Source organism: Salvelinus namaycush, chromosome 35 (genome assembly GCF_016432855.1).
Source record: "Salvelinus namaycush isolate Seneca chromosome 35, SaNama_1.0, whole genome shotgun sequence".
Classification (NCBI taxonomy): domain Eukaryota; kingdom Metazoa; phylum Chordata; class Actinopteri; order Salmoniformes; family Salmonidae; genus Salvelinus; species Salvelinus namaycush.
The window spans coordinates 2,736,759-2,808,847 of NC_052341.1; the positions used below are offsets into that span (position 1 = coordinate 2,736,759).

At 42.7% G+C, this 72,089-nt stretch overlaps 1 protein-coding gene and 1 long non-coding RNA gene across 2 annotated transcripts; both read right to left on the reverse strand.

Moving 5' to 3' along the window:
- Positions 1 to 332: 332 nt before the first annotated feature.
- Positions 333 to 40,669, reverse strand: LOC120030043. The gene is made up of 3 exons (XR_005473616.1): positions 40,404 to 40,669; positions 8,233 to 8,308; positions 333 to 405 (listed from the first exon to the last, which is right to left on the reverse strand). It is a non-coding gene; the product is annotated as an uncharacterized LOC120030043 (long non-coding RNA).
- Positions 40,670 to 43,864: 3,195 nt separating this feature from the next.
- On the reverse strand, positions 43,865 to 49,515 carry LOC120029831 (charged multivesicular body protein 6-like). The gene is made up of 8 exons (XM_038975119.1): positions 49,189 to 49,515; positions 48,807 to 48,916; positions 48,515 to 48,602; positions 47,363 to 47,449; positions 47,068 to 47,133; positions 46,889 to 46,969; positions 46,431 to 46,515; positions 43,865 to 46,274 (listed from the first exon to the last, which is right to left on the reverse strand). Exons 1-8 carry the CDS (start codon positions 49,249 to 49,251, stop codon positions 46,225 to 46,227), a joined length of 630 nt encoding a protein of 209 aa, XP_038831047.1. The 5' UTR covers positions 49,252 to 49,515; the 3' UTR covers positions 43,865 to 46,224.
- Between the last annotated feature and the right edge of the window lie 22,574 nt (positions 49,516 to 72,089).

Genomic DNA, 72,089 nt, shown 5'->3' on the forward strand with positions numbered 1-72,089 from the left:
TCCGTGGTGAATGCAGAACACTGTAAGCTATCCTTCCCAATGGCATAGTATTAAAATAACTGACTAGAAAAATAAAAAAAACTACTACAACAGGATATGCTCGAGTGTGTTTCAACATGTTTGCTGTGCACACGCGTGTGTTTGTGTGTGTAGATCCAGTTTCAGGCAGTGCGTCGCCTGCTTGTCCTTTCCCCTTTCAAACCATCAATTCCCATTCACACCCACAACCATCCATGCCCTGTCTGGCACGTCTCCATGCAACCCCCCTCTACCCCACTAGGGGTGCTGCAACCCCCTATTGCCACAACTAGGACTCACCAAGATCCTTAGAGCCTTGACTTTCGCTGGCCATCTCTCCCATCCTCACCAGTGCCTCGAAGTAGCCCTTTGCAGCAAATGTGACACCTGGAAACATGGAAGCATTGGGCGTCAGATCAGGGGCGGAGTGGAAATATTGGACATTAACGTAATCTTCACCCCAGCATCCCTCCCCTATAGCTATAGCCCCAGTCAGTTAGGGAAGGGGCTAAAGGCTACAATGGAAAGAGTTATTGCTACAATGGAAAGAGCTAGGCTAGTACAAAGTACAAATGAAAGTTCTATAGCAAGGCTACAACAGGCTACAATGGAAAAGGCTACTACGGAAAAAGCTACTACAAGTTACAATGGAAAAGGCTACAAGCTACTACTGGCGACAATGAAAAGAGCTAATGCTACAATGAAAAGAGCTACTGATACAAGCAGCTACAATGAAAAAGAGCTAGTGCTACAATGAAAAAGAGCTAGTGCTACAATGAAAAAGAGCTAGTGCTACAATGAAAAAGAGCTAGTGCTACAATGAAAAAGAGCTAGTGCTACAATGAAAAAGAGCTAGTGCTACAATGAAAAAGAGCTAGTGCTACAATGAAAAAGAGCTAGTGCTACAATGAAAAAGAGCTAGTGCTACAATGAAAAAGAGCTAGTGCTACAATGAAAAAGAGCTAGTGCTACAATGAAAAAGAGCTAGTGCTACAATGAAAAAGAGCTAGTGCTACAATGAAAAAGAGCTAGTGCTACAATGAAAAAGAGCTAGTGCTACAATGAAAAAGAGCTAGTGCTACAATGAAAAGAGCTACTGATACAAACAACAACAACAACGGTGGCTCAAGAGGAACAGGAGAGGAAAGCGCAGTAACTACAGTAACTACTGGTGGACAGAGCAGATGCTGAATGAAAAGAAGAACTACATGAAACACAGACCAGAGAAAGTAAAGCAAGGGAAGACCAGGGAAGGCAAGATGGACCGTTCTGCCTACGACCTCTGTGACTCAGGTCTCAGTCCAGGGACATTAAACACACAGCAGGCATGGCTCACCCACACAGTCCTGCCACAGGCAGCTAGAAGCAGTGAATGGGAAGTCATGGTGAATAAGACCAGGTCAGGGGTAAGTCGTTTAGGGAGTGGTGGTCACAACAAGAGGAACGAGAGAGGCCGAGAGGGAGGCCGAGAAGCTGACTGAGTATGACCTTGAGCTGTCAAGGAGTGTCACAGCTTTATTAAACCATGTGACCAAGCAGAGTCATACTAAACATGGACGGTTACTGCACTGTTTCTTAGTTCGTAACATTAAAATATTAGGTAAGTGCCATTTTCAACCGGGCTGTTAAATAAAGTGTTACCCAAAATACATCCTGAATATGGATTCACTGCATGGTAAACAATTTAAATATGTTCTAAAAGGTTAACAGTATTTATAGAGCACTGGCGTCTCATGGCACCTTAATTGGGGAGGACGTGCTCATAGTAACGGCTGGAATGCAATCAACGGAACGGTATCAAACACGTTTTCCATGTGTTTGATACCATTCCTTTGATTCCATTCCAGCCATTATTATGAGACATCCTCCCCTCAGCAGCCTCCTGTGATATAGAGTGCTACAGTCATATGGGAATACTACCCCACAGCTACTGCTGTATCATTAGCAATACTCCTTCCCACTTCAAAGTTAAGAGACAAAATTGATTGTCTAACACAACAGAAGGGCTCGAACCTGTCTCAGTCCCTCCATCTATCCCCCTCTCCTCTGACCCTCCATCTATCCCCCTCTCCTCTGACCCTCCATCTATCCCCCTCTCCTCTGACCCTCCATCTATCCCCCTCTCCTCTGACCCTCCATCTATCCCCCTCTCCTCAGTCCCTCCATCTATCCCCCTCTCCTCAGTCCCTCCATCTATCCCCCTCTCCTCTGACCCTCCATCTATCCCCCTCTCCTCTGACCCTCCATCTATCCCCCTCTCCTCTGACCCTCCATCTATCCCCCTCTCCTCTGACCCTCCATCTATCCCCCTCTCCTCTGACCCTCCATCTATCCCCCTCTCCTCTGACCCTCCATCTATCCCCCTCTCCTCTGACCCTCCATCTATCCCCCTCTCCTCTGACCCTCCATCTATCCCCCTCTCCTCTGACCCTCCGAGGATCCTGTCTCTGTCCCTCCGAGGATCCTGTCTCTGTCCCTCCGAGGATCCTGTCTCTGTCCCTCCGAGGATCCTGTCTCTGTCCCTCCATCTATCCCCCTCTCCTCTGACGATCGTTTCTCAGTTACTCCATCTATCTATCAATCCACCTCTCCTCTGAGGTTTGATTCTCAGTTCCTCCATCAATCCAACTCTCCATCTATCTATCCACCTCTCCTCTGAGAATCGTTTCTCAAGCCTCAGTCTGCACCAATTTCCTCCCTTAATAATCCTTCCTTTATCAATTCTTCTTTCCTTTCTCTACCTTTATCAGAATCTTTGTCTTGAGGTCACTGAACTGAAAACATACCTTGCCTCCAGAACCAAGGACCTAAAGCCGACTGCCCTGTAGCTGGGTTCAATCTGACCCAGACTGATTACTTCCAGGAAGAGAGACCCTCACTCGGATCTTCCTGAGCCCAGCTTTGGTTGAGTCTGGGTGCGATAGGAGAGTGCGGGTGAGAGTGTGGAGGTGGATTGTAGAGTGCGGTGTGGTAAACCCTTGCGTTGGGCTATTTAGCGATGTCCACAGAAATCCCAGCCAAGGGGGATAGAGCGAGGGGCGGTGAAGTGTGGCAGGCCAGGTAAAGCTGTATTAACTGGAACAAGATGTTAGAGCTCTGCTGTGTGTGTGTGTGTGTGTGTGTGTGTCTTCAGTAAAGAGGATTACACCTCCGATATGAAGCAGATAGGTCTACAGAAGGGAGGTGTGACATGACATCCATTCTTCCCACCTATTCCAAAGTAAATGAAACACTCTCGAGGAGTAAAACCGGTGTAAACCAGATCAGCTGCACAGCTTGATGTGTTTAGTACTCCATCCATCTTCAACTCTCCTCTTCCAAATCCACCCCATTTCTCTTCCTCTCCACCCTCCTTTATAAAATCCCTTCAGCCCTCACCCGTCCGAATCCCCTCCATCTCTACAACACAGCTTGTCCCTGTAGAGAAATGTCTCTCCGCCCCACCTTCAACATGATACCCAGTGGTTGTGGGAAATTGCGCTACATTCAACATGATGCCAATACGGTTGTGTGCTGTGTGAAATTGCCCCACCTTCTCCAGTCCCAAAACTAAACAGAATAGCTGGCTAAGTACCAGTCTAAGCATTGCATCCTATTCAAGCCCTGCATCCACTGCACACTCTCCTATTCTCCAAAATCGAACAAACAGCATCTCCAAGGAAAAGCATTCCTCATGAAACTGGTTGAGAGAATGCCAAGAGCGTGCAAAGCTGTCATCAAGGCAAAGGGTAGCTACTTTGAAGAATCTCAAGAATTTGTTTAACCCTTTTGGGGTTCCTACATGATTCCATATGTGTCATTTCATAGTTTTGATGTCTTCACTATTATTCTACAATGTAGAAAATATTAAAAACAAAGAAAAACCCTTAAAGATTAGTGTGTCCAAACTTTTGACTGGTACTGTAGAAGCAGGCAGCTCTTTCCCTAGACCGAATCATGATGTTAGTCAACAAAAGCTCCAGGGACCTCAAGTCCAGCCAAGCACCACTCCTTGCTCCCTGTTGCGATTTATGGGTTCCCCTTCTTCTCCTAAGAGCAGAGGCAGAACTGGCATATTTACAATTCCAGTTAGTGTATGGAGGCCCACGAGGCACCCTGCGGTGATTTGAATGCTGGCTGTGCCCTTTGCAACGGCAGCCTAAGCCAGAACCTCAGTTCTGCGCCTGACCTGTCCTGGAGCTGTGTAGCTATTTTTATTCTTATCAGACTACACCGAGTCCTCCTTTATTGGTCCTTAGAGCTTCGTACTTCCTGCATGTCTCTCTCACCCTCTTTGCCTGCTCCTACATTAGAGACCAGTAACCTACAGCGCTACATTAGAGACCAGTAACCTACAGCGCTACATTAGAGACCAGTAACCTACAGCGCTACATTAGAGACCAGTAACCTACAGCGCTACATTAGAGACCAGTAACCTACAGCGCTACATTAGAGACCAGTAACCTACAGCGCTACATTAGAGACCAGTAACCTACAGCGCTACATTAGAGACCAGTAACCTACAGCGCTACATTAGAGACCAGTAACCTACAGCGCTACATTAGAGACCAGTAACCTACAGCGCTACATTAGAGACCAGTAACCTACAGCGCTACATTAGAGACCAGTAACCTACAGCGCTACATTAGAGACCAGTAACCTACAGCGCTACATTAGAGACCAGTAACCTACAGCGCTACATTAGAGACCAGTAACCTACAGCGCTACATTAGAGACCAGTAACCTACAGCGCTACATTAGAGACCAGTAACCTACAGCGCTACATTAGAGACCAGTAACCTACAGCGCTACATTAGAGACCAGTAACCTACAGCGCTACATTAGAGACCAGTAACCTACAGCGCTACATTAGAGACCAGTAACCTACAGCGCTACATTAGAGACCAGTAACCTACAGCGCTACATTAGAGACCAGTAACCTACAGCGCTACATTAGAGACCAGTAACCTACAGCGCTACATTAGAGACCAGTAACCTACAGCGCTACATTAGAGACCAGTAACCTACAGCGCTACATTAGAGACCAGTAACCTACAGCTGGAGACAGCGCTACATTAGAGACCAGTAACCTACAGCACTACATTAGAGACCAGTAACCTACAGCGCTACATTAGAGACCAGTAACCTACAGCGCTACATTAGAGACCAGTAACCTACAGCACTACATTAGAGACCAGTAACCTACAGCTGGAGACAGCGCTACATTAGAGACCAGTAACCTACAGCACTACATTAGAGACCAGTAACCTACAGCACTACATTAGAGACCAGTAACCTACAGCGCTACATTAGAGACCAGTAACCTACAGCACTACATTAGAGACCAGTAACCTACAGCTGGAGACAGCGCTACATTAGAGACCAGTAACCTACAGCACTACATTAGAGACCAGTAACCTACAGCACTACATTAGAGACCAGTAACCTACAGCACTACATTAGAGACCAGTAACCTACAGCGCTACATTAGAGACCAGTAACCTACAGCGCTACATTAGAGACCAGTAACCTACAGCGCTACATTAGAGACCAGTAACCTACAGCGCTACATTAGAGACCAGTAACCTACAGCGCTACATTAGAGACCAGTAACCTACAGCGCTACATTAGAGACCAGTAACCTACAGCGCTACATTAGAGACCAGTAACCTACAGCACTACATTAGAGACCAGTAACCTACAGCGCTACATTAGAGACCAGTAACCTACAGCGCTACATTAGAGACCAGTAACCTACAGCGCTACATTAGAGACCAGTAACCTACAGCACTACATTAGAGACCAGTAACCTACAGCGCTACATTAGAGAGCAGTAACCTACAGCGCTACATTAGAGACCAGTAACCTACAGCGCTACATTAGAAGCATGGCTGAGGAGACACTATCTGTGTAGGACTTGCTTTCCCGGTCTACAGCCTACCATAGTGCAGCAATGTCCAATTTCTCACCATTCTATTCAACTGAAAACTATTTCAACGAGAAATCCTTATTAAAAATGGATGTTGATAAAAGATCAAATAGGGGGTGCTTACATTTCTCCGGTTTCACACATGTACAAGTGTGAACCCTGTACAGCAGGGAGCATCAACTAGGTTCAGCCTTGGGGCGATTTTTTCTCTCGAACCGATGGTCAGGGAGCCGGAACATAATTGACGGCAAGAAGCCTAAACAGATACAATATTTGACCAATAACAATCATTTCAAACCTTGCTTACGATGGCATCCACCAGGTGAATCCAGGTGAACGCTATGATCCCTTATTGATGTCACCTGCTAAATCCACTTCAAGTCAGTGTAGATGAAGGGGAGGAGACAGGTTAAAAACAATATTTTTGAGACATGGATTGTGTATGTGCACCATTCAGAGGTTGAATGGGCAAGACAAAATATTTAAGTGCCTTTGAACGGGGTATGGTAGTAGATGCCAGGCGCACCGGTTTGTGTCAAGAACTGCAACGCTGCTAGGTTTTTCACGCGCAACAGTTTCCAGTGTGTATCAAGAATGTTCCACCACCCAAAGGACATCCAGGCAACTAGACACAACTGTGCGAAGAATTGGAGTCAACATGGACCGACATCCCTGTGGAACGATTTAGACACCTTGTAGTCCATGCCCCGACGAACTGAGGCTGTTCTGAGGGCAAAATGGAGGTCCAACTCAATATTATGCACGGTAATACTTTGGCTGATTTACAACATTTGTAGTCACTTGGCTCTGATTTGCTGGTGTTTGTTTTACAGTCTTCTCTAAGAATTTGCTCAGAAAACATATATTTTTAAATCAGTCCTTCTGTACAGTGTGTGGTGTGAAATGGAAATGTCTGTTTTGATATCTCACTCCCCATGAGACACCGTCGGAGAGTGGGTCGGAGAGTGGGGTCACGACCAGGGATCCGCCATTATTAGGGTAAAGTGCCTTGCTCAAGGGCAGCGCGACCATTTTTTTTTTACCTAAATTGGCTCGGATTCGAACTAGCAACCTTTCGGTTTCTGGCCCAACACCCCGATGGACTGCCACATACAGTAGTATACACATTCTCCTGTACCTCCACAGCACTGGACAAGCTCCAAACACCCCGATGGACTGACACATACAGTAGTATACACATTCTGCTGTACCTCCACAGCACTGGACAAGCTCCAAAAATATAAACATAAAATATATGTCTATGTGTATATAGATGGATAAGATATATATTTGTTAGGTCCACACATATGACAGTGAGTCAACAGTCTCAGAGAACATGGTTCATAAAGCAAAACGGTGGTGAGGAAAAAAAGTCAATTTAATGCCCGATCTAAGTAGAATGCATGGAATTTTCTAATAGAAGCATTCCGGGTTCCGTCTGAACCTCATGTAAGACCACGTGACACTGATGAAAAGTATAGGTTTATGCTGCTGCTCCTTTACCATTGGCAGAAGAAACAAGAGGCTGTATCTCCAATGTCTTTTTCTCTCCATCTCCCTCAATACCAGTTCTGTTGTTCTTTTATGGGGCCATTTTTATTCTCTTAGCTCCCCCCTCTCAAAAGTGTTGTCCTCCTGCACCCTTCAACCGTATCACCTAGTGTATATACACCACACACACACACACACACTCACACATCCGACTTGTGAACAACCAAATCAAAACATTAAAAGAAGTTGACGTCATGGAGGGATGCAGGTGAAGAGGAGAGGGCAAGATGTGGACATGGAACAGACTAAGGTGACATCATGAGGAAGGCAGCCTGAGCCTCAAAACAAAATATCAAAATCAGTCCATGTAACTGAAAGCATCTCTTAGAGAAAAAAAACACACTATTTCACATGTGGAAAAAGCACGTGTTTTTGGGAACACTTCACAGGTGGTTTTTCTGTAGGGGCTGTCGGAGCACCCAGCAGAATCTTTCATAGCGAAGTCCTACAAGAGATCAGAAGGGCTGCAAGAGGAAACGGACTACAGGCTAGCGAAGTCCTACAAGAGATCAGAAGGGCTGCAAGAGGAAACGGACTACAGGCTAGCGAAGTCCTACAAGAGATCAGAAGGGCTGCAAGAGGAAACGGACTACAGGCTACTTCACCAGCATCTGAGCTCATCTCTAGTTCAGGTAAATCAGGAGTCTAAAAAGCAACAGCAAGACAGTGTCAGGCCAGTGCCTGGTCCTCTGGACAGGAGGGGAGTGGGGGATGAGAGGGGGATGAGATAAAGGAGAAGAAGGGGATGTACTCACTGGACAGGGCCTTCTCGTAACTCTTCCCCATGGCCACGAAGTTCCGCAAGCACGGGTTAAACTGCTCCATAATGGACTGAAAAGAGAAACAAAAACAGTTTTTAGTTGGATTGAGCAGCTATAAGCCTAGCAGAAGCAGAGCTCTACTCTGTAGTCGGGGCGTGCGCTCACACACACACACTGGCGCTCACACACTGCAAGCACGCGACTTCTACCAGCTCACTCACACAACTCGGTTGGCTTAGCCAACCAGGTACAAGAGTGTAGATGGGAATCATTCGGCAGTCACACCCAGGTGAAGGAGAGAAGGAGCGAGAGGGATGTGGGTGTTGATGCCCGGGCAGCCCAGCTCAAGAGGCAGTCTCTCTCACTCACTCTCGGTCTCTCTCTCTGAGGTCATGTTGTTTGTGCTAATTACTTTTTCTGTTGAGCAGAGACATAAGGGAACAAGGGGGGAGTGGACGGGGAATAAATTGGATGACACAAAAACAGGAAAGAAGAGGAGAGGAGATTCAGCTAGCTTAGTTGGCTTGAGCGTGGTGCTAGCGTGGTGCTAGCGTTGTGCTAGCGTGGTGCTAGCTGGCCACAGCAGGGGGTTGATAAAGAATATAATGCATCTAACTGTGGGTATAATGTCTGCTGGAGGGGATTCAGGTGGCTTGGTTGGGTTGTGTGGGATCCAGCATAATCTTCTGCATATACTGAACATATGTGCTCACTGAAAAATAATACTAATTACAATATCATTACTAGGACTGGCAGAAGTATGATGAGACAATCAGGAGAAAATAGGATTATACACTACATGAGCAAAAGTAAAAAGTATGTGACACCTGCTCATTGAACATCTCATTCCAAAATCATGGACATTAATATGGAGTTGGTCCCCCCTTTGCTGCTATAACAGCCTCCAGTCTTCTGGGAAGGCGTTCCACTAGATGTTGGAACATTGATGGGGGGGGGGGGGACTTGCTTCCATTTAGCCACAAGAGCATTAGTGAGGTCGGGCACTGGTGTTGGGCGATTAGGCCTGGCTCGCAGTCGCCATTCCAATTCATCCCAAAGGTGTTCGATTGGGTTGAGGTCAGGGCTCTGTGCAGGCCAGTCAAGTTCTTCCACGCCGATCTTGAAAAAAACATTTCTGTATGGACCCCACTTTGTGCACAGGGACATTGTCATGCTGAAACAGAAAAGGGCCTTCCAAACTGTTGCCACAAAGTTGGAAGCACAGAATTGTCTAGAATGTCATCATATCCTGTAGTGTTAAGACATCCCTTCACTGGAACTAAGGGGCCTAGCCCAAACCATGAAAAACACACCCAGACCATTATTCGTCCTCTAACCAACAATCGAGTTGGCACTATGCAAATCGGGAAGGTAGCGTTCTACTGGCATCCGTCAAACTCAGATTCGTCTGTCAGACTGACAGATGGGGAAGTGTGATTCATCACTCCTCCAGAGAACGCATTTCCACTGCTCCAGAATGCAATTGCGGCTTTACGCCACTCAAGCGGATGCTTGGGCATTTCACGTGGAGATCGTAGGCTTGTGTGCTGCCATGGAAACCCATTTCATGAAGCTGCCGACAAACAGTTCTCGTGCTGACGTTGCTTCCAGACGCAGATTGGAAATCGGTAGTGAGCGTTGCTACCGAGGACAGACGATATTTACACACTACATGCTTCAGCACTCGGCGGTCCAGTTCTGTCAGCTTGTGTGGCCTACCACTTCGCGGCTGAGCCATTGTTGCTCCTAGACGTTTCCGCTTCACAAAAAACAGCACTTAGAGTTGACCGGGGCACAGTTGACCGGGGCAGCTCTAGCAGGAAAGAAATTTGAAACGTTGTCCACATACTTTTGTATATTTAGTGTATATACAGTGCATTTGGAAAGTATTAAGACCCCTTGAATTTTTCCACATTTTGTTACGTTACAGCCTTACTCTAAAATGTATTCAATTTTTTTCCCCCGGAAGATTGATCACACAGTCTTCCGGAACAACTGGTGCTCTCATGCATGCTTCAGTGTTGCTCTCCTCGAAGCGAGCATAAAAAGGCATTTAGCTCGTCTGGTAAGCTTGCGTCACAGGGTAGCTCGCGGCTGGGTTTCTCTTTGTAGTCCGTAATAGTTTGCAAGCCATGCCACATCTGATGAGCGTCAGACCCCATGTAGTAGGACTCAATCTTAGTCCTGTTCTGACGCTTTGCCTGTTTGTCTCAGGGCATATCGGGATTTCTTATAAGTGTCCGGTTTAGTGTCCCGCTCCTTGAAAGCGGCAGCTCTAGCTCAGTGCAGATGTTGCCTTTAATCCATGGCTTCTGGTTCGAATATGTACATACGGTCACTTACGGGGACGACGTCAGACTCACTTATTGATGAAGCTGAGGTCCATAAATCCCTACAAATATATTAATGTATTTTTAACCCTGCATTATAAATTGTATTAAATATATTAATTTAGAATCCTCTAAATTTAAAATTAGATCTACAAGGACATTTTATTGATCTGCCAGTATTTTCATTTAGAGATTCCTGTAAACTCTTTGATGTTTCCTTTTATGTGGCCTAACAATTAATATTGGATTTTTCACCATGGCAACCACTAGTTAGTATTAAAACAGAACATATTTCTCAGTTGGTTTGGCATTCGTGGAGATCAGACCATTTTCATTTGCAGAGATGTGTGTTTTTTTACCAAATGTAAGTCAGAACAAATACCTATTTCACAATATACCTGTTGTTGTTATATGTAAATGTAGAGGGGTAACTTTCTCAAACAGTTATTTTACCATTTTGTACAATTGTGCGATTAGCCTACCAGTTGGTGTAAATGTAATGTTAATTCTCTTGAGGAATTATGGTGTGTTATTTTTCTCTTATTGTCAATTGCATATAGAAATTGCTGACATTACTGTTTAATGTAATATTGTTTATTGGATTTACATTGTAGTAATTTAATATTTATTTTATCCTGTTTCCCTCTGTACTCAGACCACATCTATACTCTGGTTGATCATTAAACTCCAGACTGCAGTCCAGTATCCGTTTACTCCTAGTGACCTATCCACACATTAGAGCGCACCAGACTCCGTTTTAATTCATATAACTTATTTTGAACATAAGCCAGGAATGAGTGAGTCACTCAGCCCTATATGCGGTTCCTGCTTCTGTTGCCTATTTGTTTAATATCCTACTGATTCTGTGATCGCCAAACCTCACGCAACCGCAAAATGTCACAAAGCAATTTCACACTCACTTTCTTTCTACTTTGTCAGAAGAATCTGTAACACGCATATACAATATTGCTTCACCAACATCTTTATGCTTTCGTTAATATATATATATATATATATATTTTTTTTTAAAGGACTCAGTGCAGATGTTTATTTCAACTACATCTTAGTTGCACTTCACCAGTGAACCTCCAAGAGTACATCATTAATACTCAAAAGTTTATGTCCAGAGTTAATGAGTAGTTGATGTCATTGAGGAAATCTGGACATGGCATGGTCTCCCTTATGTAAGGAATTAGACACTTTACTATGTAGGCTACAGTAAACATCTCATTGTCCTGTTGGTTTTTGTCAAACTGCACAGTAGCCTAATAAACAAACATTTAAAAAAAATCGAATTCAATATATTCAATATTTTGTACCACTGTAGATGCTACACTTCGTGTAGCAGGTTGTGAACTCTGCAAGCAACGTTTCCACTCCGAGAATGAGAACGGTAAATTACTGTAATTAATACAGTAATTCCAATTCATTGGAATACAAAAGAAACCATTCGCACATGAGCAATTAGCAGGACAATAGACTCTTGCCGAGAAGGAGATCAAGGAGGAGGGTTGTATTTAAAAGACACTGCACAGTAGCCTAATAAAACATATGCATTTTTGTATTTTTTTTATTGAATTGAATAACATTTCTACCATGGTAGATGCTATGTTTTTGGTTGATGGACAATATTAAAAACAGTCAAATGCATTCGTGAATTCAAATCGTTTTAGCCCGACATGTTGCAGTTTATTTATTTATGGGGCGGCAGGCAGCCTAGTGGCTCGGTCAATAACCGAAAGGTTGCTAGATCGAATCCCCGAGCTGACAAGGTAAAAATCTGTCGTTCTGCCCCTGAACAAGGCAGTTAACCCACTGTTCCTAGGCCGTCATTGTAAATAAAAATGTGTTATTAACTGACTTGCCTAGTTAAATAAAAGGTAAAAATAAAATACATTGTTGAATTATTCAAGGCTCCTTTCTCTTCTCTGTGCTGGAGTTCTTTTAAGAATACTAAAGAAGCCATCCACCCTTGATGGGCTATCAGCAGGACACTAGTCTTGCCGGGTTTAGGGACTTTAAAATGTATTAATAGTTGTTTGCGAGGCATGTCACTTCTCCCATCTCGATTGCATAGCCCACCAAATGCACTCTTTTCCAACCACATCTGGATGGATCCACAACGAATTACTATGGCAATACATATTACTACATGACAGAAATATTGGAATAAAGTAGGCTAACGAAGGCAACAAATGGTTGCTTACTGAAACACCCAAAAGTCATCCAACTGTTATAACAGGATTTGAAGCAATAACCTACCCGTGGTGGTCAACTATTTCAGCACCGTTTCACACTGCTCTGAGAAAAGCATGGGGGGACTGATCTTGATAAATTAAATCAGATTTGTATTTTTGGGTATTGGTTAACCTACAATTAGGTTGTGGAAATGTTAGGATTATTTTGGTCTTCACTCAGTAGCCTAGGACTACCCTGAGGCATACATAGACCACTGTAAAATTAATTTTGTAACAGAAACACCATAATATGAATCAATTTATTTAAGTTACATTTCTAACAGCATAAACAGCACAACAAAGACTATAATAATTTAAAAATAAATTATAATCTCATATAGTCGGTCATATAGTCTTGTACAGCCAATTTTAAAACCAGTCAAGTGCATTCATGAATTCAAATCGCTTTAGCTGACATGTTGTGGTTTATTCATTGTTTAATTATTGAAGGCTCACTTTGTTATTTTGCCAATAAGTAAGTTCCAGAACTCTTAGGCCTACAGCTCCATGTCATTTCAATAACTTAACTGTTCAAAGACGCCCTTCTTGGTGGTCAAACTAGCATTAAACGGCAACAATGGCTGACAGATAAATAACGTGCCATAGAATTCTGCGGCACCCCGCAAGCTGTGCTGCAGTATGACGCAAATTTTAAAGGAAGAACCACTGTGCGCACACACACACACATCAAACGTTTGGACAGGCCTACTCGTGCAAGGTTTTTTCTTAATTTTTTTACTATTGTCTACATGGTAGAACAATAGTGAAGACATCAAAACTATGAAATAACACATATTGAATCATGTAGTAACCAAAAAAGGGTTAAACAAATCAAAATATATATTTTATATTTGAGATTCTTCAAAGTAGCCACACTTTGCCTTGACAGCTTTGCAGACTCTTGGCATTCTCTCAACCAACTTCACGAGGAATGCTTTTCCAACAGTCTTGAAGGAGTTCCCACATATGATGAGCACTTTTTTGGCTGCTTTTCCTTCACTCTGCGGTCCAACTCATCCCAAACCATCTCAAATTGGGTTGAGGTCAGGTGATTGTGGAGGCCAGGTCATCTGATGCAGCACTCCATCCCTCTCCTTCCTGGTGAAAAATCCCTTACACAGCCCGGAGGTGTATATAAACAAATGATAGTGGGACTAAGCGCAAACCAGATGGGATGGCGTATCGCTTGTGGCGGATGAATCCGAATTAGTTGGGTCACATAGATAATTAAGATATTTTAGTTACATAATATGCTTGTGTGTGATACTTGTCATTAGAATGTATCCTTTTGGACTATAGTGTTGGCAGTTACACTTTTCCCTCAGCTAGGGCTCAGTCACTTGGGGCCCAGAGAGGGGAGAGGTCAGGCTTGTCTTTCACATGTCCCTGGTGCTATGCAGAATATCAGAAAGGGAAGAGGACAGAATGGAACATTGTCTTCATATGTGAATGTGTCCTTACCTATTCTTAAACCATGTGAAGGGATGGCGTGATTAATGGGGAACCAATTAATTGTCTCCACAATGTCTTTGCGCTTATCCTGGGATAGTGTATGACCTAGAGGCTTACTCCCCTCAGTGAGCTTGTCCAGGAGTGGGGTCAAGAGGGGGTTTACTTGAGATGGGAGTATCTAGAGATGACAATTGAGTTATGCCTTGGATGAGGTAATGTTTTTGTACTATGAAGTACCAGGAACAAGATTAGAACCTCGTTTTAGAGACCAAACTGAGCGATAATTTATAGCGAATGCTATCTGGCTAAGGGATACTCCTTTCTCAAGTAAAAGTCCCTTTGTGAAGAGTTCCTAAGATCTGTGGTTCGTCATGTAAGTTGAGAGGGGTGTATCTTGGCTATAAAAGATCTTTGTATTTTTCTGTAGTCACTCAATGGTTCATTATAGATAGTGAAAGTCAAAGGCTAAAGCTTAAAGCTTATTAAAGATGTAGTTTAAGTATAACTGACTGGTGTGTAGTTTGTCTCTCTCTCTCATTTGGCAATATAGAAAAATGCCACCACATGCTGCAGAATGCTGTAGTAGGCTGGTTAAGTGTGACCTTGAATTCTAAATAAATCACAGACAGTGTCACCAGCAAAGCACCCCCACACCATCACACCTCCTCCTCCATGCTTCAGTGGGAACAACAAATGCGGAGATCATCCATTCACCTACTCTGCGTCTCACAAAGACACAGAAGTTGGAACCATTGGTGTCCTTTAGTAGTGGTTTATTTGCAGCAATTCCACCATGAAGGCCTGATTCACACAGTCTCCTCTGAACAGTTGATGTTAAGATGTGTCTGTTAACTCTAATGAACTTATCATCTGCAGCAGAGGTAACTCTGGGTCTTCCTTTTCTGTGGCGGTCTTCATGAGAGCCAATTTCATCATAGTGCTTGATGTTTTTTGCGACTGCACTTGAAGAAACTTTCAAAGTACTTGAATGTAGGTCAATCCAGAGAATTACATGTCTTAAAATAACGATGCACTGTCATTTCTCTTTGCTTATTTGAGCTGTTCTTGCCATATTATGGACTAACCCTTTTACCAAATAGGGCTATCTTGTGTATACCAACCCGACCTTGTCACAGCACAACTGTTTGGCCCAAACGTATTAAGAAGGAAAGAAATTCCACAAATTAACAAGGCACACCTGTTTTAATTTAAATGCATTCCAGGTGACTACCTCATGAAGCTGGTTTAGAGAATGTCAAGTGTGTGCAAAGCTGTCATCAAGGCAAAGGGTGACTACTTTGAAGACCCTCAAAAATATTTGGATTTGTTTAACACTTTTTTGGTTTCTACATGATTCCATGTAATATTTCATAGTTTTGATGTCTTCAATATTATTCTACAATGTAGAAAATAGTTTAAAAAAAATGTTGAACCCATGATTGAGTAAGTGTGTCTAAACTTTTGACTGGCACTGTGTATATAAATAAACATAAAAAATGAAAGCATGGACGGGGAGAATGAAGTAGGGCAGAACGAAGGAGGAGCAGAGTGAAGGAGGGGGAAGAAATGTGCAAGCCAGGGAATAATTGTACATGCTTGTGTACTGCCCAGGTGCAGATAGAGATAGTGTGAGAGAGAACGGGGTCGATATGATAACCAAATCACCCCGCCCCAGGGCATAAAACACCCTCTAATTCCAACCAGGTGCCCAGCCAACCTCTATATCCTGGAACTCCTCCCCCTCCCACACACAGAGTTCCTCTCTTCTACTTTGTCCCTCTAACCTTTTCCTGACAGCTGTCAGACACTGAAGGGAGGGAGGGCATCTCTAGTCTCTTGGTAATGGTGTGCTATATGATGTTGAGACATGGCATGAAGGATGCCTAATAATGTCTGTACCAACTGGCTGGCGCTAGGTCACTTGTAACTTTAAGATGACTTCAAAACAGAAGTGCAACAGGACAGGGGAAGGAGAAAGATGGAGAGCGAGAATGTAAATACAGGATATACCATCTGCAGGAAGGACAGAGAGGGAGGAAGGGAAGATGTAAATACAGGATATACCATCTGCAGGAAGGCCAGAGAGGGAGGACGGGAAGATGTAAATACAGGATATATCTGCTGTGAGAGAAATGTTTAAAGAGAGGTGGTTGTGAAATGCATTGATGTACATCAGTTATGTTTAATTTATATGTATTTAAAAAAAAATGCTAGATTTGATTTAATATAATGAGGACAAGTAAGCATAAGTTGTTTATAGAAACTATTATAAGTACAGCAAATACATATTTTATTAAGGTTTTCCTCTCTGATGCACTGATTCCTTGTCTCTACACTGTTAGTCAGGGAAGAAATCCACACATGTACACACACACACACCAAAGAGAAAAAAATGGGCTTGAGTTTGCTTTTAGGGTTTCCTTGGGAGCAACCTATTTATATCCCTGTCTGTCTCTCACCCCCCCCCCCCCCCCCCCCCCTAGCTTCCGCCTACCCCTCTATGTGTATGTGTTGTTATATAAGGCAGCATTAACTACTAAACAAACTCATTCGCTGGAACCTATCATGGTAATCATCCCGAATACACCAGGGAGACAAAGAGACACATGAGAGAGACCCATGTATTTATACAGGCTGAATAAACAGCCATCAGATGACAGGATCACTACGGTGTGTGTGAGATATGCAACTACCATCAGACAGGGATAGTCTCATGTGCCACATTGAGAAGACGCTGCTGCCGGAACCAGCAGGTTTCTAAAGTTGTGGGGTAAAAAACACACCGAAACTGACAACCCGAATTCCCTCATGTAGACACGCAAACATGGACAAAACACTCCGTACGCGCTTACACAGGCTGCAATCAACTGGCACCAAAGTCTGCCTAGTTAAACGGTTAAAATGGTTTTTTGATTCATCGATGTAAAAAAAAAAAAAAAAAAAAAAAAAAAAAAAAAAAAAACTTGTGTAGAAGATCTACTGAAGTAGGAATGTTTATTAACTGTTCCTCTACCCACCTCTACTGCAGAGTCTTCACACACACACACACACACACTCAAAAAAAATCACATCATTGGCCCAGAGAGCCAGCCTCACCTGATTAGCTCCAGTCCCACACAAATAAAAATTGCAGGCCTCCGCCTCGGCAACCGCTAATCATCATCAGAGTGGCCCTCGAATATGGTAATAAGGGACCTAGCTAATGGAGGAAGGAGTTTCCCAATCACCGGTGACACACACACACACAGGGTTAAGGACTAGGTAAATTAAACATGTCACAGTCTGATCTTAATTCATACTCAAAATCAGCAACACAAGTTGTTCATTTAGCAGGACTCAAACAGATTTAACAACACACACACACACACACACACACACACACACACACGCTCCCCTTCAGCAAGTCAATATTTGACAGGTGAATTGGGAAAAGGAAGAGATGATTGTACACAGTCACACAAAGCTTTTTAGGGAGAGGCTTAAGTCTTATGTTCGCAGGTGGCTCCTTGGGCTCATCTGCTGTAACCATGTACTTAAAATATGGCCTCGTCTTTAAATCCTTCGAGCGAATTCAAAATACAGATCAAACATAGATGCATCGAGCCTAATGGAAAATGGAAATGGATTCTTAATGATACCAACATATCCTCATCTTGTCCCTCATAATACTCTGAATTGTTCAGTAGGAAATGTTCCCATTTTCATCAAAGGGAACGGAAGAGAGATTCTGTTCCAGCTTAAATCAATAGAGGGGTTAAGAGGGAAGGAGATACCCAGAGGCTTCACACAGGACCAGAGATAAAACACCCCATGTCACTGCGTGGGTCTGCATGCATGAGTACGTATGTGGTGTGTGTGTGTGTGTGTGTGTGTGTGTGAGAACAGAATATAAAGTAGTGGAGCAGACTAATGCGATGCGGTCAGAGCACTCTGGACGTGGTACACATTACTGCCCAGCACTCTGGACGGGGTACACATGACAGCCCAGCACTCTGGACGGGGTACACATGACAGCCCAGCACTCTGGACGTGGTACACATGACAGCCCAGCACTCTGGACGGGGTAAACATGACAGCCCAGCACTCTGGACGGGGTACACATGACAGCCCAGCACTCTGGACGTGGTACACATGACAGCCCAGCACTCTGGACGGGGTACACATGACAGCCCAGCACTCTGGACGTGGTACACATGACAGCCCAGCACTCTGGACGTGGTACACATGACAGCCCAGCACTCTGGACGTGGTACACATGACAGCCCAGCACTCTGGACGTGGTACACATGACAGCCCAGCACTCTGGACGTGGTACACATGACAGCCCAGCACTCTGGACGTGGTACACATGACAGCCCAGCATTCTGGACGGGGTAAACATTAGGTTTAATTAAATTGCAATTCAATGGGTGCACAACAAATGCCTCCTCAGTCACATCTTACATTTCAGAGATTAACACACACACACACACACGGTGGCTCCAGTCTGCTTGGCGAAGCATCAGTGCTTCACAGCTGAGATGAGCAAAGCCGGTTTCACTGCAGCAGCATTTTAGCTTGCTAGGAACGGGAACCCATGCACACTCAAACATGGGCTGTGTCCCAAATGGAACTCTATTCTCTATATAGTGCTCTACTTTTGTCCAGGGCCCACAGGGTGCCATTTGGGATACACAGATAGTACGCTGGAACATCCAGTACGATGTTAGTTTCGGTCACATAGACATGCTTGTGGGGTGCAGCATTGCCAGTATGTGAAATATTTATCTTCAAAATGTGTGGAGTTGAACATCTCCCTAGCCTGACTGACCCCAAGGCAATGTTCTGGGAAAGTGAGGGGATGAGCAAATGTGAAATGAAGTTCAAGGTGTGTGTGTGTGTGTGTGTTTGTTTGTTAGTGCTGTGTCTGATTAAATAAGGGGCTGACTGAAAACTGTTGTCTGGGGCTGAATTCCCAGTGATCTCAGTGGATCTTTCCAAAATCTACCCCATGGTCAAATGTTGTGACAGAGGCTAATAAGGGAAGGCTACTGTAGCAGGGATAGAGGGGGGGGGGAAACAACATTTTATTGTTTTATCTGTCTGGAGCAATTACAGTATGACAAGTGTAATTGAAAGGTGAAAGGTCACAGTGCAACCTTCAATATCAAGTCACATACACACTCAGGGGCCACGCAGACAGACACCTGAGGGATCCAGCTCTGGTTGAAATAAAACTAACAACAATATCCTTTCTGAGAACACTGTGACCTGTCCTTTTAAAAGACATGAGGGAGTGTGTGTCCATTGGTGCGTGTGCCGTGACTCGCCGTCGGTCGTGCCTACATAAACACCACCAGTGTCATCTCGTGGAGGGGGTGCAAATTAAAAGCCAACGTGGCTCATTTAGCCCTGCTGTGCCATACCCTGCCACCCTGCCAAACACAAACTACAGTAGCTAGCTAGAGAGACTGGCAGCATGAGAGAGAGAGAGAGAGAGAGAGAGAGAGAGAGACCCTGATCCTTTAGTTCAGTTGTGGGTGAGTGATCACACATGAGATCAGAAACCATGAGATATTCACAGGTTCCTCTAGAAGTTTAATTATTGGGTCAACTTCATACGTCCTCTAATGTTCTCCTTGAGCTGGGGTGCTATTTGGAAAAGATAAGTATGTGTGTGTACACACACATTCCTGACTGAAAATGTCAAGGTTACAACTGATTACAGTATTCAGGTGTGGAGGGATATGGAATGGCAGTAAGTCTGTGGTCGTCTGGTCTCCATGCCAACTAAGAGGGTCTAACTCGGCTGGCGTATGGATTTTACTACCCTGCTGCCAGCTATCAAGGTGACCCAGTCTGTCCCATGGTTCTCAATGTCCTCTTTTTGTATCATACTTAATGTCACCCTACATCCTATATGCCTCCACCCACACCATCCCTGTATATAGCACTCCAGTAGTATAATATACAGTGCATTCTGAAAGTATTCAGTCCCCTTGACTTCCTCTAATTTGTTACATTACAGCCTTATTCTAAAATTATTTAAATTGTTTTCATCAATCTACACAAAATACCCCATAATGACGAAACAAAATATTTTCTTTTATATATAGACGTTTGCAAATTTATACAAAAATAAATATCACTTTTACATAAGTATTTACTAAGTACTTTGTTGAAACACCTTTGGCAGCGATTACAGCCTCGAGTCTTCTTGGGTATGACGCTACCAGCCTGGCACACCTGTATTTAGTGAGTTTCTCCCCTTCTCTGCAGATCCTCTCAAGCGCTGTCAGGTTGGATGGGGAGCGTTGCTGCACAGCTATTTTCAGGTCTCTCCAGAGATGTTTGATCAAGTTTAAATTCAGTCTCTGGTTGGGCCACTCAAGGACATTCAGAGACTTGTCCCGAAGCCACTCCTGCATTGTCTTAGCTGTGTGCTTAGGGTTGTTGTACTGTTGGAAGGTGAACCGTCACCCCAGGCTGAGGTCCTGAGCGCTCTGGAGCAGGTTTTCATCAAGGATCTCTCTACTTTGCTCCGTTCATCTTTCCCTCAATCCTGACTAGTCTTCCAGTCCCTGCCGCTGAAAAACATCCCACAATGCTGCCACTACCATGCTTTACCATAGGGATTGTGCCAGGTATCCTCCAGACGTGACGCTTGGCATTCAGGCTATAGAGTTCAATCTTGGTTTCATCAGACCAGAGAATCTTGTTTCTCATGGTCTGAGAGTCCTTTAGGAGCCTTTTGGCAAACTCCAAGCGAGCTCCAAATGTGCCTTTTACTGAGGAGTGGCTTTCGTCTGGCCTCTCTACCATAAAGGCCTGATTGGTGGAGTGCTGCAGAGTTGGTTGTCCTTCTGGAAGGTTGTCCCATCTCCACAAAGGAACTCTAGAGCTCTTTCAGAGTGACCATCGAGCTCTTGGTCACCTCCCTGAGCAAGGCCCTTCTCCCCCGATTGCTCAGTTTGGCTGGGCGCCCAGCTCTATGAAGAGTCTTGGTGGTTCCAAACTTTTTCCATTTAAGAATGATGGAGGCCACTGTGTTCTTGGGGACCTTCAACGCTGCAGAAATGTTTTGGTACCCTTCCCCAGATCTGTGCCTCGATACAATCCTGTCTCGGAGCTCTACGGACAATTCCTTCAACCTCATAGCTTGGTTTTTGCTCTGACATGAACCGTCAACTATGGGACCTTATATAGACAGGTGTGTGCCTTTCCACATCATGTCCAATCAAATGAATTTACCACAGGTGGATTCCAATCAATTTGTAGAAACATCAAAGATGATCAATGGAAACAGAATGCACTTGAGCTCAATTTCGAGTCGTATCGCAAAGGGTCTGAATACTTATGTAAGTAAGGTATGTTTTTAATACATTTGTTAAAATGTTTTTTTTTTTAAATGTATTTTTTTTTTTACTTTGTCATTATGGGGCATTGTTTTCCTCAAATATTTTAAATTAATTTTAGAATAAGGCTGTAACATAACATGTGGAAAAAGTCAAGGGGTCTGAATAATTTCTGAATGCACTGTACACAAGAAAATAAGTCAGCTACCACAAACACATTTCTCACACATACAAAAGCAATTTACTACCCAGTACCCACGTGTCTTGTTCCATCAGACTGTAAGGAAGCCTCCAGCTCAACACAGACACACGTTACAACGGCAGCTCTGAACAATTTGAATGAGCAGTGATGCAGAACATCATTGCCTAAGGCTAAAGCCTGCATTAGAAATCCACCCATGCAGCACAGAAATCCAGCTATTCTTCCACTCCTATGGTCCATCTCTGATGTTATCCCCCTCTTCCACTCCTATGGTCCATCTCTGATGTTATCCCCCTCTTCCACTCCTACGGTCCATCTCTGATGTTATCCCCCTCTTCCACTCCTACGGTCCATCTCTGATGTTATCCCCCTCTTCCACTCCTACGGTCCATCTCTGATGTTATCCCCCTCTTCCACTCCTACGGTCCATCTCTGATGTTATCCCCCTCTTCCACTCCTACGGTCCATCTCTGATGTTATCCCCCTCTTCCACTCCTACGGTCCATCTCTGATGTTATCCCCCTCTTCCACTCCTACGGTCCATCTCTGATGTTATCCCCCTCTTCCACTCCTACGGTCCATCTCTGATGTTATCCCCCTCTTCCACTCCTACGGTCCATCTCTGATGTTATCCCCCTCTTCCACTCCTACGGTCCATCTCTGATGTTATCCCCCTCTTCCACTCCTACGGTCCATCTCTGATGTTATCCCCCTCTTCCACTCCTACGGTCCATCTCTGATGTTATCCCCCTCTTCCACTCCTACGGTCCATCTCTGATGTTATCCCCCTCTTCCACTCCTATGGTCCATCTCTGATGTTATCCCCCTCTTCCATCCCCTCTGTAAGTGGGCATTACATATGTTCATATGCTATGGCAAAAAATGTTTAGAATTACACAAAATGTGCTGTAAACAAACATTTTCAAGCAGCCTCCTGGAAAAAATGTGTAGAAAAGCAGGAAATTTGCTTTCAAAAATGCTAAATTCTCTCAGCCTCATTGCAAAATAGCATGAGATTAGCTATAAAACTGCTAATTTCCCTCTCTGCTCTATGGCAGTGTAGAATTAAAGGAAATTTGACTTAAAAACACAAAAACCTCGCCTCCTGGGTGGTGCAGTGGTCTAAGGCACTGCATCGCAGCGCTAGCTGTGCCACCAGAGACTCTGGGTTCGAGCCCGGGCCCTCCCGCAGCCGGCCGCGACCGGGAGGTCCATGGGGCAACGCACAATTGGCCTAGCGTCGTCCGGGTTAGGGAGGGTTTGGCCGGTAGGGATATCCTGGTCTCATCGCACACTAGCGACTCCTGTGGCAGGCCGGGCGCAGTGCATGGCAGTGGTGTATGCTAGGTGTATGCTGACACATTGGTGCGGCTGGCTTCCGGGTTGGATGCGCGCGGTGTTAACACTTGGTTGTGTTTTGTTTCGGAGGACGCATGGCTCTCGACCTTCGTCTCTCCCGAGCCCGTACGGGAGTTGTAGCGATGAGACAAGACAGTAACTACTAACAATTGGATACCACGAAATTGGGGAGAAAAAGGAGGTAATAAAAAAAATACGAAAACCTCAACCTCATTTCAAAATGTTTAGAAAAGCATGAAATTAGCTATAAAACTGCACATTTTTGTCATCTTTGCCCCATGGTAAAATGTGGGTAATTGTAGGAAGCTAGCCATTAAACCCCCCCCCCCAAAAAAATAAATTATAAAATCGGGTTAGGGGGAGGGGGGCCCTTGCTCAGACCTTACGGGGGCCCTGTGAAACTGCGGTACGGCACTGCATTACATGCCTCTGCTAAGCCTCTGTCAATTATTGGGTGAAAACTGCCATGCCAGAGTGTCCTCAAGGGAGGGCAATTCAGTGCCTGTGCGTGTCTGTGTGTAGCCCATTTGCCTTTCAGATGAGCTGTTATCTGTGTGCAGGCTCACACAGTGGTGCAACCCACTCGAGCCAGGGAGGAGGAGGCACTTCCGCAGCCATATTTGGAAATGTGGGAAATCCCCCTGCAACCTAGCACCTCATCTCTATTCCACACAGTGTGGCTCGTACCACTAGAGACCTGAAGCTACGCCCAAGGTCAATGTCTCATTAGGAAGCTGAAATGGTGTGGAATCATCATCATCATTAACTCATCATGTGCATTTAAGAGAGAGAGAAAGATCAGTCTGTTCCTGCACACAGAAACAACCCCCTCCTCTCCTCCCTTCTCATCTATTCTCTCTCAAATCTGAGATTCTATGTCAGTCTAAAAGCTACTTGCAGGAGGGAGGCAATTCCACACACACACACATTCTTCCACAGTTATGTTTCTCTCATCATCTAATTACAACCAGAACCCACACAGCAATTTCAAGACGGAGGGATGGAAAAGATGTCTCTTCTGGTATCTCACCGCCACCTCTCCAATACCTCCCCAATTCCCCCCCCCCCCCCCCCGCTAAACCGCCACCTCTCCAATACCTCCCCCCGCCACCTCTCTAATACCTCCCCCCCCGCTAAACCCCGCCACCTCTCTAATACCTCCCCCCGCCACCTCTCTAATACCTCCCCCCGCTAAACCCCGCCACCTCTCTAATACCTCCCCCCGCTAAACCCCGCCACCTCTCTAATACCTCCCCCCGCTAAACCCCGCCACCTCTCTAATACCTCCCCCCGCTAAACCCCGCCACCTCTCTAATACCTCCCCCCGCTAAACCCCGCCACCTCTCTAATACCTCCCCCCGCTAAACCCCGCCACCTCTCTAATACCTCCCCCCGCTAAACCCCGCCACCTCTCTAATACCTCCCCCCGCTAAACCCCGCCACCTCTCTAATACCTCCCCCCGCTAAACCCCGCCACCTCTCTAATACCTCCCCCCGCTAAACCCCGCCACCTCTCTAATACCTCCCCCCGCTAAACCCCGCCACCTCTCTAATACCTCCCCCCGCTAAACCCCGCCACCTCTCTAATACCTCCCCCCGCTAAACCCCGCCACCTCTCTAATACCTCCCCCCGCTAAACCCCGCCACCTCTCTAATACCTCCCCCCGCTAAACCCCGCCACCTCTCTAATACCTCCCCCCGCTAAACCCCGCCACCTCTCTAATACCTCCCCCCGCTAAACCCCGCCACCTCTCTAATACCTCCCCCCGCTAAACCCCGCCACCTCTCTAATACCTCCCCCCGCTAAACCCCGCCACCTCTCTAATACCTCCCCCCGCTAAACCCCGCCACCTCTCTAATACCTCCCCCCGCTAAACCCCGCCACCTCTCTAATACCTCCCCCCGCTAAACCCCGCCACCTCTCTAATACCTCCCCCCGCTAAACCCCGCCACCTCTCTAATACCTCCCCCCGCTAAACCCCGCCACCTCTCTAATACCTCCCCCCGCTAAACCCCGCCACCTCTCTAATACCTCCCCCCGCTAAACCCCGCCACCTCTCTAATACCTCCCCCCGCTAAACCCCGCCACCTCTCTAATACCTCCCCCCGCTAAACCCCGCCACCTCTCTAATACCTCCCCCCACTAAACCCCGCCACCTCTCTGCTCTGTATCAGAGAATTCTAGAGGAGAATGTCAGGCCATCTGTGAGCTGAAGCGCAGCTGAGTCATGAAGCAAGACAATCCAAAGCACACAAGGCTACATGAAAATGGTTAAAAAGCAACACATTTGAAGTTTTGGAATGGCCAAGTCAAATTCCAGACCTAATCCCAATTGAGATATTGTGGCAGGACTTGAAACGAGCAGTTCATGCTTGAAATCCCACAAATGTCACTGAGTTAAAGCAGTTTTGCATGCAAGAGTGGGCCGACGTGAGAGGCTGATCAACAACTACAGAAAGCACTTGGTTGCAGTAATTGCAGCTAAAGATGGCACAATCAGTTCAAATCAAATTTTCAAATCGTGTTTGTCACATGCGCTGAATACAACAGGTGAAATGCTTACTTTTACAAGCCCTTAACCAACAATGCAGTTAAGAAAATACCTAAAAAAAGTAAGCGATAAAAGTAACCAATAATTAAAAGAGCTGCAGTAAAATAACAATAGGGAGCCTGTATATATACAGGAGGTACCGGTACAGAGTCAATGTGGAGACTATATACAGGGAGGTACCGGTACAGAGTCAATGTGGAGACTATATACAGGGAGGTACCGGTACAGAGTCAATGTGGAGACTATATACAGGGAGGTACCGGTACAGAGTCAATGTGGAGACTATATACAGGAGGTACCGGTACAGAGTCAATGTGGAGACTATATACAGGAGGTACCGGTACAGAGTCAATGTGCGGGGGCACCGGTGTTGAAGTAATATGTACATGTAGGTAGAGTTATTAAAGGGACTTTGCATAGATGATAACAGAGTAGCATCAGCGTAGAGGGGGGGGGCAATGCAAATAGTCTGGGTAGCCATTTGATTAGATATTCAGGAGTCTTTTGGCTTGGGGGGGGGGGGGGGGGGGGGTAGAAGCTGTTTAGAAGCTCCTTAGACCTAGACTTGGCGGTCCAGTACAGCTTGCCGTGTGGTGGCAGAGATAAGTCTATAACTACGGTGGCTGGAGTCTGACAATTTTTAGGGCCTTCCTCTGACACCACCTGGTATAGAGGTCCTGGACGGCAGGAAGCTTGGCCCCGGTGATGTACTTGGCTGTACACAATACCCTCTGTAGTGCCTTGCGTCGGAGGCTGAGCAGTTTCCATACCAGGCAGTGATGCAACCCGTCGGGATGCTCTCAATGGTGCAGCTGTCAAACCTTTTGAGGATCTGAGGACCCATGCCAAATATTTTCAGTCTCCTGAGGGGGAATAGGTTTTGCCGTGCCCTCTTCACGACTGTCTTGGTGTGTTTGGACCATGTTAGTTTGTTGGTAATGTAGACACCAAGGAACTTGAAACTCTCAATCTGCTCCACTACAGCTCCGTCGATGAGAATGGGGACGTGCTCGGTGCTCCTTTTCCTGTAGTCCACAATCATCTCCTTTGGCTTGATCACGTTGAGGGAGAGGTTGTTGTCCTTGCACCACACGGTCAGGTCTCTGACCTCCTCCCTATAGGCTGTCTCATCGTTGTCGGTGATCAAGCCTACCACTGTGGTGTCATCAGCAAACTTAATGATGGTGTTGGAGTCGTGCCTGGCCGTACAGTCATGAGTGAACAGGGAGTACAGGAGGGGACTGAGCACGCACCCCTGAGGGGCCCCCATGTTGCGGATCAGCGTGGCGGATGTGTTGTTACCTACCCTTACCACTGTCAGTTATTGAGTGTAAGGGGGAAATTACTTTTTCCACACAGAGGAATTGGGTGTTGCATAAATTAATAAACTCAGGTTCCCCTTATCTAATATTAGGTTTTGGTTGAAGATCTGATAACATTCTGTATAAAAAAAAGAGAAATATGAAAGAGGAAAAATTCTGGCACTGTAAATAATAACTTTTAAAGGCTGATAGAACTGTTCATAGAGGGTTCTAGAAAGCCATTTTATCATCTAAAAGGTTCTATTGGTAGAACCCTTCATAGAGGTTTCTAGGTAGAACCATATACGGGGGGGGGGGGGGGGGGGTTCTATGAATTACACTACAGAGGGTTCTAGGGAGAACCCTCTGCAAAGTGTTCAACCTAGCACCAAAAAGGGTTCCCTATGGGGACATATCAAAAAAACCTATATGGTTATGCTTTGCACCTTTTTTCTAAGAGTGCACAGACAGTTCTGTAGCTAGCTACTACACTGGTTCAGACAAAGCTGTGTAGCCCTCTGTCTCAACTACAGTTGCAGAAGGATACAAAATACATGCAGCACTGTGATTCATTTGAAAAGAAAATCACTGGTTTTAAACTAGAGGTCGACCGATTAATCGGAATGGCCGATTTCAAGTTTTCATAACAATCGGTAATCAGCATTTTTGCACACCGATCATGGCCGATTACATTGCACTCCACGAGGAGACTGCGTGGCAGGCTGACTACCTGTTATGCAAGTGCAACAAGGAGCCAAGGTAAGGTGCTAGCTAGCATTAAACTTATCTTATAAAAAACAATCAATCTTAACATAATCACTAGTTAATTAACTACACATGGTTGATGATATTACTCGTTTATCTAGCTGGTCCTGCATTGCATATAAGTGATGCGGTGCCTGTTAATTTATCATTGACTCACAGCCTACTTCGCCAAACGGGTGATTTAACAAGCGCATTCACGAAAAAAAAAGCACTGTCGTTGCACCAATGTGTACCTAACCATAAACATCAAACGCCTTTCTTAAAATCAATACACAAGTATATATTTTTAAACATTCATTTTTAGTTAATAGTGCCTGCTAACAAGAATTTCATTTTAACTAGGGAAATTGTGTCACTTCTCCTGCGTTCTGTGCAACAGTCAGGGAATATGCAGCAGTTTGGGCAGCCTGTCTCATTGCGAACTGTGTGAAGTCCATTTATTTCTAACAAAGACGGTAATTAATTTGCCAGAAATGAACATAATTATGACATAACATTGAAGGTTGTGCAATGTAAAAGGAATATTTAGACTTAGGGATGCCACCTGTTAGATAAAATACAGAACGGTTCCGTGTTTCACTGAAAGAATATACGTTTTGTTTTCGAAATGATATTTTCCTGATTTGACCATATTAATGACCTAAGGCTCGTATTTCTGTGCGTTATTATATTATAATTAAGTCTCTGATTTCATAGAGAAATCTGAGCGGTGGTAGGCAGCAGCAGGCTCGTAAGCATTCATTCAAACAGCACTTTCCTTCATTTGCCAGCAGCTCTTCGCTGTGCTTCAAGCATTGCGCTGTTTATGACTTCAAGCCTATCAACTCCCGAGATTAGGCTGGCAATACTAAAGTACCTATTAGAACGTCCAATAGTCAAAGGTATATGAAATACAAATTGTATAGAGAGAAATAGTCCTATAATAACTACAACCTAAAACTTCCTACCTGGGAATATTGAAGACTCATGTTAAAAGGAACCACCAGCTTTCATATGTTCTCATGTTCTGAGCAAGGAACTTAAACATTAGCTTTTTTACATGGCACATATTGCACTTTATTCTCCAACACTTTGTTTTTGCATTATTTAAACCAAATTGAACATGTTTCATTATTTATTTGAGACTAAATTGATTTTATTGATGTATCATATTAAGTTAAGTGTTCATTCAGTATTGTTTTAATTGTTATTACAAATATATATAAAAAAAATATATAAAAAAATTATATATATATATATATTTATTTATTTATTTTAATATAAAATCAGCAGATTAATCGGTATATGCTTTTTTTGGTCCTCCAATAAATCGGTATCGGCGTTGAACAATCATAAATCGGTCGACCTCTATTTGAAACGATCCCACTGCATGGAGCCAATCCTAAACTAACTGGTGCACTCTGGTGGGTGGTCTGTTAAGTACAGTAGCCTACCATCCACATAAAGCACTCTGGTGGGTGGTCTGTTAAATACTGTTGTCTTCCATCCACATTGGATCAGAGAATTCACCCAGAATGACCTAAGAATAATTAATATGTCCGCTGTGGCACCTCTGCTGCTGAGTCACTGTCTATGTCCCAAATGGAAGCCTATTCCCTATATAGTTCACTACTTTTGACCAGGGCCCAATAGGTCTAAAGTAGTGCACTACACAGGGAATAGGGTGCCACTTGGGACACATGGCACAGGCTGATGTACTGATTGCTGCTGTGGTAGAAATATGATATCATGTCATCCTAGGGCGCGGACTGTAGAGAGTTTGTGTTTAAGTAATTATGTCTGGGTTAAATCTGATTGAACTGTGTTACTTTCACGGGACAGGACATTAATCTGAAGAGATTGACGAGAGAGAGGGAGCAGGCATTCTATCCTCCTTTCATCCCTATATCCTCTGCATCCCTTCATCCACACCCTAACGACTGTCCTGTCTCTCACCCGTAGAGGACTGGGACGACAGCTGTCCTGTGTGTCACCCGTAGAGGACTGGGACAACAGCTGTCCTGTGTGTCACCCGTAGAGGACTGGGATGACAGCTGTCCTGTATGTCACCCGTGAAGGACTGGGGACCTCAGCTGTCCTGTGTGTCACCCGTAAAGAACTGGGACACCAGCTGTCCTGCTGTCCTGGCTGAGACACACAGACAGGAGCATGTTAACAGACCATCGATCATTTAGAGTAGTGGTTTATAATTGCCTTGTGCTTCTGCATTGTAACATATAGGTAATAACTCACACCTGCCTACAATGTCTAAAAACCACAATGGATCTCCATACATTTGAGCACCCTAGAATTCAATTTAACCAACAAGGTTTTACAGTGAACACTCCAAAGAATATGGAACAACATTTCACAATGGAAGCTACGACCTTATTGTTTTTCAGAAGTATATATATATATATATATATATATATATATATATATATATATATATATATATATTTGCAGACATCAATGACGGGTAGTGAGTAATGTATATGTTTTTGAGGACTGTATGACATGTCAACAGGAAATAGGTATTTAAACCGCTTGGTTGAAGTGTGAATATCTCAGTAAACTGGGAGAGGGGGGAGACAGAGAGACACAGACCGAGAGACCAGCATGTAGCCTAGTGTCTGTATACATCACCCCGCTGATTTATGACAGTATCCTTCTCTGAAAACAAAATCTCTACCAGAGTTGTTGTCAACAAGTGTTGTAGCGTGCAGTGAAGCCTTGTGTGTCTTTAAGATGTAAAACTCGTCCTTGCTTATACCAAACAATATTTACAGTGGAATGTACGGTCAACAAAGACTGAGGAGAGTTATATCATACTCATATATCATACTATATCATACTCATATATCATACTATATCATACACAGTTCTATTGAATAGAAAAACAACCTCTAAAACGTTTGTTCCATGAGCTAAAATTAAAGATCCCAGAAAATGTTCCATACAAACAAAAAGCTTATTTCCGCGCACATTTTGTGCACACATTTGTTTACATCCCTGTTAGTGAGCATTTCTCCTTTGCCAAGATAATCCATCTACCTGACAGGTGGGGCATATCAAGAAGCTGATTAAAACCGCATGCTCATTACACAGGTGCACCTTGTGCTGGTGACACTAAAAGGCAACTAAAATATGCAGTTGTGTCACACAATACAATAGTTGTCTCAAGTTGAGGGAGCGTGCAACTGACATGCTGACTGCAGGAATGTACACCAGAGCTGTTGCCAGATAATTTCATGTTAAATTCTCTACCATAAGCCGCCTACAATGTCATTTTAGAGATTTTGGCAGTACGGCCAACTGGCCACACAACCTCAGTCCACATATAACCATGCCAGCTCAGGACCTCCACATCTGGCTTCTTTACCTGCGGGATCGTCTGAAACCAAACACCTGGAGAACAGATGGAACTGAGGAGTATTTCTGTCTGTAAAAAAAAAAAAGTCCTTTTGTGGTGAAAAACTAATTCTGACTGGCTGGGCCCATGGCTGCACCCCTGTCCAGTCACGTGAAATCCATAGATGATTAGGGAAAATTAATTGATTGACTGATAATCCTTATAATGGACTGTAGCTCAGTAAATAGTTGACATATGTGTTTATATATTTTTGTTCAGTATATGCACACACTATGTACAAAAGTATGTGGACACCCCTTCAAATGAGTGGATTCAATCATTTCAGCCACACCTGTGGTTGTATATATAAAAAAATATATTTAAAAATAAATCGAGCACAGAGCCATGCAATAGCCATACAAACATTGTCAGTAGAATGGTCTTACTGAAGAGCTCAGTGACATTCAACGTTGCACTGTCATAGGATGCCACCTTTAAAACAAGTCAGTTCGTAAAAATTCTTCACTGCTAGAGCTTCCCCGGTCAACTGTAAGTGCTGATGTTGTGAAGTGGAAACGTTTAGGAGCAACAACGGCTCAGCTGCGAAGTAGCTCGCAGAACGGGACTGCCGAGTGCTGAAGCGTGTAAAAATCATCTGTCCTCAGTTGCAACACTCACTACCGAGTTCCAAATTGCTTCATGCTTCACGGTGGGAACCACACATGCAGAGATCATCCGTTCACCTACTCTGCGTCTCACACGGACATGGAGGTTGGAACCAAAAATCTCAAATTTGGACTCAGACCAGAGGACAGATTTCCACCGGTCCAATGTCCATTGCTTGTGTTTCTTGTCCCAAGATAGTCTTCTTATTGTTGGTGTCCTTTAGTAGTGGTTTCTTTGCAGCAATTCGACCATGAAGGCCTGATTAACGCAGTTGATGTTGAGATGTGTCTGTTACTTGAACTCTGTAAAGCATTTATTTGGGCTACAATTTCTGAGGCTGGTAGCTCTAATGAATGTATCCTCTGCAGCAGAGGTAACTCTGGGTCTTCCTTTCCTGTGGTGGTCTTCATCAGAGCCATCTCTTTGCTTATTTCAGCTGTTCTTGCCATAATACGAACATTATATTTTACCATATAGGGCCATCTTCTGTATACCACCCCTACCTTGTAACACAACTGATTGTCTCAAACGCATTAAGGAAAGAAATTCCACAAATTAATTTAACAAGGCACACCTGTTAATTGAAATGCATTCCAGGTGACGACCTCATGAGGCTGGTTGAGAGAATGCCAAGAGTGCGCAAAGCTGTCAAAGGCAAAGGGTGGCTACTTTGAAGAATCTCAAATATATTTTGATTTGTTTAACCCTTTTTTGGTTACTACATGACTCCATGTGTGCTATTTCATAGTAGAGATGTATTCACTATTATTCTACAACAAAGAAAATAGTAAAAATAAAGAAATCTCAAATGAGTAGGTGTGTCCAAACTTTTGACTGGTACTGTATGTTTTGACTATGACAGTTTACAAATCAAAGGTAACACAAAGTAACTTAGTCTCCTCAACTACTTCAACAGCACAACCTAGGCTACACTTATGATAAACAAGTTTTGGTTTATTTAATTCCATTTACAAGTTGTCAATGTATTAATTGTGTTTTGTTTGGAGCGCTCCTGTCAATGTTGAGTAAGGACGCGCACCTGACTACACATAGTAGGCCTAGGCTAATGTACTGTAGGCTTATAAAACGTGCCCATTTGGGAATATGATAGTATTTCTGATTGTCTTAACTCACCACCACTAATGAGCTTTGGGAGCATCTCAAAGTAATTTTTTCACTTCAAAACAGCAAGTAAAAAAAAAAGTATATTTTTACATCTATTAAGAGTGACAATAGTTCCTCAATGTAGTCTATTTGAAAAATCTTTCCACCTCTGTTTTTCGATAACCACTCCTCATGAAAGGGAAAAGAAATGTCATGCTCTGATTCAGCGGAAACGTCATAAGAAGTAATCAGGTAGACCTACTTTGCGCAAATAGCCTGCAGCTGTGTCTGGAGATCACTAGCATGGGACACTGAGGGTCCAGAATATTTGATAGAATTTTGATGAATAACCTGAACCAGATTACAGTGAGAAGCTTCCTCTTAAGCAGAGAGCTTTATGAAAACCAGTCAATATTCAGATCTCCAAGAAAGTATACCTCTCGGTTTACATCACATATACGGTCAAGCATTTCACACATATTATTTAGAAACTGACTTAGCACTTGGTGGCCTATAGCAACACCGCAAAATAATAGGCTTTAGGTGAGGCAGGTGAACCTGCAACCACAACACTTCAATAACACTTGACATACAATCTTCTGTAAGCATTACATGGATATGGCTCTGAATATAAACAGCAACACCTCCCCATGGGCATTCCTGTCTCTTCTATCCTTGTATTGCAACTGCTGTATCAAAGGAATTATCTAAGTCAGTCTCAGACATGGTTAATATATGAATGTTATCTGATGTTAGCAAGTTACTGATTTTATTAACCTTATTTTTAAGGCTACATATGTTAATATGGGCCATTTTCAGCCCTTTCCTGAGTAGCTTATCAGAGATAGACATAATATGGAAAAGAGCAAACAAAGCAAGAGACAAAACACATTTAACAGTCCATTAAATCAGTTGGGGTGTGTAAGTGTGTGTGTGTGTGGTGCTGGGGTTGAAGGTACGAAACTCATAGGCTTGGCTCCCTCATCCCTTCCAAGCTTCTGAGAGGGAGGGTGGACAATGAGCCTGTCATAGTGGATGTAAGCAATGTCCCACTCGCTCTGGCAGCTTGCATGGCTGTGATAATTTATTTCCTCTACTGGTGCACAGGATAGTCCTCGTTGAGGAAGATGTACATTCCTCTCAAGTTGTGGTCTCTTTCCAGAACAGCTACCTTGTCATTGAACCTCAGGAACTTGACAACTATTGGCATGGGCCTGTCACCTGGGCCGGTGGTGAGTTTTCAGTCCAGTGGCCGTGCTCCACCTCAAATCTTCCTGTGGTCCATCTTCAGTTTCTCAGAGATCATTTCCCTCACCTTATCCTCAGACTCCATCCAGGTCTCATGTGGGGATTCAGCAATTCCCTCCACAACAATGTTGTTCTGCCTTGATTGTTCCTTGATATAACAATGATAGAGAAATCCGATTATCATGGCTTCACATACAGAACTGATGTCCTCTCAATGACTTACAGATTGCTGTCATCTTGCCGTTCTACTGTTTAATAAACTCATTGAGCTCACCCTGGGAGAACTGCAAACTGTTCTTCAGGTCTTGGACCTCGCTGGTCAGGTCGTCAATTATTTTATTAGTTGAAGCTATTTTATTGTAACAACTTCTTTTGAACAATTTTTGTTCTTTTAAAAACATCCTTCACCTGGTAATAGCGAGAAACCACTGTCCTCAATGGTACTCCCACCAGCTTTGGTCTTCGCCATGGTAGCAATGTTGGCTACGCTGTTACTCCTTACAGTACAAGACTGGGCAGGTCGCAGGGAAGATGGATGAGCAGGAATCAAGACAGCCACAAGCCCGGGACAATCCATGGTCCCAGCCATAAGGGCTAAACACGTCGCGGGTTGCGTTCAAGCCCTCAAGAAAATCCTGGTAGCTTGATAGGCAGCTAGGTTAGCTGCTACGCCAAGCTGCTCCTCAGACCTTTGGTCGGCAGGATCCCTGGACAGATTGCAGCGGTCCCAGCAACTGATGCCAACCACGTCGCAGGATCCAAACTCAAAAAAGTTAGCTAGCTAGTTACCATACATTTTCAATAGAACACTTTTTTCAGAGACTTTCAAAACAACAAACCGAGCGCTCCCATAGTGCGCAGTCAGAGTAGTCATTTCGCCGTGCATGTACAATTGTCCCTAAGCATTACCATCCTGTGTTGACAGATGCAGGCGTACTGATAAACTTTCCTCCAGTGTGAATGCTTGCCAACGTTTTATAGTTAAGCTACGTATCATTTACAGAGATGTGTAGAATACTAAAAATCTGTACTTAGGTAAAAGTACTGCTACTTAGATTGTAATTTACTCAGGTAAAAGTAGCCTTCTTAAGAAACTACTCAAGTAGGACTAAAAAAAAGTATCCGGGTATAAAACTACTTAAATACTCGTAATAAATGTAGATGTTATGTGCAATAGTTTCGATTAATATAAAAAATTTTGGGGGGGAGTGACAAGGTTGTCATCTGATAGATTTATAATATTATATCGTCACTATGTAACTGAAGTGATCTGATAAGGAAGTACAACCATTAGGAGGACAAGTATAGCCCATAGAGTAACTAAAACATTCAAAGGGCAGTGAGTGGGCCTGATTCTAACCCCATGCCAACTCTGGCATGTGTGTGCCGGGGTCAGCGGCTGTAACCGCTGGACCACACAGGCACTGACAACCAATCAGTCATTGGGCATATTGCTTGCCTTAAAACATACAGTACCAGTCAAAAGTTTGGACCTAATCATATGCCCAGTGGATCTACAGTTTTAAATGATTGTGCAGCCTACAAACATTGCTTCCAGCTGTCTCCTGGTAGCGATTCTAAACATGAATTCAAATCCTCCTGCTGCAGGATGAAAAGGGTAAAATGAAGATCCGACATCTGTACCCGACAACACCCAACACTACTCGCATGGTGGGCTGTGCAAAGAAAACAGACTTAACCAACCAACCACACACTTTGTTCTGGCAGGTGTAAAACAGCCTCAGGATGCAGTTTACACATTGCCTATAGCCACTAGTAATCACAGAGACTAAAACTGCATCCCAAATGATGCCCTATTCCCTATATAGTGCACTACTTTTGACCAATTCCCATGGGGCTTTGGACAGAAGTAGGCTGATGACTCATCCAGAGTTACATTTGTGTCTTGTGTCTTGTCTTGGCTGTGTGCTTAGGGTCGTCATCCTGTTGGAAGGTAAACCGTCGCCCCATTCGGAGGTCCTGAGCGCTCTGGAGCAGGTTTTCGTCAAGGATCTCTCTGTACTTTGCTCCGTTCATCTTTCCCTCAAGCAGGACTAGTTTCCTAGTCCCTGCCGCTGAAAAACATCCTCACAGCATGATGCCGCCACCACAATGCTTCACCGTAGGGATGGTGCCAGGTTTCCTCCAGACGTGACGCTTGACATTCAGGCTAAAGAGTTTCTCATGGTCTGAGAGTCCTTTTGGCAAACTCCAAGCGGGCTGTCATTTGCCTTTTACTGAGGAGTGGCTTCCGTCTGGCCACTCTACCATAAATGCCTGATTGGTGGTGATGCAGAGATGGTTGTACTTCTGGAAGGTTCTCCCATCTCCACAGAGAAACTCTAGACCTCTGTCAGGGTGACCATCAGGTTCTTGGTCACCTCCCTGACCAAGGCCCTTCTCCCCCGATTGCTCAGTTTGGCCAGGCGGCCAGCTCTACAAAGAGTCTTGGTGGTTCCAAACTTCTTCCATTTAAGAATGATGGAGGCAACTGTGTTCTTGGGGACCGTCAATGCTGCAGAAATGTTTTGGTACCCTTCCCCAGATCTGTGCCTCGAAACAATCATGTCTCGGAGCTCTACGGACAATTCCTTCCACCTCATGGCTTGGTTTTGGGACCTTATACAGGCAGGTGTGTGCAATTCCAAATCATGTCCAATCAATTGAATTTACCACAGGTGGACTCCAATGAAGTTGTAGAAACATCTCAAGGGTGATCAATGGAAACAGGATGCACCTGAGCTCAATTGAGTCTCAAAGCAAAGGGTCTGAATACTTGTGTAAATTAGGTATCCTTTTTTTTGCAAACATTTCTAAAAACCTGTTTTGGCTTTGTCATTATGGGGTGTTGTGTGTAGATTAATCAATTTTAGAATAAGGCTGTATACTTTCAGAATGCGCTGTAAAAAAAAATTGATATGCATAATATATACCCGTGAGTGATTGTGACTCATATTCAGATGTTTGCTTTCATCATATTTGGTGATGTATTTCAGCATACCTCACTGAGATGGAGCGGGCTAATAGCACTATTGAAATGATAGCAATTATCTCAACACAAGGCCAAAATGCATTTAACAGATCATCTGCGGCTAATGGAAAAAATCTAATTTAATGGATAAACTCTCTCGTGGACTACCAATTGAGCAAACGAGCCAGGATGATTAAGCTTTGACATACCCACAAAATGTTGGTGTGTGTAGGACAGCAGAGGTTCTGATGGTTGGTCACAGCAGATTGTCTGGAGGTGGGGATGTCCTCCTTTCATGGCCAAGCCAAGTATATAGGCAGAGGTACACACACACACTCACGTGTGAGTCACAGCACAATGTTGCAGACAGTGTCTTGTATTCTTGGAATCTGAGCGAGCTTGGAGATTACGCAGTCAGCAAGCAGCTGCCAGGCAATAGCAATGACTTCAGAGAGACTGCACCGCACTGCCAGCGTGGCTGCAAGCACACCCCTTTCTCAGGGAATAACAGAGACAATCAACTCCCATGTCTACCTCTTAAACATTATCCCCCTCAGCTCACAGAGTGATGTTCACACCTTGCCTTGATGTAATAAATCATTTTGTTAATACTGTACCATCTGATGGCATCCAGCTGTCCTCCTCCTCAGTAACATACCAGTATCTATGGTTGTATGGTATCAGATGGAAGCTGGCACCTCACGGCCTCGTCTGGTCAGGTCTTTGAAAATATTGCTCAGAAAACCAGGTGTTTTAAATTGACAAATGCTTACTTTGATTTTGACCTTTACGCCAATTAAGAGTAAGGAGTTGACATGACTATTTCCATACTGCCATAGTCAGTTTAATATAGAATTATTTGTGTACATGTGAACATACTCAGAGACTCACTGAGGCAAACACCACTCTACATGTCTAAGAGCCGCATGCACACACACACACACACAGAGCCCCCGCCAGTCAGCATCAGTCGCCCCCACAATAGGCCCCCAGCCGTGGGTCAGATTACCAGGTCGGCTGCTACTCTCCATCTCTCCCCCTCTGCATCGCTCCAGCACTCCCTCTCTCCTCTCCCTCTGCTGGGCTCTGTAATGAGTCAACCTGCTGGTCAGGAAAATATCTCCACACTGACGTCCCTGTCATTCTACATCATATTGTAGCGATCCTCACTATATGAACCCTACAATTCCCACCAAGTGAGTGAACTCTATTGGCGCAATGCGTAGGGTGTTTGCCTTTCATGCCAGCGACATGGGTTTGCTTCCCTTCCCCATTCGCTAAAATATCGTCACCTCCAGTGACCTTCCCATCAGCAATGCTCTCTCGCTCTCATTTGACTAGCACCTGTTCCTCCTCTCCCTGGTCGATCAATAAGGACCCCCAACACCTCCCACGGGTCATTGAGGACCCCCAACACCTCCCACGGGTCATTGAGGACCCCCAACACCTCCCACGGGTCATTGAGGACCCCCAACACCTCCCACGGGTCATTGAGGACCCCCAACACCTCCCACGGGTCATTGAGGACCCCCAACATCTTCCACGGGTCATTGAGGACCCCCAACATCTTCCACGGGTCATTGAGGACCCCCAACATCTTCCACAGGTCATTGAGGACCCCCAACAGCTCTCACGGGTCATTAAGGACCCCCAACATCTTCCACAGGTCTCAGCATCAGGCTGCTCTACCACCACTGAACCTTGAAAGTCGACCTATAGGGGTATGTGGAGGGTTGGGTCTAGGTGTTAGAAATGAAGCTCAGAGGGAGAATACGTATGAGTGTACAGCTCAGGGCTGTCTGTGATAGTGGCTGGCCATGATAGGGTCAAGTATAGACCACTCATATCATAGCAGTCACTAGGCTCTGGTTACCATATGGACCAGCTTTCACAGGTTATTCAAACTCTTGTACCCCTGCACATTTCTCTTCCCTTCCTGAAATCTAGCCTGTTTGGATGGCACAACCAGTCAATCCCAAATGGAATCCTATTACCTCTATAGTGCACTACTTTCTACCAGAGCCCTATTCCAAAGTAGTGCACTATAAAAAAGGTAATAGGGTGCCATTTGGGACATACACAACATATCACAGTGCAGTGAAACTGAAGAGTAGCACCTCCGCCCTTGGCTCTGCTAAAGCAGGGCTTTGTTGTGGAAATAGCAGGAGGGAAGGACCTGTCGAAATGCTTTAGACTACAGGGCAGTTTCAAAAAGTTTGGGACGGTCCCTTATTCCCTCAATCAACTCCTCTAGCTTGGTGAAAGAGCGACGGAAAGAGGTAGAGAATTAATATATTGTATATATTTTTTTTAATCGGTCAAATATCGCCATAGTTCAGAATCTCTAACAAGCGGTGCTTGACTTGGACTAAAATAGGTGTTGACACTCATTTTGTGTGGCGGTACCATTTATATTTAGGTGCGGGAACTCCTCAATACTTTTGAGCTAATATTCTATAAGAGGTGCAGGAACACAAACGGTAGAAAATATGAGGTTAGGTGCTCAGCTCAGATGAACTTCTGCCCAAGTAAAGCAATGCTAACAAGCCACCTTGCTAAGATAAGAGGGTGGCAGGTAGCCTATTGGTGAAAAGCGTTGGGCCAGTAACCAAAAGGTCGCTGGTTGGAATTACGAGCCAATTACGTGAAAAATCTGTCAATTTAACCCTAATTGCAAAAATGATTTAAATGTAAAAATAAAATAAAAATGCCACCGCTATTCTGAGCCTTATTATATTTGTGTAGTCTACTTCTAAAACCATTTAGCTCAACTGGTTACAGCGAAAAACCCTTCCGTGGTCTGACAGAACTCCTTAAGCCAATATGTCATAACATGCAAATTGAGCTGTCCCGGTCTACCTCGATGCAAACTGTCACTTTGATACACATCTCCTAATTCAAATTCAACTTGGACTGGGGAATTGTGTATACATTTTTTTTTTGTCCCCTATGAGCCTATGGCTGTTGCCGTTACTGCACGCAGTGTCCCTCACTGCAGAGAAACAAATCTCTACTTTTAGAGCATTGATGAGACCTATAGATGGGGTGTGATTGTAAATTCCCCAGGTACACCATAGAAGCCAAAGTCGTTATCAATGTTCATTAAAAAGGATATTGTATTTGTTCTAATTTAATAGAGAGTAGACTTATCTTGACCTCTGCGTAAAACAAAGTTCGAAACGAATCCAACAGCAACCACGTTATCAGATCTCATCAGCTGACGAGGCTCCACTCATCAAGCGACTTAATCAAAACAATAATCAATGTATTCATTAATGAAGCTGGAGTGAATGGACCGCTGTCTGCTTCTTACCTTATAGACATTCTCCGTTATACGGTGTACTTCGTCAGTCCGAGACATCGTGGAACCTTCTTCAGCCAAAACCATAGACCAGATTTCCTTTAGTGACGGAAGCTTTTCGAAGAAATACTACGAAGGAGAAACAGAGTAGGTGGAAGGAATCGTAGTAAGAAACAATTATTACAGAGGGAGGGGACGCGCGTAATACGAGACTCCGGAATCACCGCTTTTATAAGAAACTTTTCAACTGCGCCCACACTAGCCCACGCAGTCTGGAGGCTATACCACCCGCTGACAGAGAACGCAGGCAGCCTGCTCATAGCTGCTTGCCATTTTAAAGGGATCCGCCTCCTCTCTCGAACACTGCCCACACCACTGCCTCTGCTCTGCCTCTGCGTAAAAATCATTCATAATACCCGCATGCCTGAATGACTACAGTACAGCTATGCACACATCTCTATACCCAACAATACGATTTCAACAGATTGTGATCTAAGTAAATGAACACATTTTGAAGCGAACACATTTTAGGCAAAACAAATAACGTAAACAGATAACGTATGGTATAAATAATGACGTAGAGTATCGAACAGTGTACAAAACATTACAATTGAATAGCTAGCTACCTGTTACAGTTGTGCATTGCTATCCATGTATGCACAGGCTTAGTGGCTGGAATGTAGTAGTGTGTGTCGGTGTAGGACGGCGTCACCTTGCTCGTACACTATGCTACAATATGTGATGTATGAACAGGGGAATCCTCCACAATTCATTCAGCAAGTCACGATCTGCACTACAAGAGCCTGTTGGGAAGTCTCTAAAATGTCTAGGCTTTATTCTTTATTGGATATGGACAATAACTATGCTGCTGCTGCTGTTTTCCAGAAACGTATTAGCATTATAATAACGCAGGAGGAAAAAATACAGTACCTTATAGTGTTGAGAGACAAAGGTCACTTAACCCCCGCCTGACCACTCTACATAGTTAACTGGGTTTAACTTGCTCTTTTGACAACCCTCCTTCATTAAGATGAGCTCATAATTTAACTTCATAACCCAACAGTAAAAATCAATCTGAAAACCTGAATTAAGTATCGTTAAAGGGCATTTCTCAACATTGCCATTGATTTGCTTGTGTGATGAACAATCTAGTTGGTCCTCACACAGGTGGTTTCCATAATTAAACAATTCAACAATGAGACTGCTTCCTAATTCAATTGAGACAGCCGGTGAGGATAAATAAATGAGGACTATGTAGGAGGAATCAATCAATATCTTTCCCTAGCGACATGTAGCGTAGCAGGAACTGAAGGTAACAACAGCCACTTGAACACTGCCGGGGTGGTTGAGGCTAGTCATTAAAGCAATGATACACTAATAGTAAAAATTAAAGCAATAATACACTAATACTAAATATCAAAGCAATAAGGCACTAATATAGGCCAGGGGGCGTGATACATTCTGGTTTTAGCACTGCTGTTCTGCGTCACAGGGAAAGGCATTAGAGCAAGCAATTAAGTATTCCCCTCAGCTCTGGTTAGGCCAATGAGGAGGCTTGAACAAAGACAGAGAGGGGAGCCCCATTATTTAGTAGCACAGCCAGGAACATTCTGTAGTCACCTGGACCAGCAACCGGTGTGTGTGTGTCCTTCTGCTACTTCTGCCAACTAGGCCTCAGGAGTGTTGCGAGGTAGGTTGGCAATGAGGGGACAGACTCCCACCCACATCCCCCAGGTCATCATTACCGTGCCTTCCTTTGCAGAGCTGGCTCTTTCTCCAACCTAGTCTCAGAGCATTTCGTATTATTCTGTATGTTCAAAAGGCACTTGCACATCTGAGCTATCTTTTTTTGCAGGTGCATGGTAACAGTTTAATAAAATGGAGAGAAAAAAACTGCACACTGCTCTTGATAGTATCACTGCTCTTTAATAAGCTCTGACGAAGGCCGATACGTAAAGCTTTTTAAAAAGCAGTGAAACTATCACGAGCAGTGTGCGGGTTTCTTATTTTTTCTCGTATTATTCTGTATGACACTCCATTTATTATGATATGTTACTTTTCGTATGGTATGTATTAATTTGTGGATGTCCATCACCCATTTGGTATGATATGTTACGAATTACAATTTGTATTATATGTTACACATTTTAAAATTTGAATTTGCGAAATGGATGATATGTTACGAATTCTGGCCAGTGTGCTATCGTTAGCTAGGTTAGGGTTAAGTTTAGGAGTTATGTTAAAGGGTTAGCCAAAAGGGTTAAGGTTAGGGGAAGGGTTAGCTAAAACGGTTAAGGTTATGGTTAGGGAAGGGTTAACTAACATGCTAAGTAGTTGCAAAGTAGTAGAAAACTCGCTAATTAGTTAAAATGCTAAAGTTGTCCGTCATGAGATTCAAACTTGCAATGTTTGGGTTGCTAGACGTCTGCATTATACGCCCACCAATAAGTAACCACCTGTCTTATGTAAGCATACAAAACGTAACATGTCATACTAATTTTAGTTTCCGGAATTTACTTTTACTATGTTACGTCAAGTCTGAGACCAGGCTGTTTTTTTCAGGAGCACTTGAAAACAGCCTCCCACTCACTCCATTTTCCCTGCCTGTAATTGTCCCTCAGGTTCAGATATCTTTTATGAATCATAGAGCACAGCGATTCGCACTGTCATTCATGTTCCCTTTTCCCACCCACTCTGTCTCCCACGCTGTCATTGGCTTGAAGGGGACAGTCAGCGACACACTGTATTGCAGCAGATTCATTCAACGGAACATCGGAGTTCACTGTGCAGTCAAAACTTGATTTTCCTGTGTTCTTATATATATATATATATTTCCACACCATGGGGTTGGAATAATACTGTGGAAATTATGATTATGCCCTTTTAGTGTAAGAGCTGTTGGAAAAGGTGGGATGGAGTTTTGGCCTTCCATGGTGAAATCACCATGCAGTAAATGAGTTAATAGACCAATAAGAGAGTTCCTAACCTCTCTGGCAATAACAGCTAGCTTTCAGTTTCCCCCTCCCCAGTCAGACCACTTCCAGACAGTCCTAGCTAAATTATTGCTCGAGAAATTGCTCTTTGCTAAGAAGCTATTATTATTTTTAATATTTACCATTTGAATTGAAAACAAATCACAGTAAGGTACTTCATAGTTACCCCCAAAATGATTTGGCATTGAGATAAAAACATCCGCATTGGACCTTTCAGTACTTTCCCCAGAAATATACTAATTGTTCCAAGCATTTCACAGATAAAAAAAACATTGTAGGGCCATGAAGGAGATAAGGCCTACCACTTGCTCATTGCTTGGAATCTTTAGTCACAGGCTGCTGTGTTATAATACTCTGTGAGCCACTATGGAATGATTTTAGAGGACCTCTGTATAATCCAAGGATGCTCTATCAATACATATAAATCATCACACGAAGAAAGAAAGAATTCAAATGACTTGCAAAAGCAGCCTACCTGCATCAACTTTTCTGACTACTTTATTTTGTGGTAAAAAAAGTACCTACTACGATTGTGATGTGGTCGTCTCACCTAGATAATTTAAGATGAATGCATTAAATTGTAGATCGCTCTGGATTAGAGCATCTGCTAAATGACTCAAATGTAAATGAATAACATATAGTCTTATATGATTCCCCTCATTATAGCTAAGCAGTTCTTTTTACTGTCCCATGTAGTTGCACAAAACATTTACAATTTATTTTTAGTACATTTTTTAACACTTAAGTAAGCGTTTCACTGTTGTATTTGGGCGCATGTCACAAATAACATTTAATTTGAAACAGCATCCGAATCCACGCAATACATTCACTAACCAATGTACGCAGACGTATTGCTTATCAACAGGAAAAAAATCATAAACTGCTATTTGCTGCCATCTAGTGGTTGTTAATAACAACACGCTGGTCAAACAGTACCTTTAAAAAAATACACTGTATTGTTCCAGAATAACAACATGGTACATTTCGTATAGACACGCCACAGGTCTGTCAATATGATACAACTGGGAAATGGTCTCCACGGTCATTGTCAAGAGTGTCACTGTCTCAGAGAGACTTACAGTAATACTTTACACTATACATAAGTGCTTATCTTTTATATGTAGGCCCTCCATTTCAGATAAATAGCTAATGCTCTACGAGATGACAGTAATATATTAGAACACAATATCATGATATATTACAGTTCTAGACAGATAACCCAGTATCATGATATGATATGCCAGTAATATATTACAGATCCAGACAGATAACCCAGTATCATGATATGATATGCCAGTAATATATTACAGATCCAGACAGATAACCCAGTATCATGATATGATATGCCAGTAATATATTACAGATCCAGACAGATAACCCAGTATCATGATATGATATGCCAGTAATATATTACAGATCCAGACAGATAACCCAGTATCATGATATGATATGCCAGTAATATATTACAGATCCAGACAGATAACCCAGTATCATATGATATGCCAGTAATATATTACAGATCCAGACTGATACCCAATATCATGATATGATATGCCAGTAATATATTACAGATCCAGACAGATAACCCAGTATCATGATATGATATGCCAGTAATATATTACAGATCCAGACAGATAACCCAGTATCATGATATGATATGCCAGTAATATATTACAGATCCAGACAGATAACCCAGTATCATGATATGATATGCCAGTAATATATTACAGATCCAGACAGATAACCCAATAACATGATATGCCAGTAAAATATTTTAGCTAACAACCCAATATCACACTTGATAGTGAAACCTACCCAATATGATACCATAATACTCACTGGATAGATAGCTAGGACATCAGGCTCTGTCAGGTTGTTTTTGACTTAATTCATAGTCATTTCTAGGCATGTGACAATAACATCAGTGTTGTCTGGTGTCAGTCTGGGATACAGAGTTAAGTTAGTAAGCCCACTGACAAAACAATTAGCCCTTTCCCCCAATGACACTGAGCTAATTCCCAAGCCAACGCTACTGGAGCATTAGATTAGTTAAACTGTTGCACAGCGAGGAAGAATATAGAATTTACATGAAATGGAGGCTTTAGCAAATAGGTCAGTACTATTGTAAGGATTTTGGTTCCCAATCAACAAGTTGAAACCAAAGCCAAAGTCATATCCATTATTGACAGTTTGGCAGCAATCAAGACATTCTTAACTAAGACTAGGCAAGATTCTGAAAACCATCCCAACGGTAATGATTTTGAAAGACAGTCTGCATGTCTATTCCTCCCAAAGAGAATGTGCTCTGTGGTCAGATAGTAGGCCTGAGCCACAAAAGGTTGAAAAGAAAGAAAGAAAGAAGAAAAGAGACACATGCATTAATTTGTCTGTTAATTACATAATTTGTCCGTTAACAGAAGATTTAAAAAAAAACATACCCGTCATGGGACTTAGGCAATAGGCACAATATTATGTAAATCAAACCACTAATTTCTTGATTATGTGTCTAAATAGGCCCTAAACATGAACAAAAAAAATAGGAGAGAACCTGCAGGCAATGATGTGAAAAATAAAGTCCATGACCATAGTTGGAGTGATGGGGTGGTTGAATCCACAAGAGGATTGTAAAGCAGTATTGGGGCTCACAAGGCCAAGGCTTGGCAGGGCACCAGGAAGTTCAGTCTTGGAGGTGAGGGACTGGAAGAGATGGTGAAGATAATCTTTCTGTGGTTGTGGTTTTGTGTGTGTGGGGGGGAGGGGGGGGCATGAGACCCCTATGAGGGGGATATAGTGGCCGGCGTACCAAGACCCACAGAGTAACCTGGCGAACAGACAGGCCCCTAGACAGCCATCATCCCTCTTTCCTGCTTCTTCCTTGGCCTCTCCCTCTCTGAAATGAAGAAAACCAGACGGACTCTGAATGACACTTAGTGCTCATGTAATGTCTATTTCCACTGCTGGAGTCTTTAACCTATATCTGAATTCATATTCTCATAAGACACAAATATTTGTAATTCAGTATGACTCCACATCTGAGGAGACCTACCTTGACCTGGCTCTGGTTCTTCATCAGCTGCCTCTGGGACGTCTGGCAGGGACTCGTCAGGTACCTCGGGTAGGCCAAGCTCTCCCTAAACACACAAAAACAGACAGAAGTAAAGAAAAAACAAGACTCAAAAGGGATCGTCTCTCATCTATCGCTGTTAGGCGGGAAGAAATCAGGTAAGGAACCAGAGAAGTGAAACTATCCAGATTGACACAGTCCCTTGCTTTGAGAAATGTCTGTAGACTCGGATAAGGCGTCTAAACCGTTGAACACAATGGGTGATTTGAGGCTAGTCAGTCACTGTGTGATAAAATCCCTACTTGTGTTCAATGGTTAGACGCCATAGGAGAAACTGTATATACCAATTATATGTTAGGAGTCTACAGCCATGCCTCAGGTCAACAGAGTTACATGATAATAGTTGCTGGCCATCCAGTGTTGTTGAGTAACAGACTGACCTGAGTGATGGCCTCCAGTTCAGCCAGTACAGCATCTTCATCCTCCTGTGTCAGGGAACCTGCCAGCATCTCATCTATTTCCTGTACAGAGATAAAAAGGTACAAATAAATATGAACAAAATATAGTAATTTCAATAAGATATCAATGCTTCTGTAAAAATAAACTGTGGGGACCTTACCCTCTGGTATTCAATGCCTTCTTGGGTCTCATCCATAATTCTCTCCACATCCTCGATGGACATCGCCTGATATGAAATAACAAACAGTAAGTACAGGAAAGCCAATGTTTTATTCACTGCATATCCATGCGGAATGCTATATTATTTGAATTGCAGATGCACTGAAGGTAAGCAACCTATTTATCTTACTAATTGGCTTATGGAAAAGACAGACATATACAGTATGCTACTTATCAGGTCATAGGGGAAGTTGCATAGAGGTCAAACATAGCTCTGATACCCTCACATAGAGTACCTCATGCAATGACTTCAGGCAGTCGTTTCCAACTTTAAGGCCTTCAACGACCTTCATCTCAATCTGGGCAAACTCAATGTCTTGACACTAAAGAAAACAATAAGATCAGAAGGCATTAGTTAAGTACAGAGGTGTATTTACTAGAAACCAAACAGAACCAAGTGGATGGAACAAAACGTGGAGGAACTTAAATGTGTCCAATAGAAACTCTTGTTTGTTGCAAAGTGTTTTCCGTTTGAAGCAAAACATTTTGCTACGGTGGAAAACATTTTTTGCAACAGTGTCCGACTAACGAATAGAGATATTTTCTCTCTCGTCTATTTTCTCTCTCGTTTATCAAACGTCTCTTCTGAGTGATGCGTTGGGACCGTAAGTTTTTTAACAGTTAGTGAGTGATGACCATGAAAACACAAAAGACTGACGGTTATAGCTATGATCAACACGCATATTATTCTCCTGGCTTTATCTACCTCTATTTGTTATATTTCACCTTGCCTCGCTGGCTTGCTAGGTAATCAACCCTTTGATGCAGGACAGAAGGATGGTTAATAATAATGGTTGGAACAGAGCGAATGCGTATCAAACACGTGTTTGATACCATGTCACTTATTTCTGCTCCAAGCATTACCACGAACCCGTCCTCCCCAATTAAGATGCTATCAATCTCCTGTGCTCTGATGACAGCTGTAATTTTGTAGACGATAACCATCTGATTACGTGTTTGTTAAGTTACAAGAGCTGCATTTGAAGTTGCATGTGATCGTATGCACTGCTAGTGGTGCTTTTAAGACAACTGGGAACTCTGGGGGAGAAAAAAAATGAGGTCAAATCATGACGTCAGTGATCTTCAAGTCGGAAAGATGGAGCTCTAGAAAGATCCCCGAATTCCAATTTGAATGACCGTTCAAAATTATTCTCCCAGTCGGAGTTCCCGAGTTCTCACCTGTCTTGAACGCACTGAAGCCGGAGACTTTCGAGATCCCAGTTATTTTGAACGCGGCATACGTAAACAACACGGTTTCTGATGAGGAACTGCACGTGCAACTTTTCATGACGCGGACAGGAAATGAGTCTATACACCTCACGAGTACCATTTTCTACTATTCCCGGTGGTGCGAGTGAGTGAATGGTTGACAAATGTCAGGTATTTACCATTCGCTCCAGGTTGCTTATCTGGTTTTCTGTCTTGTCCAGGAGCTGGTCTTGGTATCTCTTCTTCTTGAGCAAGAGGAGGGCCTTCCTGTTTGAAAACAAAAATAGAAATGTGAGAATATTCAATACAATGACAACCAATATAATGTCCTAATTTCGTAATTATATGTATTATATACGGTCTATGCACATGACAGCTTTCAATCTCAAGTGCTTTAAAGTGACAACCTTAACTTTAGGCAGATCAGGATCACACAATATATAGCATTTCTGGTGAGAAGCAAGTCCTTACTCTTTCTTGCCATCTTTCAGCAGCTGCTTGGCTAGATTCCTCTCCTTCTCCAGCTGCAGGGTGATTCTCTTCTGATACAGCTTTAACTTATCTCTCTGCTGTTTCAATTGCTGTAATTGAGAACACATACATTTTAATGCAATTCTTGGAAGACCACTTGTTTCAACACTAAATCGCTTCAGTTCGCCGTCTAGCTTTCCAGTAAAGAACAGTGTGTTATGTATGGGTTGTCAGACTGCCCAATTCCGCCCTCCTAGCTAACTTACTTTGCTGGCCTAACGTATACATTATCAAATGTTGTTAACTAGTTATAGTATGTTAGAAGGCTGACTTGTTAGCTAGTTGGCTAACGTTAGCTAACTACAGTAGCTAGGCTACTTACCAAAACTGCCCTGTCCTGCTCTGTGACTCGCGTGCGTCTCTTTCTGGCGAAAATGTTTCCCATTTTGATTCAGCATCCCCACCACTCTGTGCAGCTATTGAATTGACTTGTCAACAAGTCTATTTCTCAGAAGAACATTGCGTACATTAAATAGTTTGTGGATCGGTTGTCTAACTAAACATCTGATGACTTTGCTTGCTAGCTAGTTTACTTCGGTTACCACACCCACAATGTCCAAATTGTTCTATATCGTTAATATTCATGATTATTATTTGTGTTGCTTTTTGGTGTTAATTTAAGGTCAGGGTTAGCAGTGTGGTTAAAGTTGGGTTTAAAATCACATTTTAAGAATATAAATTGTAGAAATAGGCGGGGTTTCTGACTTTGTGGCTGAGGTAACTACTGATGACCGTTTACTTAGCTAGCTAGCCAGCTAATGCAACAACAGAAAAACACACCCCTAACCAGGAAGTACGGCATTCAGATAGGAACAATTCAGTTGTCACAATGACAAAAACGATTTTAAAAAACGCAGTCCTTCATAGGAATGAATGGAATCCACAGTATTTCAATTAAACGTTTCAAGGACAAAAGTACATGTATTTAGTTGTTGTGGTGGGGACAGTAGCATTAGTAATCTTACAAAAATGTACTAAGGATTATTTTATTATGTTTAGCTCACATAATATAATTTAAAACTATGCATTAAGGTGTCTGTAATAGAATAAATGTGGTAAAAACAAATGTAGACATTAATAAATTAATTTATATAGCTTCCAGAATGTTTTACAATACTCACATCTACTACTATGATAGATAGTACTCCCTTATTTCTGATTATCAAAACCTGTTATAAAATGACAACAATGCCTTGCTAGTTGACTTACTCTTCCACTTTCGAAGCACTGAAGCGTTCTGCCCTGTTCTGAAAGAACTCCCTGGGTTTACCGTCATGTTGTTCCTGGATGTTTGATCATGACGTGTCGTTTTATTAATTTGTTCGTTATGAGAGACTCATTACTAAGCACTTCCCCACACAAAACACATTGTGGGCGCGCCTCATTATTTCTGAAAGTTTGTAAGAAAGAGACAAAAAGTCATCACTGTATTTGCGTTTCATGAGTACAATTCATTATGGCGAGTGAGAATAACAAGTCAGTGGGTTGAACGACAGCGCTGCAGCGTGTGGGTCGCGGAGTGACCTTCAAGAAAACTGCAGAAAAAAGATCAGATAAACCGCGAAGGACACGGACATCTCCCTCTACATCTCCCACAGCTGCCAAACTGAGAAGGGACCGCTGCTAAGCAGGGAGCGCGCTGAACCGAGTTCGCAGTTGCACTTTGCCAAATCAATTCCAATAATTAATGAAATAATTATACATTTACGTCGCGACCCACTATTAACAGGTCCCATAATTTAAGAAACGCTGTGGTAGACTACAACTTGTTCAGAATGAGTCTGACATAATCAGGTAATTTGCATGTCAATGTCTGGAGGTCAGTCAGAATTGGTGTGGAGGGAGTCTGTAGTGGTTTTACTACAAGTCACTGTGTCTTCCCCTGTTGTAGTGGCGATAGGTATGAAGAAGTCTATTTCATAGCTATGTTATCCACGGAGGAGCTAACTTCACGACAGAAGTACTCTAAACACTGAACCAGTCATACGCAGTGTTATCATGGTTCATGACTTCTAATAACTTTCCTCCTGAATGGAGGGTTCTATTTATTAGTGGCATGTGTGTTGACTATAAGGAGAGTGTTCTGGAGATTCCCTTACAGGTGTTGCAATCTGAGTGACTACTAACTCCTCTGTCGCTATTATCAATAGCAATTTGACTTGTGAGGTCTCTAATCCTCTTACTGATTGTTGCCGGACTGACTGTGGTATTGTTACTCAAGGGGACCAGTTGTCCTGCCGATTTATTCTGAAATGTTATCCTACAGGAACACATGATTAGAGCACTTCACTAGTTGCATTGTAGTGGCTACTACACATGGCAAGGTATGATTATTGTTGCCATTTGTTTAGGAGATGGAAAAGTCCACTGAACTTCCTTTACGACCAGTGTGGTACACCTCAGTGATATCTCAAATGTGTTCTGAGTTATCCGGTTCTCTACTCTCTGTTCTCATGGGGAAGTGTATAACTAGATTTGTTTCCTGCTCTGGCGGCCTCGCACGGTGTTGCACGTGGTCTCGACCCCCCCACCCCCTTTGTCTCGGGACCCCCCCCCCACCACAGATACCCCTCATGGATGACTGTGTTGCAGCTAGCGTTAGGGGAAGAAAGTGTGGTCAGTGGAGAAGACACTGACCTGTGACCATACATGGTTGGATTTCCAATCCATCAGTGGGAGTAACCGATCCATGAAGTCAGCTCCGAGTAGCAGAGGTTCAGATTCGAGGCTGGTAACATACACAGGGTGAACGAGCGATACGTCCTGGAAGTGTAGTTTCAGCATGACTCTCAATGTGAGAGGCGAGGTAGTCTGAGTGAAACCTCGAAGTGTAGTGTCACATCGTTCCACTTTTAACCAACGTTTATTTGGCTTCAAAGCCCTTTTGAGATCATTGAACAATGTTTGAGAGAAGAGTGATATTGTCGCGCTTGAATCAATTCGTGCATGACAAGTTAAGCAGTCCTCCAAGACTGTTTCCAGGTATGGCCGTTTAGAGTGGCGTTTAGTGGACATATTCCCCACAAAGTGGAGTGGTCGTTCGCAACGACGTGATGTGCCATTTCTGTTCAAGGTGAAAGCAGATCGACTTTTCAGATTTATAAATGGGCTTGGCTTTAAGAAAGCTTTTGACCTTTTTCTTTGCAACCTTTGTATCAGAGTCTATAGACAAAGCCTGCGGGCTTGTTTCTTGATCACACGGGCCCTAGATAGGGTCTTGAGTGAGAGTGGGAGAATTTTGATTTTTTAACTTCCTTGCTAAGGGTGTTAATTCCTGCAGACCCTGGTGTCCGGCAATTCCCCGTCTAGGCCTTTTGACTTATCTTTTACCCTTTTCTCAAGTTTTTCTCGCTTTAGTTCTTCACGTAGTGGAACTTCTAGAGAACATTGGTCTATGTTTTGATGGTCCTTTAACCCTTTGTTACCCTTGTGCTCTGACACTGTGTGGGTTGGGTGCAGGAACGTAGCGAACAGGTCGATTGTAGCAGTAGTCATTTCAATGGCGAAGTTGGTTCATCTAGGTTAATATGGGAACTTTTAAAATGTCTAATTTACTTGGAAGAACCTGAAAAGGAATGTTCGACAATTTAACTTATTGAATGAGACGATGATATCCAATCAATTGAGATTGGCTGGATTATCATAAGTGTAAACCATAGTTCAAATGTTAGTGTACATTCATGATCAGGTTCACATATCCCTAAGGCCGAAGCCACATGGGATTCCCGCTGGAGGCGGGACTTCATTCAGTACTGGGTAGTGCTGAATGAGCTTTGCAAAAGTACATTTTACTGATTTAATCAATGTTAATGATAAATCAAACCTGGATATGCTATTTGGGAATTAAACCCAAACCTGAGAGCGTTGCTTTATATAGGTTAATATGGAAAAGTTTAAAGTATCTCATTTAATTGGAAGAACCTGAAAAGGTATATTCAACAATAAACTTATTAAATTGGATGAGACAATTATCCAGTCAATTGAGTTGAATAAGCAATACACAAATTGGCTTAATTATTTATTAAATACCTAAACAATCACACAGAATTACACACATATATATATATACACACACGATAGATCACACATCGATTACTAATCATGTCATGATAAGCCTTTAGTGGGCTAACCCGATATGGTTACACAAAGGAAGGGGGTTGGGTTTGAATGAAAGAGCGGGAAGACTGCGGGACAAAGGGGATTGGGTCTATTGGACCTTGAGAAGCTATGCTACCGTAAAATACAGAATCTTATGCATTCTAATAACCGCCCATTCGGAAAAGGAAAATGCAAGATATATATTTACTCTGAGCTGCGCTTCGATAGATGGGTCGAAGATGGTAGACTGGTTTACCCAGCAGAGATCGCCATTGTCCTTTGAAGAATCGTTCTGGTCGTAGTGTTGTAGAGTGGATATGTTAAAGTACCCTGTCATTCTTCGGAGATTATCTGTCCTTTCCTAGGCCACGTACGTTTACAGCTGCAGCTGACAACTCAACGTCTAGGATGTATCACTTCTTTAGTGAATAATCATTCGAAGTTCATACCAAGTTGCCATAATCAGCTCGTGCTGTATTCTGGCTGGTCTAGTCGAAATTCACCATTCCAGCGTGGTGATCATCACCTCCACGTTGAAATTCGCCCTTTTAAATGTTAGGACAGCAGTCCTAACATTTCTGGAACTAAATGTTAATTTTGTTAGCTTGTAGTTGAAATCAGCCCTTTTAAACGTATAGACACCAGTCCTCACGTCATCGGGAACTAAGGTTGACTTCCGTCAATGGGCTTTTGTACTGGGGAAGAGGAGGGCGTGTTTCATAGTTCTCAACCAATGTCTGTTCACTTGGGCGTGGCCACTGAGTGAGCATAGTTTAGTTATGAAAACAATTCTCTCATTTAGAAGCAAAGATTAAATGTAATAGTTTAATATTTAAACATTTAAATTGCACATCAATTCCATGTGAATCTGATAACTAGAATGTGTAGACTTTCCAAGATACAATTTGTGTCGTCCTATCATGAGATATAATGTCCCAGACACCAACTGGTCTGACATCATATTCTTTAAGTACCAACTGACACTTTCAACTGGTTGAAAAAGGGAAATATTGTTCCATTCCCCAACCTCGTTACCATACTCTCTCTATGTTAACAAAGGGCTTTCCAAGAGTCCATTCTGTAGAGTGGAGAGAAAAGGGGGAAAGGTATTTATGGGGTGGTCATAAACCTCACCCAACAGGGCAACGTCATGACATAGGCTACCTGATGGGACTTTGATGTAAACAATTGGCAATCAAAAGAAACATTCTACCACAGCGGCCATGTTATTTTTGGGAAGCTTATTTAATTCTGAATTCGGACATATCAAGTTTGTATGTGAAAACTATTTATAAGATGCATACTTTGAATTTTCCTGAACTCAATTTACTTGCGCACAAGAGTGAGGCTTGCACTGCTGGTGATGGCACATGCGCAGATCAAATACACCGCTGGAACTCTGATTAAGAAGTTTACATGTCCTAATACTTAAAGTCCCACTAGTGTCAGTTGGGCATTTTTGTCAATGCTCACATTTAGGATTAGACATTCAAATTGCTTAGGGACATAGGTGGATAGGGACGCAGAAACATTTAAGTTACTCTTTACGAATATGGCAACACCCCCACCTCTGCCAACTCTGTGAGATCTATATACATTAGAACCAGTCAGAGACACATCAGAATTCAGAATAGACTTCTTTAAGATTCAGTAATAATCAGACTAATGCCATAATCAGTTCATTTTTTAAATATTAGCACACTCATTCACAATTTAGAGCCTAACGGTTTGCAGAATGGCTTCTGTCATAAAGTTCAAAGCATCAGCACTGTTCTGGGAAATGTTTGATTCAATACACAGACGCTTAGGCTAAACATTATTTACACAAAAATTGAGGGTTGTGTATTTTGCAATTCAATAGCCTATGTTTTAAACTTTTGCTCTTAGGCATAGACCTATCCATTGCATTTATTTAGAACATGCATTAGGCTAACTTAACACACACATGTTGTCGTCTGGACATTTGCCCATCAAATACGGCTGCGGCTATTGATATGTGGCGGGTAGCCTGGTAGTCAGAGCGTTGGGCCAGTAACCGGTAGGTTGCTAGATCAAATCCCAGAGCTGACAAGGTAAAAATCTGTCCTTCTGCTTCTGAACAAGGCAGTTATCCCACTGTTCCTAGGCTGTCATTGTAAATAAGAATTTGTTCTTAACTGACTTGCCTAGTTAAATAAGATTAAATAAATAAGACTCCTGAACACACAAACCCTATAAAAGGTGTGTAGCTAATTTTTTTATTTCGCCTTTATTTAACCAGGTAGGCCAGTTGAGAATAAGTTATCATTTACAACTGCGACCTGGCCAAGATAAAGCAAAGCAGTGCGACAAAAACAACAACACAGTTACACATAGGATAGACAAACTTACAGTCAATATCACAATAGAAACATCTATATACAGTGTGTGCAAATGTAGTAAGATTAAGGCAATACATGGGCCTTAGTGGCGAAATAATTACAATTTAGCATAAACACTGGAGTGATAGATGTGCAAGTAGAGATACTGGGGTGAAAAAGGGCAAAAATAATAACAATATGGGGATGAGGTAGTTGGGTGGGCTATTTACAGATGGGCTTTGTACAGGTGCAATGATCGGTAAGCTGCTCTGACAGCTGATGCTTATAGTTAGTGAGTCTCCAGCTTCAGTGACTTTTGCAGTTCGATCCAGTCATTGGCAGCAGAGAACTGGAAGGAAAGGCGGCCAAATAGGTGTTGGCTTTGGGGATGACCAGTGAAATGTACCTGCTGGAGCCGTGCTACGGGTGGGTGTTGCTGTGGTGACCAGTGAGCTGAGATAAGGCGGGGCTTTACCTAGCAAAGACTTATAGATGACCTGGAGCCAGTGGGTTTGGCGACGGATATGTAGCGAGGGCCAGCCAACAAGAGCATACAGGTTGCAGTGGTGGGTAGTATATGAAGCATTAGTGACAAACGGATGGCACTGTGATAAACTGCATCCGTTTGCTGAGTAGAGTGTTGGAAGCTATTTTGTAAATGTCATCGCTGAAGTCAAGGATCGGTAGGATAGTCAGTTTTACGAGAGTATGTTTGGCAGCATGAGTGAAGGAGGCTTTGTTGCGAAATAGGAAGCCAATTCTAGATTTAATTTTGGATTGGAGATGCTTAATGTGAGTCTGGAAGGAGAGTTTACAGTCTAACCAGTTTACATATTCTAAGTCAGAACCATCCAGAGTAGTGATGCTAGTCAGCGGGCGGGTGCGGGCAGCGATCGGTTGAAGAGCATGCATTTAGTTTTACTAACATTTAAGAGCAGTTGGAGGCCACGGAGGGAGTGGTGTATGGCATTGAAGCTCGTTTGGAAGTTTGTTAACACAGTTTCCAAAGAAGGGCCAGATGTATACAGAATGGTGTCGTCTGCATAGAGGTGGATCAGAGAATCACCAGCAGCAAGAGCGACATCATTAATATATACAGAGAAAAGAGTCGGCCCAAGAATTGAACCTTGTGGAACCCCCATAGAGACTGCCAAAGGTCCGGACAACAGGCCCTCCGATTTGACACACTGAACTCTATCAGAGAAGTAGTTGGTGAACCAGGCGATGCAGTGATTTGAGAAACCAAGGCTATTGAGTCTGCCATAAGAATGTGGCGATTGACAGAGTCAAAAGCCTTGGCGAGGTCGATGAAGATGGCTGCACAGTACTGTCTTTTATTGATGGCGGTTATATCGTTTAGGACCTTGAGCGTGGCTGAGGTGCACCCATGACCAGCTCGGAAACCAGATTGCATAGCGGAGAAGGTACGGTGGGATTCGAAATGGTCGGTGATCTGTTTGTTAACGTGGCTTTCGAAGACTTTAGGAAGGCAGGGCAGGATGGATATAGGTCTAACAGTTTGGGTCTAGAGTGTCTCCCCCTTTGAAGAGGGGGATGACCGCGGCAGCTTTCCAATCTTTAGGGATCTCAGACGATACGAAAGAGAGGTTGAACAGGCTGGTAAATAGGGGTTGCAACAATTGCGGTGGATAATTTTAGAAAGAGATTGTCCAGATTGTCTAGCCCAGCTGATTTGTAGGGGTCCAGATTTTGCAGCTCTTTCAGAACATCAGTTATCTGGATTTGGGTGAAGGAAAAGCGGAGGGGGGGGGGCTTGCGGAGGGTGCTGCGGGGGTTGCAGAGATGTTTTCCGGGGTAAGGGTAGCCAGGTTGAAAGCATGGCCGGACGTAGAAAAGTGCCTATTGAAATTCTCGATTATCGTAGATTTATCGGTGGTGACAGTGTTTCCTAGCCTCAGTGCAGCGAGCAGCTCGGAGGAGGTTCACTTATTCTGCATGGATTTTACAGTGTCCCAAAACATTTTGGAATTAGTGCTACAGGATGCATATTTCTGTTTGAAAAAGCTAGCCTTTGTTTTCCTAACTGAATATGTATATTGGTTCCTGACTTCCCTGAAAAGTTGAATATCGCGGGGGATATTCAATGTTAATACAGTACGCCACAGGATGTTTTTGTGCTGGTCAAGGGCAGTCAAGTCAGCAGTGACTAGTAGTAGCCTAGTTTAACTTTTAGTTTTTGGAAGAAAAAAATCTCACTTATATGAAAGATTATGTTTCCAAGCGATGCGTGTTAAAGTTCAGACCGAGTGTCGGGGCTCTTAACAAAGGGGTTAAAGCTAGTTTTACAAAGGGTGGGTCTAATCCTAATTGGTTAAAACCGCATTCCATGCCGGTATCTATTCCACGAGTTACCACTGGCTCAACCTATGACGTTAAAATGCCTATTTACTCTATTCTATCGGAATGCACAATTCACTGTCTCATCTGCCCAGCCAAACAATTTATGAACTTGATCTCCACTATAAAAAGCATCTAGACATTATCTCACATTTCTTTTTGACTAACATTAAGTTTTCAACAGCAGAGATTTGTTTAAACATTGCTGTCTGTCTCTCCGACATTTGCAACATTGTTTCAATATTCAAATTTGATCTCCAGCTGTCCCATAGTAATGAACGTGTCGGGAGTTGGGATGAGACAGAAAGGCAGGCAGAGTTTCTCAGCCAGTCGAAATCATGAATAAGCTGGCATCATTTTAATGGATATATACAAAGAAATGTCAATTGAAAAAAGGTCAAACTAAACAAAGTACAGCTAGTTTGCAGTGTTTCCAGCTCCAGTTTGAAGTGATTGTGTTAGCTGTGTTGTTGGCTAGCTCCTCTGGACAAGTGTCCTGACTAGTGAGCACATTTTCTATGCCAGGCAAAATCACACCTCATTAGCTCATTGTTATGGATGAATCCAAATAAATGCCACTTGTCACGATCGTCTTGACTTTGAAGAGAGGACCAAAACGCAGCGTGTGAGAAATACATTCTCTTTTTATTAGAGAAGAGCAATGAATGAAACAAAACAACAAACTGACGACCGTGAAGCTATATAAACAAAATGGTGCTGACACTGACCACTACACACTGACATAGACAATTACCCACAACCAGCTAAAGCCTATGGCTGCCTTAAATATGGCTCCCAATCAGAGACAACAATAACCAGCTGTCTCTAATTGAGAACCAATTCAGGCAACCATAGACTTTCCTAGACACCTACACTGAACACTAAACCATCTACTCTACTTAACCCCCTAAACCAAACAACACCCTAGACCAGGGGTGTCAAACTCATTCCACGGAGGGCCTAGTGTCTGCAGGTTTTTGGTTTTTCCTTTCAATAAAGCCCTAGACAACCAGGTGTGGGGAGTTCCTAACTAATTAGTGATGTTAATTCATCAATCAAGTACAAGGGAGGAGCGAAAACCCGCAGACACTCGGCCCCCCGTGGAATGAGTTTGACACCTGTGCCCTAGACAATACAAAAACACATACTTCACCATGTCACACCCTGACCTAACTAAAATAATAATGAAAACAAAGATAACTAAGGCCAGGGTGTGACACCACTAGAAAACAGCTTTAACAAATGCGCTACTTTGTTGTTATTCTGGCTGCACTGTTTGACGTGACTGTAAGTTAGTCGTAGTTGGCTAGCTAGCAAGCAAGGGAAAAGAACGTTGCCAGCCAGTATGGCAATGGAACATTTAGAACCAACGACTGGGTCGCTTCTATAGAAACAGAATAAAAAGACTGAACGACTGGGTCGAGTCTCTGGCGACCGACCCGATAGAACGAACGACCAACCTGCTTGGGTAGCGACCCTAGATTTTGTGTCAGGACTATATCTTGTGGAAGGATGAAATAGTATGAAGAAATTCATCAAAATAACATTAATGAAAATATGACAAACATTATTTGAATATGTTGGTAACCCGTTGTATAAAATGATAATGCCCTCGAAGCCGATGTTCGGAGGATATATTGGCACGGTTTACCGGCCCTCAATGGACAAAACCCGTGCCAATATATCCTCCAAACACCGGCTTCAAGGGCATTATCACTTAATTAGAGTCCATGATTTGATTTGATGAATTGGCTAAGGCTAAACGTACATTTGTGTGGGAGTGAACAACCAACAACATGTTACTTTAGCAAACAACTACATGGCGAACGGGCTTCTTAAAATACCTCCCCTAACTTGTAATACTCACTCCTTTAAACAGGTACATTCTTAACGAACAGTGCTAACACAGTCTCTGATAACTTTAAAAACAAAATAATGAGAGGCGTGACTTCAGTGGCACGTTCACATACAGTTGAAGTCGAAAGTTTGCATACACCTTACCCAAAACGTTTTAATGACTCCAACCTAACTGTAGGTGCCATACCAGCGGTGGTGAGAGAGTAGGTTGACGATACCAAACCAATGAAATAGGCTACGAAATGTAAACATTTAAAAAAAATACCAGACTCCAGCGTTTGTTATAACATTGTGTTTTCTAAATAATTTAGTTAACTTGTGATATTATACAGTTGAAGTCGGACGTTTACATACACTTAGGTTGGAGTCATTAAAACTTGTTTTTCAACCACTCCACAAATTTCTTGTTAACAAACTGTAGTTTTGGCAAGTCGGTTAGGACATCTACTTTGTGCATTACATGCAAGTCATTTTTCCACCAATTGTTTACAGGCAGATTATTTCACTTATAATTCGCTGTATCACAATTCCAGTGGGTCAGAAGTTTACATTCACTAAGTTGACTGTGCCTTTAAACAGCTTGGAAAATTCCAGAAAATTATGTAATGGCTTTAGAAGCTTCTGATAGTCTAATTGACATCATTTGAGTCAATTGAAGGTGTACCTGTGGATGTATTTCAAGGCCTACCTTCAAACTCAGTGCCTCTTTGCTTGACATCATGGGAAAATCAAAAGAAATCAGCCAAGACATCAGAAAATGTAATTGTAGACCTCCACAAGTCTGGTTCATCGTACCATGTTCATCTGTACAAACAATAGTATGCAAGCATAAACACCATGGGACCACGCAACTGTCATACCTCTCGGGTAGGAGACACGTTCTGTCTCCTAGATATGAACGTACATTGGTGCAAATCAATCCCTGAACAACAGCAAAGGACCTTGTGAAGATGCTGGAGGAAACAGCTACAAAAGTATCTCTATCCACAGTAAAACGAGTCTTATATTGACATAACCTGAAAGGCCGCTCAGCAAGGAAGAAGCCACTGCTCCAAAACCGCCATAAAAAAGCCAGACTACGGTTTGCAACTGCACATGGGGACAAAGAGTGTACTTTTTGGAGAAATGTCCTTTGGTCTGATGAAACAAAAATAGAACTGTTTGGCCATAATGACCATCATTATGTTTGGAGGAAACGGGGATGCTTGCAAGCCGAAGAACAACATCCCAACCGTGAAGAACGGGGGTGGCAGCATCATGTTGTGGGGGGTGCTTTGCTGCAGGAGGGACTGGTGCACTTCACAAAATAGATGGCATCATGAGGAAAGAAAATGTATGTGGATATATTGAAGCAACATCTCAAGACAGCAGTCAGGGACTTAAAGCTTGGTCGCACATGGGTCTTCCAAATGGACAATGACCCCAAGCATACTTCCAAAGTTGTGGCAAAATGGTTTAAGGACAGCAAAGTCAAGGTATTGGAGTGGCCATCACAAAGCCCTGACCTCAATCCTATAGAAAATCTGTGGGCAGAACTGAAAAAGTGTGTGCAAGCAAGGAGCCCTACAAATCTGACTCAGTTACACCAGCTCTGTCAGGAGGAATGGGCCAAAATTCACCCAACTTATTGTGGGAAGCAGTGGAAGTCTACTCGAAACGTTTGACCCAACCCAAGTTAAACGATTTAAAGGCAATGCTACTAAATACTAATTGAGTGTATTTAAACTTCTCACCCACTGGGAATGTGATGAAATAAATAAAAGCTGAAATAAATAATTCTCTCTACTATTATTCTGACATTTCACATTCTTAAAATAAAGTGGTGATCCTAACTGACCTAAGACAGTGAATTTTTACTAGAGTTAAATGTCAGTAATTGTGAAAACTGAGTTTAAATGTATTTGGCTAAGGTGTATGCTATCTTCCGACTTCAACTGTAGATAGCAAATGTTTGTAGCAAACAATTTGTTTGGGAGTAGAAACAGAAGAAAGTAGTTCACAGGCACATTGTCACAAGGCCTAGGCCTATTTGACCCCAAGAAGAAGTCATTCAGCGATAGGTTTTGCCATAGAAAAGAATTGTGTGTTTCTGTTTAGATACATTGCTTGACAGTGGTTACACGCAATTATAAAGCCCAGCGGTTACATGTTGCCAATTTGAATATACATTTTTGCCACCCCTCTTCCCTTCTTACGCCTGGCTTGTGAAGAAGTTGCTAGGGTCTCAACGCATGCTCCAAGCAGATTCGTTGTAATTGCCTCCCGTCGGCAAATCTTACAAATTGAACATCGTTTCCAATTTTAATAGTAGACTTTTGATGGTAGCTAAACTGTTACGCCAACATCGTTCTCCTTTTTGGTGACATCACAATGGCTTTGCAGATTCTATTTTTTTTAGGAATGAATGGGACAAACCAGGAAGTGGTCTGTATAACGCTTGCATTTCGTTCCTGTGAAGAATGAATGAAGTAACAGAGTTTTGAAACGTGTCTCTTAATTTGCATCGGGGGACTGTAATGTGTGTTTGTGTTGCATCAGTGGTATTGAGTTTAGTTTTTCCTTTAACCACGACTGTGAATAGCAAGGCAGAGAACTGGAAGGGAACGGTTTTCTTCCATTGGTAATACACTCTGGTTTCTCTTCAGATCGCATAAATCTTTCACCTTGGTAGTCCCAGTTCCAGCCCCAGCACCAACCCTGGACACAGCACCGACCAACCACAACTGCCACCTTCATTCAGCAACTGCCAGCTCAGAACCCACCCCACCCCTCCCCAAACACAAATACACCGTCAACCACTCCACCAGACCAACCATTGACTGAGTGACTAACAATAAAAATAAAAATAAAGTGTTTTTGTTTTATTTTAACCTTTTATTTAACTAGGCAAGTCAGTTAAGAACACATTCTTATTTTCATTGACAGCCTAGCAACAGTTGACGGACTGATGGTTACATGTTATTTGATCGAATGCATGCGTTTTTTATTTGATTATTTTATTTGATTAACTTAAGTTGGATTATTTCTTGTTTGAATTGTTTATTACTTTGAAGTTTGTACCTCATTTGATTTTAAATGTCAACATGTAATAAATCTTTGACCTTTTACTAAAGATTTCCGTAGAGAGGAACATTATGAGTTTCAACTAAATGGTCTCACGGCTGGGCTTCCTACACTTGTTAATAGTGAACTCTCTAGAGCAGAGAATTTAATTAACCTGGGTGGTCTATCTATTTGGATAACTTTCAGTTGCAGCAGTTATGTTGGGAGAAAAATATTGAGGGGTCAGAGTTTTGTGTTAGTTCAAATCTGGGCAATTTCATGTCATGTGGTTTGAAAAAGTGGGGTAGGTGGCAAATTATATCTAATTGTAGGCCACACTGTAAAACCTATCTTGTTGTTTTTACAATATACAGGCTGCTAGTTGCCTGTACGTTACCGTAAAATAAAGTACAGTATGTTACTGTAAGAGATTTTACAGTATCCAGGACTTTTACCTTTTTTGCTGTTGTTTTTACTGTAACTTACAGGAAACTGGCTGCCTGTAAGTTAAAGTAAAAGTACAGTGCATTACTGTATTATTAATACAGTAATTGTAATGAATGAATTAAATTCATTGAGGGGAGATGGGGTTTATATTTTACAGTATTTAACTGTAATTGTATGGGATTGGTGTAAGCAGGTTGGCTGCTAGGTCATATTTACATATTCCAACATATCAATATACGCCAGTTTGGAAGCCTTTGTGTCAGAGTCGTGTGTATAGGTGGCAGGGAAGTCAGGCGCAGGAGAGTCAAATGGAGTGTAAGTCTTTTTAATAGAAGTCCACTAAACATACTCCAAACACTAAATGTACATAAAAGACAAAAGTGGGTACGAGGACCCGTCGCACACCTATACAGACATATATATATATATATATATATATATATATATATATATATATATATATATATATATATATATATATATATATATATACACAACACTGACATAAAAACAATCTCTGACAAAGACATGAGGGGAAACAGAGGGTTAAATACACAACAGGTAATGAATGGGATTGAAACCAGGTGTGTAGGAAGACAAGACAAAACCAATGGAAAATGAAAAATGGATCAATGATGGCTAAAAGACCGGTGACGTCGACCGCCGAACACCGCCCGAACAAGGAGAGGCAACAACTTTGGCAGAAGTCGTGACACTTTGTTAGGTCTTCTAGCGCAAGTGATATAAAATACCAAATGTACATGTTTAATATCACTTTATCTCCAGAGGTCTTAAAGGCTTCCAAACTGGCGAAGAGACAGAATCCTTAGATCACTTGTTTTGGTACGGCCCATACAGTTGAAGTCGGAAGGAGATGCGTTCTGTCTCCTCGAGATGAACAAACTTTGGTGCAAAAAGTGCAAATCAATCTCAGAACAACAGCAAAGGACCTTGTGAAGATGCTGGAGGAAACAGGTACAAAAGTATCTATATCCACAGTAAAACGAGTCTTATATTGACATAACCTGAAAGGCCGCTCAGCAAGGAAGAAGCCACTGCTCCAAAACCACCATTAAAAAAGCCAGACTACGGTTTGCAACTGCACATGAGGACAAAGAGTGTACTTTTTGGAGAAATGTCCTTTGGTCTGATGAAACAAAAATAGAACTGTTTGGCCATAATGACCATCGTTATGTTTGGAGGGAAAAGGGGGATGCTTGCAAGCCGAAGAACAACATCCCAACCGTGAAGCACGGGGGTGGCAGCGTCATATTGTGGGGGTGCTTTGCTGCAGGAGGGACTGGTGCACTTCACAAAATAGATGGCATCATGAGGGGGGGAAATTATGTAGATATATTGAAGCAACATCTCAAGACATCAGTCAGGAACTTTAAGCTTGGTCGCACATGGGTCTTCCAAATGGACAATGTCCCCGAGCATACTTCCAAAGTTGTGGCAAAATGGCTTAAGGACAGCAAAGTCAAGGTATTGGAGTGGCCATCACAAAGCCCTGACCTCAACCCTATAGAAAATGTGTGGGCAGAACTGAAAAAGCGTGTGTGAGCAAGGCCTACAAACCTGACTCAGTTACATCAGCTCTGTCAGGAGGAATGGGCCAAAATTCACCAAACTTATTGTGGGAAGCTTGTGGAAGGCTACCCGAAACATTTGACCCAAGTTAAACAATTTAAAGGCAATGCTACCAAATAGTAATTGAGTGTATGTAAACTTCTCACCCACTGGGAATGTGATGAAATAAATAAAAGCTCATATAATAAAAGCTCAAATAAATAAAGCTCAAATAAATAAAAGCTCATTCTCTCTTCTACTATTGTCATGACTTCTATCGAAGTCCATCCATGTCAGCAAATCACTGCTGCCTAAACACGGAAAATCCGATTTGGTCACTTGTAACTTTCTGTTTATTCATGGTTGCCAAGGGAAGCCAGGCTTCCCCCAAAAATGTACAAAATAAAAAATAATATAATTTATCTTTCGTCTCTGTTTCTGTCACGACTTCTGCCGAAGTCGATGTCTCTCCTTGTTCGGGCGGTGCTCGGCGATCGACGTCACCGGTCTTCTAGCCATCATTGATCTATGTTTCATTTTCTATTGGTTTTGTCTGGTCTTCTTACACACCTGGTTCCAATCCCATTCATTAATTGTTGTCTATTTAACCCTCTGTTTCCCCTCATGTCCTTGTCAGAGATTGTTTATTGTTATGTTCATGTTTTATGGATTAGTGTGCGACGGGTTCTTGTACCCACATTTATTTTATTATGGACTTTGGTTTTGGAGTTTATGTTTTCAGTTATTAAAATACTCCATTTATACCAAGTTTAATTATCCTGCGCTTGACTTCCCTGCCACCTACATATATGACGTGACAACTATTCTAACATTTCACATTCTTAAAATAAAGTGGTGATCCTAACTGACCTAAGACAGGGAATTTTTACTAGGAATAAATGTCAGGAATTGTGAAAACTGAGTTTAAATGTATTTGGCTAAGGTGTATGTAAACTTCCGACTTCAAAAACAAGCTCTGTACGTACAGTTGGTCGCAGGTTCAGGAATGGTTGAAGAATTACAACATTTACCTGGACCTAACTGCAGGTATCACTGCTGGGTGATTTGAAAAGTCAATCGATCAATAATATAATAACACTCGTAGCAAGTGTACAATCTGTAGAAACTAGGAGAATAGAAAGGTTGAGAACTTTTGTCAAACATCACAGCACAGTTGAACAATATAAGGCAAATAGAAATCAAAACTGGATGGTGTTCAGAGATAGATGGGAGGGGTTGAGGGGAGCTAAAAACAGGATGGGACTAAAAACAAAAACAAAACTAAATAACTAATGTAAAATATACTGTGTCTGTAAAATGTATATAGTATGTACAGTATGGGCTGGCAGAAGCCAAAGTATTATTGTACATTAGTATACTCCAATTAGGGGAAGGATGGTAGGGTTAGGGGAAAATAATCAGGAAGAAGGAAAATAGATTAAAAAAAGTATTTATATATTTACCCCAAAATATAGGGGGGATTGGAAATTATGCAGATAATTAAATTTACAGAAGCCACAATCTATCTGCAATATTAAAGCTGATCTACGTCTTAAAAAATAATACAAATAATAATAATTTTGTACAGCACTCTAACGGGTGGCACAACGTAGCCTCTTACAAGGCACGCCTCAAAATATGTTAATGAACCAAAAGCAACAATACCACGCAACCACTATTGGTCAAAAGGTTTTTGGCGCTTCAATAATATGGTACAGTACTGTATTCTGTGGGGTGGAATTACAGTACCATTTGATATGCAGCAATTCTTTCCCTGTCCACAACAGTTTCCCACAATGCACCATAATTTACAGAATTGTTTGAAAAAGTTGTCAGTTGCCAATCCCACAATGCTGTGCGGTTACAGTAATGTACTGTTAATAAACCAGGGTATCTTTGGAATTTAAAGAATAATTGACTTTATGCCTAAAATTACCCAGTGTGTGTTGCCATTTACGGAAATTTACAGTAAATAATTAATATGGTACTTTATTGCTAGTTTTATTGTATAATACTGTCAAAACCCCAAGATAGTTTTACATTTACATTTACATTTAACTCATTTAGCAGACGCTCTTATCCAGAGCGACTTACAAATTGACTTACAAAGTTTTAGTGCATGTATTTTAGTGCGTGTATTTTAGTGCATGCACTGGCAGTAGACTACATTCTTTAGAAGCAGTAGGAGACAGGGTGTGAATACATGTTGTTCTGTGATTAGGGTGAATTTGATTATGTAGTTAGCTGTGTGTAACAGTGTGTATCCTACCGGTATGTGTACGTTGTGTGTAGCAGTAGCTTACCAGTGAGCAGGGGGAATGAAGTGTGTCGGGCTGGTGATGGTGAGGTGGGGGGGGACCTAGGCTGCCTTGACCCGGTCCCGGGCCCATCTTGTCCAGGTGAGGGGTTTCCACGTCCCTGTCATAGTCCCAACGGACCCCATCGAATGAGATGAGCAGCAGCTTGTTGTTCCTGGAACTCCTGGAGTGGGGCCAACTGTGGGGAGAATTCACCCCAGGGAGGGAGCCTCGGTGTGGGGCAGCCAGAGAAGGAGATAGGGCCAGTAGGCAGAGGAGACCCAGCCTTAGCATCATGACTGGTGCTTTACAGTCGCAGCAGGATCGCAGGTCCCACAATAACCCTCAATATGTCCAAAACACTTGGGAGTCACACCAGAGCCTGACCAAAACTCCTGAATCGTCTGACTAACCTCCAGCTCACTACCCTGGGCAGGGTTGGGGAGTAACGGATTACAAAAATGGTAACTAATCCGTTATAAGCTAAAATATTGTAATCAGATTACAGATACTTTTGAAAAACTAGATAATTACTTCGAGGATTACTTTTAAATTCAGAAAGTATGTTTGCGAAAAAATCTTTGACACTTCTCTGTTTTCTCAATGACATTCAAATCAGCATTGAAAAAAAGGCACAAGTTTAAGTTTGTTCCACCTGAGCGAGTCTGACCACAAGTCAGAGACCACTATGATGACACACCAAATGGGTTTGATGGATTGTGGGAAAAGAGCAGGAATAGGCTTTTGTAGGCTACAGTCCAAGTTATGTCTTCCAATGGTGAGACTGCTGTTGGTATCCAAAGATTATCCAACTTGAATAAACGTTTGGAGGTAAGGATGACAGCAGTGGTGGAGTCTACGGCGATACGGATTTAACTTATTATTGATATCTACATAGCGCCTTGATGTGAATCACGCTGCTGCTCTCTCATTTAGCTATTTGTGCCTTACAGATTGTGGTTGTTGTGGAAGGCTGTTCAAAAATCTTTGAACCCAATAATGGTTGAATTCAAGAAGTTTAAGCTGCCTATCAATCATTGTTTTTTAAACCAGTGGACAGTCAGTGAAGGGGGGAAAAAAAAAAAAAAAAAAAAACCACTCTTGCAACAGCTGTTTTGTGCAGATCCCAGCCTATGGAATAAAAGTGGGACTTTTATTGCTCAATCTAACTCATTGTCACACCCTGATCTGTTTCACCTGTCCTTGTGATTGTCTCCACCCCCTCCAGGTGTCACTTATTTTCCCTGATGTATTCATCCCTGTGTTTCCTGTCTCTCTGTGCCGGTTGGTCTTGTATGTTCAAGTCAACCAGCGTGGTTTTCTATTCACTATTACTAGTCCTCCCGGTTTTGACCTTTGCCTGTTTCTCTGGACTCCATTCCCGCCTGCCTGACCATTCTGTCTGCCCTGACCTCGAGCCTGCCTGCCATTCTGCCTGCCCTGACCTCGAGCCTGCCTGCCATTCGGCCTGCCCTGACCTCGAGCCTGCCTGCCATTCGGCCTGCCCTGACCTCGAGCCTGCCTGCCATTCTGCCTGCCCTGACCTCGAGCCTGCCTGACCATTCTGCCTGCCCTGACCTCGAGCCTGCCTGCCCTGACCTCGAGCCTGCCTGCCATTCTGTACCTCTGGAACTCTGAACTGGTTTTGACCTTTTGCCTGTCCACGACTATTCTCTTGCCTACCCCTTTTGGATTGTTAATAAACATCTTGGACTCGAACCATCAGTCTCCTGTGCCTGCATATGGGTCTCGCCTTGTGCCCTTATACTCATGCTGATGAAAAAAATACATCCATAGGTCTAGTGAACACATGCTCAAACTCACACACTTTTGATAGACTTAAAGGGGCAATCTGTAGTTGCTACATCCATTTTTGGATTTATAAATTGTATATTAATTTAAAGATTATTTTATTGTATTATTATATGTAGTAAAAAGCGATGGGTTAGAAGAAGCCTGCATAACCAGCCCATGAAGTAAAATGTAACATCCATGTATGACCAGCTATGTAAATTTTAACATTGATTCATCCTGTGATAGATGTCGTTCAATTGGTAACTTACATTTTTGTCTTCTTCTAATGCTTCTTTTAAGGGGAAAGTAATCTGAATGTAATCACATTACGTTACTGAGTTTGGGTAATCCAAAAGTTATGTTACTGATTGCATATTTTTTTTTTTACATGTAACTAGTAACTGTTACGGATACGTTTAGAAAGTAACCTACCCATCCCTGGGTATCTGTGTCTCAGTGACTATCTGTACGACTGCCTGACAGACTCTAACCTCTAGCTTCCTGTCCTTTAATTATCTGACAGTATACAATCTAGACGTCCAGATACTCTCTCCTGTCACTTATCGCTAAACACTAGACAGGGCACACTACATACTCTCTGATACACTTCCTAACTACCGCGATAAAGAGTGAACACACACACTTTGCATGCTAAGAGAGATAAGATAATACGCTGCGTATCGGTCCTCACACTGTCCGTATCAGAGCTTAGATCCACCTCTTATTGAGGTTTATTACACAGGCAGATGGGCCCAGTTCTACAGCCTCCTATCTTATCTTCTCATCAACAAAGCTGTCATCACGGCAAAGGGTGGCTACTTTGAAGAATGTCAAATATAAAATATATTTTGATTTGTTTTACACTTTTTTGGTTACTACATGATTCCATATGTGTTATGTCATAGTGTTGATGTCTTCACTGTTATTCTACAATGTGGAAAATAGTAAAAATAAAGAAAAACAACGGAATGAGTAGGCCTGTCCAAACTTTTGACTGGTAATGTATGAGGTTCAGCTGAATTCCTCTGAGGAATTAGTTGTGTGTTTTTATACTGTCGTGTCTCTGTTTATGTGTAATGTTTAGTCATTATAGTCTTCTTTTATGTATGAATAATTATGTATGAATAATTCTTCATTTTACCAAAAGTAAAATACTTTGCTAATAACCTCTATTGCCCACCAGGGGGTGACAGTACTTCATTGATGAGACGTGGGAAGTGTGGAACTGCTGTTGAACTTCTCATCAGGTAATTCCCAGCTCCTCCCAGACATCCTCAACTCCTTCCACCTCTTTTCCTTCATCTCTGAACTCATCATTTTATTTATATATATTTTAAAAACCTTTATTTAACTAGGCAAGTCAGTTAAGAACAAAATCTTATTTACAATGTCGGCCTACCCCTGCCAAACACTATCCCGAACGACGCTGGGCCAATTGTGCGACGCCCTATGGGACTCCCAATCACGGCCTTATATCTCACTTCCTCTCATTCCCTCTTTCTGGTCATGCTTGATTTGGCAAATATATTTTCATATATTTATGTACTGAAACTTAATGTACAGTATTTCTAAAATGTAATGTAATAACATAAAATGTATGTACCCATGGAGAGAGAAATATTAAATGAAATATGATTTAAATTATATAATTTGTATTATTTGAATCTGTCATAGCCGGCTTATAAGTGGAATCCAGTGTGAGCTAAAGTTCATTTCAGGATTGAAAACTTAAGTTGTTCGGTATTTATGGATTTGCTGTCTCAACTTCTGCGTACTACAATGTATTTTTAGTGTGTGTGTGTGTGTGTGTGTGTGCGTGCGTGCATGCATGTGTATGTGTCATATATAGGTTGATAAGGGATTGGCTAAATCCTCCAGGTTTAGTAGCTGGTAGTCTGAATAGTCTCTCCCAGTTGATCTAGTAAATGAGAATGGTGATGCAAGTTATTTTCCTACAATACATTTTGGTTATTCACTTTTACGTTCCGAAAATTCCTTGCTGTCCTTTTAAAAGTTTTATATTCACCACCAACTGTAACCTGGTCGCTTACAGTTGGGCTTGAAAAACATTTACTCCTATTCTGTGTTTTCAGCTCTGTGAAAGAGAGGAGACGAATGAAGGAAAGGAGACGAATGAAGGAGAGGAGATGTTGGAAGGAAACCAGGTAAGAATTGCAACCATAGTATTTATTAGAGTATTGAGATACAGCCGTAGTATTATGTTGCCAGGTAAGAGTATTGAGATGCAGCCGTAGTATAATGAAGCCAGGTAAGAGTATTGAGATACAGCCGTAGTATTATGTGAGCCAGGTAAGAGTATTGAGATACAGCCGTAGTATAATGAAGCCAGGTAAGAGTATTGAGATGCAGCCGTAGTATTATGTGAGCCAGGTAAGAGTATTGAGATACAGCCTTAGTATTATGTTGCCAGGTAAGAGTATTGAGATACAGCCGTAGTATTATGTTGCCAGGTAAGAGTATTGAGATACAGCCTTAGTATTATGCAAGCCGGGTAAGAGTATTGAGATGCAGCCTTAGTATTATGCAAGCCAGGTAAGAGTATTGAGATGCAGCCGTAGTATTATGAAGCCGGGTAAGAGTATTGAGATGCAGCCTTAGTATTATGCAAGCCAGGTAAGAGTATTGAGATGCAGCCTTAGTATTATGCAAGCCAGGTAAGAGTATTGAGATCCATCCGTAGTATAATGAAGCCGGGTAAGAGTATTGAGATGCAGCCTTAGTATTATGCAAGCCAGGTAAGAGTATTGAGATGCAGCCGTAGTATAATAAAGCCAGGTAAGAGTATTGAGATACAGCCGTAGTATAATGAAGCCAGGTAAGAGTATTGAGATGCAGCCGTAGTATAATGAAGCCAGGTAAGAGTATTGAGATACAGCCGTAGTATAATAAAGCCAGGCAAGAGTATTGAGATACAGCCGTAGTATTATGGAAGCCAGGTAAGAGTATTGAGATACAGCCGTAGTATTATGTTGCCAGGTAAGAGTATTGAGATACAGCCGTAGTATTATGTTGCCAGGTAAGAGTATTGAGATACAGCAGTAGTATTATGTTGCCAGGTAAGAGTATTGAGATGCAGCCGTAGTATAATGAAGCCAGGTAAGAGTATTGAGATACAGCCGTAGTATTATGTTGCCAGGTAAGAGTATTGAGATACAGCCATAGTATAATGAAGCCAGGTAAGAGTATTGAGATACAGCCGTAGTATAATGAAGCCAGGTAAGAGTATTGAGATACAGCCGTAGTATAATAAAGCCAGGCAAGAGTATTGAGATACAGCCGTAGTATTATGGAAGCCAGGTAAGAGTATTGAGATGCAGCCATAGTATAATGAAGCCAGGTAAGAGTATTGAGATGCAGCCTTAGTGTTATGCAAGCCAGGTAAGAGTATTGAGATGCAGCCT

Coding starts and splice junctions, on each gene's coding strand:
- LOC120029831 (XM_038975119.1), bottom strand. CDS start 49,251: ATGGGAAACATTTTCGCCAGAAAGAGACGCACGCGAGTCACAGAGCAG. Junction 47,134..47,362: donor GCCTGAAGTCATTGCATGAG/GTACTCTATGTG, acceptor ATTTCATATCAG/GCGATGTCCATCGAGGATGT. Junction 46,970..47,067: donor AAGGCATTGAATACCAGAGG/GTAAGGTCCCCA, acceptor ATCTCTGTACAG/GAAATAGATGAGATGCTGGC.